The sequence below is a fragment of the Lathyrus oleraceus genome, chromosome 2 (assembly GCF_024323335.1).
Source record: "Lathyrus oleraceus cultivar Zhongwan6 chromosome 2, CAAS_Psat_ZW6_1.0, whole genome shotgun sequence".
NCBI classification, from domain to species: Eukaryota; Viridiplantae; Streptophyta; class Magnoliopsida; order Fabales; family Fabaceae; genus Lathyrus; species Lathyrus oleraceus.
The window spans coordinates 110842197-110914285 of record NC_066580.1 but is presented as its reverse complement, the minus strand read 5'-3'; the positions used below and the strand labels follow the sequence as shown (position 1 = coordinate 110914285).

The following is a 72089-nucleotide window of genomic DNA, read 5'->3' as shown; positions in this document are numbered from 1 at the left end:
ATGACCAAACACATCAAAATAACTCACAATGCCCATATTTTCAACGTGTCTCTTGAAAAAAATGGGCTTAATTCCCTTGATTAAGGGATTAGCCAACATAGAATTTGTAAAAAATGTGTCCATCCACTACATTTCAATCTTTAACAAGATCTATAACGGTTGGGTACTTTGGTTCCAAGTGATTCGATCCACTAGATTTTTTGTTATTCTTTGCGTGAAAACTACCATGCTATTGTCACATAAGATACTCATCGACCTGCAAATAGAGTCAACGACACGAAGTTATGTCACCAGATTCCTAAAGCAAAACAAGTAATGAACTATGTCTGCATGATAAAAGATGCAAAAAGAAGTTCATTTCTTACTCTTCTAGGATATTGCACCTCTGACCAATGTAAAGATGTATCAAGAAGTTGACTTCTTATGATCAGGGCAACTGCCAAGATATGAATATGTGTACCCTTTTAGTTTCTAAGTTGTCTACTCTTTTATATGTAATCATGTTTTATTTGGTCCCTTATAAGTACCTAATCACCTTCTAGGAAGTCATCTAGTGATCTTAAGATTTTAATGGTATCTACCTATCACGCTAACCACGAAGGAGGTGTCTGGTCTAATACAAACTTGAGCATACATGACACTTTCTAAGGAACTCGCAAAAGGTCTATTATTCAGTTATGCTTGTTCTACCTCATTCTTTAGACATTGGTCATTACTGAATTTTTTCACCTTTAACAACAAAAAATACACATGATTTACAATTTTTCATATTAATCCTCTCTAAGACTCAATTAATGTACGCCTTTTGAGATAACCCTTATGGTGTGGCGAGATCTATTTTTATGAATCTCAATTACTATCACAAATGAAACCTCACTAATATCCTTTGTGTCAAAAAATCTTATTAATATTTTTTTTATCTCACACAATATATCAAGGTCATTAGAAGCGAACAATATGTCATCGACATATGATAAAAATAAGACTTACTTGCTCCCACTGACCTTGAGGTATATACACTTATTAAATTTATTCTCTTAGAATCCTACAGATGTGACTTATTCGGAAAATTTTAGATATCATTGTCTAGAGGTTTGTTTCATGCCATAAATTTATCTCTTAACCTTACAAACCAAATTCTCATGGTTACCAATGTGAAAATCTTCATGTAGTTGCATATATACTTCCTCATTCAAATCACCATTTAGAAATGCTATCTTCACATCCATTTGATGTAATTCAAAATCATAGTAAGCTACAAGCTCCATAATGGTCCTAAAATAATACTTTGTAGATACTGGTGAAAAAGATTTGTTGAAGCTAATACCTTTTTGCATGTTAAACTTCTCTAAGTGTATTCGTTTTGAGATAACCCTATTGGTGTGGCGAGATCTATTTATGTGAATCTCGATTACCAAGACAAATAAAGACTCACCAAGATCGTTTGTGTAAAAAATCTTGTTAATATATGTTTTGTCTCACACAACATATCAAGGTCATTAGAAGCCAACAATATGTCATCTACATATAACATAAAGAAGATATAATTGCTCCACTAACCTTGAGGTATACACTGATCAACTTTATTCTCTTAGAATCCTAAAGATGTAACCTCTTCGTCAAATTTCATATTACATTGTCTAGAGGCTTATTTCAGGCCATAAATTGATCTCTTCATATTACAAACCAAATTATCATCATTACTAATGTGAAATCCTTCAAGTAGTTGTATATACACTTCCTAGTTCAAATCACCACTTAGAAACGCTATATTCACATTCATTTGATGTAATTCAAAATCATAATGCTACAAACGTCATAATAATCCTAAAATATTCCTTTGATATATTGGTAAAAAAAAATCATTGAACTCAATACCTTATTTCTGTGTGAAACCTTTTTCCACTAGTCTAGCCTTAAACCTTTCCGACTAATTTGTTTGCCTTGATAACCCTCTTACAACTAATTTCCCTACAATTGCTAGGTAACTCAACAAGCTCTCAAACATCGTTTACTGACATAGAATTCATTTCTTCATTTATTGCATGCCTCCACTTCTTAGATTGAACGCAAGTCACTACTTCCCGATATTCATTTAGATCATAAATGTCTCCTATATATAATGCATCCTCGTTTATATAAACCACAAATTCATTTCCGATAATTGAGTTCTTATGTCTAATAGGTCTTTTCAAAGGTACAACTTTAGTTGGCCCAATAGACTATGATACTTCATTTATAACAGAAGCATTAATCTCAATATTATTATAAGGAGTATCTACATTCTCAACCAAGATATTTGTTTCCGTTAATACAACTGGTAGAGGTAAAATAACAATGATTGGTGATGATATGTTAGTTTCATTTAATGGAACAATGAGATCGACCATATCAAACTCCAAACTTTTTACCTTTATAAACTCCACAACTCTTGCACCTCCTTCAGAACAGAAAAATCAACACCCTTTAGCATAATCTGGATATCCAATGATAAACCATGACTTGTCTTGGGGCCAACTTATTTTACAAGGGATAATAAATCTTAATTTTTTGGGCAACCCCACATTAGAAGACAGTTAATGTTGGTTATTTATCTTTCTAGAGTTCAAAAGGAGTTTATGGAACAAGCTTATTAGGGATTATATTTAGAATGTAAATGATTGGTTTAAAGGCTTCACTCAAAAATATTGTGGCAAGTTACACTCACTTATCATGCTTCTCACCATATTTTTAAGTGTTCTATTATGCTTTTCGACTACATCATTTTATCTAGGAGTTCCGGACATGGTGTATTGTAGAACAATTTCAAAATCTTGCAAGTATAGAGCGAATTGTCCCATATGTTGTCCCACAACACCATATTTACCATATTAATCTCCACTACGGTCATAACTTACAATCTTGATCACTTTTCTCAATTGTTTCTCGATTTTAGTTTTAAAATTTTTAATTTATCAAGCGCTTCGTCTTTCTCTTTAACCCAATAAAGATAACCATATCCAAAAAAGTCATCAATAAATATATAAAGTATTTATCACCAAAAAATTTAGGAGTCAGTGGTCCATTAATATCACTATGGACAATTTCTAAGAGCTCGTAACTTCCAGTTGCACATTTTCTACTGATTTTAATAAATTTGACTTTGATGCAATCCACACAAGTACATAGTTCATCAAAATTTAATGAAGGTAGAATATTTGATTTGGTTAATCTCTCAATCCTCTCCTTAGAAATATGACCCAAGCATTTATTCCATAAAGTAAATGATTTTTCCTCAACCTTTGACCTTTTAGCAACAAAATTTTCAACAACAAAAAATGAAGCAAGGTTATTAGAAGTCAAAGAAAATTCATATAAACGATCAAATAAAATTTTATAACCAACTACTTGGGAGTTTAATGGCATACTTATTTTTCTACTACCAAAAGAAAAACTACAATCAAGTTCATCCAACAAAGGAATAGAAATAATATTTCTCCTAAAGGAGTGTACATAAAAGTTATTTTTTAAAACAAGTTCAAAACTAGAATCTCAAACTATGTTAACATCTCCCAATGACTCCACAACTACTTCTAGATCATTTCCTACCCTCAAATTGTTTTCTCTTGGACTCGGATCCCTGTGATTTCTAAAACTCTCGTTACTTTTTTTTGTTCTCTATCCAAATTTTGAAATTCGAACAATCAGGTTTCTTGTGCCCCTTACACAAAAAAAAAAATCAACTCTCTTAAAAGAACATAAGATTAGACCATCTAAAAAATAGTGATTACCTATGTCTAGTTTCTTAAAATCCTAATATTTGTAAGAAGTATTCAATGAGTTCTTTTTTAATTGTTTTTCCTAAATGAGGTTTTCTATGGACAAATAGTAAGACTATTGCACTCTTTTCATTCTTAAGTTTCTCTTCCTTAACAAAAATCTTAGTAATAAGGTCATTCACACTTCAATATACCCCAGTGGTGTTATAAGGAGTCTTGATTTGAGTGAAATCAACGGGAAATCAATTCAGGGCATGTCTTACTATGAATTTATAGTTAAGGTCAACCTTATGGAGTTTCAACTTGATTTGGTAGTGAATACTTTTCAAGATGAAATCTTTCACACCCTTAACACATGAAATTCTCTTATATAGGAATCATTATCTCTTGTCAAATACAACACAGTAAAATATATGCATTATTTAAATGCATCTAATCTGGTCAAGTATCGTTCCAATTCAAATTCATGATACATTTTGTTTCATATAGTGTTGTTAAATAATGTAAAAAAAAAGCACATAGACAATTAAAAATTAATGAATGATCATGCATTGTTAATTGGAGATACTGAATGTCATTCAAAAAGACAAAATATTATATTTCATTTTCCAACATACTTTTCAACATTATGAATATCATATAAATGATCGAATAATCATATTAACATGAAATAATACATACAAGTTATTCACCTAACATATTTTTTTCGAAGATATTAAAAAATAAAAAAAATTATTGTGAGAACAAAAAAAATAAATTGAATTGCAATCAAATCATATATGCGCTCTAACTTTCTCCAACTTGAGAGTGTGCTTTATGAATGACTACACTACCATCTTCAACCTCTGGCGGGTTGACCTGTGGTATGAACGTAGGTAAGAGTTTTGACAACAATTCTTCCTTGTTTAGGCAACCATTCTTATTTGTTTTGGCACGGTTTCTCTTGATTTTTTATGGGTTTTGATTCAAAATTGATTTCTAATAGATCTCACATATTAATAATGAATCAAATCAATATAATATGAGTAACTTAATAATTAGATTTAAATTTTTTCTACGAAATAATTTTCAGTAGATGAGGTTCTTACCTCAACATGTTAAACTAGAACAAACTAATGAACTAGGAAATTCTAACAATAATATCGCTATTCTATATTTTTGTTAATTCCTTCACTTTAAATATATGGATTAGTGAAGTGAGTAAAAAATGTTAGGGGAGTTTTTCACTAGGGAACATTGAACATTGTGGGACTTCTTATTTTAGAGTAATACCTTTGTGAGAGATACACTACATATTATTATTCACCTAAAATCTTAAGGTGATAGGTGTGTGGGTTCTCTCACTTATAAATGCTCAAGTCTCAACATCTTCAACCAATGTGAAACTATTACTCATACTACTCACATTTACTACATTCTCAACACTCCCCTTCAAGTGTGAGTCCATAATGTTCTCCCTCAAGTGGAAGCTTTTCTTACTTCCACAAACTCTTGTACCGCATGAAACGTTTCTTACTCACCATCCTTGTGGCGCCGCTGACACTCTTCAACAAAACATTTTTTACTCACCACTCTCGTGGCGTCATTGACTTTCGATACAAGTAAGTCAGTCTCTTTCTCGAATCAAAAGCTCATGATTCACCACATATTCTCCCAAAATCTTTAAGGTGATAGGTGAGTGGATTCTCTCACTTATAAATGCTTAAGTCTCCATATTTTCAACCAATGTGGGACTATTATCCACACTACTCACATTTGCTACATTCTCAACAAAAAATACACATTTCATAAAAAAAATACAAATGGTTATAAATCATATAATATATGCTTTGATACCACATGCAAAAAAATAGAATTGATATTACATGATATTATAATACACTTACATGTTGAAGGCAAAATTATCAATTCTTCAAAACGATCGAAGTATTAGACCAGGTCTTCCATTGTATGATCACATGCTTCAATATTTGAGGGTTTTAATGGAGCAAATCTCAAACAAACGTATTTTAGTGTGACGACATAGGGAACCTAATCTATCTATTTATAAGATAAAAACTCTAGTACCATATCATAGACCATAGAGGTTGGACATACATTTTGTTTCCACAAATAAGAATTAGTGTTCAAAGCCCATTATTACTGTCAGGCTTAAGCATATTCAGATGGACCATATTTACAATATCAATCCGTTATGTTAAATCAAAACTTACAATTGATTGTAATAATCCATAAAATATTTCTAAAAGATAATATATATTTTATACTCCAATAGAAAACGAAGGGATTAGTAGTTACATATCAATATATTAGGAGTAGAAGAAATGTTTTATATTTATATGCATGTCTTCTTTAAAAATATGATCATCTCATAATTTTCCATTATTTTTTAAATGTGTCATTTGTCAACTTTCAACCATGCAAAGTCAAGTTAGATAGATAAAGGTGTATTTTGAACTCACTCGACCACTTTTTCGCGGTAAATTTATCCACGATAAAATAGATTTGTCATTTAGTTAGTTTAAAGGAGAAGTTTTTGGAAACCACGTCTTTATTATAAGGGCCATAGTTATGTTATATTTCGTGGGAAATAAGGGCCATAGTTATGTTATATTTCGTGGGAAATAAAGGTTTCTAGTGTTGAAAGGGATATGAGTCATTTCATAACCTATAAATCAGTATTATAAGTCATCTCATCAACATTTAAAGTCATGTTTGATGATTTTTTTTGAGATTCTATGAGTGAACATCAATGGAGTATTGTAAAGAAGATTTCAGAAATTCATAAAAGAATGTGAAGATTTTAAGTAAAATTTCAGAGATAGAAAATGTAAAAATATTTATGATTTTGAGAATCGATCTATTATATAGAGTACTTGAAAAAATATAATGATGAAGTGGTTAGACATGAAATTTCCAAAAATTGCAGATCCTTATCGGCCTGCTTCGACGCGAGATTCAAAATTTAACAATCTCGATTGACTAATAATGTAAGAGAGGCGCATGAAAGAACACATTAGTTTGTTTAATACATATAACTTATGGACTTGTCATTTTCCAAACAACTAAAACTATATGGATTTTCTACTAGCTAAATTCCAATTTGTTGAAGGACCCTGCTTCAACTTAAACTCAAAATCCTCAAAAAAAAATTAAGGGATTTGACAACAATTGTCAAGTCAACAAAGAAGATAACTTGAAAAAAAAAAAAATATATATATATATATATATATATATATATATATATATATATATATATATATATATATATATATATATATATATATATATATATATATATATATATATATATATATATATATATATATATATATATATATATATATATATATATATATATATATATATATATATATATATATATATAACACAACGAATCTTGACACATTTCTATTTTATACTAGTAGTGGAGATAATAGATCTTTCTAATATGTGTTATATAATGACTTAAATTTAACAAAATATGTGTTGAGGAAGAACAATTTTTGAATATGTGTCATTCTCTTATTCAAAATTTTCAATCCACTTTTCTTAATTTTATTTCTTTGTCAGTTTCACACTTATTCTCTATTGATATCATTGTTTATTCGTAATTTGTAATATGTCGCCCACAGTCAAATTTTATATGTATACATTGAATATATTTTGGTTTTATGTTTAATTTTATATTTCAATTTTTTTAGCTTAAAGTAGTTTTAATTTCATATTTTTTTAATTTAACCTTCATTTTATTTCAAAATTTTCATTTATGACCTTAAAATATCTTTTAATCAATTTCAACCATAAAATACATATTTAATTAAAATATTTTTTAAAATCAACCATCGATCTCACGAGTTTCTATCTATTTAGATGTTAAGAGAGTATTGACTAATGGTTTATTTATGTGTCTACCTACATGTTGAATGTTTGCAAATAGATTCCACCATCAAGTATTGTTATTTTATTCATTGTCTCACTCTCTCTCAATCTGAAAAATTCGTGTGACCTAAGAGAAGTTACAACCTTTGTGTAAAGGTAAACATAGGGCTTTAAGATGAAGTAACCACATTGTCAAAAAGGAACATAGTTTGAGTACAAGTTTGGTAAAGTTAGAGGACGAAAGTTGGCTCCATTTACTTCCCTTTATGAGTTGTTGTTGTGGAGATATATCATAAAACAATGATATCAAACATTGAAAAGTATCCTCTAGACACTAATCTAATGCCACATTATTTATCATAACGGTTCTTTTGTCTCTTGTTATTATGAAATTGTTGAAACAAAACATTGCGTGCACACCAATTCTTAATGAACTATAGTATTTATCTATGTTTTCATTTGTCCACTTTAAACTAACGTTTCTTGAGCAACATTTTTTGGTTGGTTGTTTTAATATAACTTGTTTCTCTTGTCAATGTTTTTGGTGTTAATGTTACTTTTTTAAAAGCTTTCATTAACTTTTTGATAGTGTAAAATAACATATAAAATCAAACTTAATATTAAAACATTGTCTCCAACGAAAAGGAATAACTAAAGGATGAAAAAGTAACACAAAATTAACAAAAAAAGGTAAATTCGTTTCCAATGAACCTTGTAAATTTAAAAGTAAGAAAAATAAAGTATATTTTTCTGCCTTTATTCTTTTCTATTCATGTGGTATTGATAACGAGAATCTGGACAATATTCAAACCGCAAGCTATACTAAAGTAGCATTTAAATATGAGTGTCTCAGCATGTGAGTTAATTCGACTTTAGCAATTTTAGAAATTTAAATATATTTTTTGGCAGTATATATTTAGTATTTTTTGTTTTCACGAATACCGTTATTAGGTGTAGTAGCACGTGAAAATGAGGAAGCAGAGTAGGGAATCAAAATTTTGGAGAGAAAGAGCTTTTTGACTTGAGACAATAATTTGCCTTGAACGTATTCATAAGTAAAGCCATACTTGACTTTCTTAGCTTTACCATGAAAAAATATTCATTTGTTTTTTCTTAATTAAATATTCATTTGTTTCAACTTAACAAAAAAAAGTAAATTTTGTTTTTTTAATTTTAATTTTTTTTTATAATTGACCGGCAATTTTCCTTTTTAAATGAGAGTTAGGGTCAACTCAATCAGTCAAGAGATCGTGCTCTAATTTATAAAATAAAGTTAAATTAAAAAATATATGATTTTAAAAATTATAATTTTATACAATTTTTTTTTAAAATTATATAAGATAATAAATATTTGAAAATAAATTATGATTTTATATTTGTTTTTTTAAAAAATAGATGTAAAATCGATTACTTTGTAATTTAAAAAAATAATCGCGCTTCTAGAATTTCGGCTTCAATATTGCATCACATGTTGCATCTAAGGATGACCGGTCTGGATGAGAGTGTGGATTCAAATCCCATCAAAATACAAAAGGCACAAGGTTGATTGAGAGGATTACTTCAATAGCCAAGTTGTCTACGAAATTGTCAATGTTTGGGGAAAATATAATTTCATAGATCAAGATGGATAGAACGACATTGAACACCTTCTAATTTTCAACTTTCTCTAATTTTATGGGTTGACCTTCTAAGAACTTCCTTGAAAAACCCTTAAAAACCCTTTTGTGTCCAAGTTAACTATTACATCTTTGATATCAATACCCAAAGACAAAGTTATCTTATATAGAGTAACATCCTCTCCTAGCTTAGTAAACGGATCGTGTTCCTTCAACGTTCGGCCCAAGATTCTCTCATATTCTTCCAAGGTGGGAGCCAATTGAAAATCTGAGAATGTAAAGTAGCGTAGAGGTGGGTCATAGAATTTGGCTAAAGTAACAATAGCCAATGAGTCCACCTTTTCAGTCAAGAGGTCTAGAATCTTCCTGTGGTCACCTCTGAAGTCAATGCGCTTGATATGAGTCATTTTGGAGCTCAACATCTTCAAGCTTTTTGTCTTTGGCTCTTTGAACTTGAAGGGCAAAATGTTTCTTCTTTCTGAAGTCATTTTTAGAGGCTTGCAGATATCTCAAATTCCTTAAATAAATGTCAGATACTAAGAGCTTTGTCGTTTATTATGCAGATACAATGGTATGTGAATGGATGCAATGAGATACCATGCATTTTTTTGTTTTTAGGTACATGGTTTCATAGGTCCAAGGTACGGATGACAGGAAAATCTTATTGCTCTTCACATAGGGTTCTCATAAGGTATTATCTAGGGTTTATAAAGGTTCCTAGAGTCATGGATCCAACATGAATATATTTCTGCTTACGGCAAATACTTGTTGGGCATCAATTCCTTTAAGGGATCTCTTCTAGGTGAGGTTTTCATGCCGACCCCACGAGATATACACCTCACAGACCCGCACTACGCAACCATCGACTTCAAGGTTCTAGACATGGTTCCCATTGTCATGGATTTGCCAAGAATAGATTTCCGCTTACGACAAATACTTGTTGGACGTCAATTCCTTCAATGGAATCTGTTCTCGTATTGACCACACGGGATATACACCTCGTAGATCCATACAACGCAACCAGCATTCCTAGTAGGCCAATGGATTTAAGGTTCTTAGAGTCACAGACCCTCATGAATAGATTGTTGCTTATGGCAAATACTTGTCGGACGACAATTCCTTCAAGATGATATTCTCTAAGTGAGGTTTTCATGTTGACCCCACGAGATATATGTTGGTGTAAGCCCTAGAGGCCAATATTTTTGGTACTTGTATTGAATTATTTATTAATAATAAAAGGCTTTTTCTTTATTATGTTTGTCTAATAAAGTCCCTAGAATAGCTTGTCCTTTTAATGTATCAAGTGTGACTTAATCATGAGATCACATTAAACATAAGGACACTATTCTTAAAGTATCTGTAGTCGAGCTTTATTGTGAAGTGGGATAACATTAAAGCATTAAGACTATTATGTATATAGACTGGTGATCACATCTCATGAATCATGGATAAGGAGTTATCAAGTCTTAAACATAAGTATGAATATTAAGAGTAATATTTATACTGGATTGACCCGTTATGAGAATACTATATAGAATGTTATGCAAAGTGTCATAAGTTATTCTCATGGTAATAATGGTGTATACCACCATTCGACTTGAAACCACTATGGACCCTAGATGTGGAGTCGAATGCCTTATTGCTGATCAAACATTGTCCGTAACTGGATGACCATAAAGACAGTTGATGGGTACTCCACGAAGCATGCTAAGGGACATGAGTGACCTAGATGGAATTTGCCCATCCTGTGTAACAGGATAAATGTCTATGGGCCCAATATTGAACTGGACAAGGATGACACGGTCTATGCCTTGTGTTCAATATAGACATAAGGGCAAAAGGGTAATTGTACACATAAGTATTATCACAAAAGGATTTGTCAGATCACATGACATTTTCGTGTCTTGGGTAGCAGTGATGTGTTGCTAGATACCGCTCACTGTTTATTATGTTAAATATGTGATTTAATATAATTGTCAATGCCGTGAAAACCTACAGGGTCACACACAAAAGGACGGATTGATGAGAGATAGAGTAACTAAGGAATATCGTAATGTACGGTGTACTTAAGTGGGAGACGAAATATGGTAAGGTACCAAATACTTAAGTGATTTTGGGCATATTATAAGATATGGGCCAAAATACACTTAAGTGGGCTTTTTAGCTTGAAGCCCACACAAGTGGTTCTATAAATAGAACCCCTTGGGTAGAAGCGTTGTCACTCCAATCCACTCAGACAGAAATTCAAGTAGAGACTTGGAATTTTGTTTCCCTCTTTCTCTCACTCAAAGCCTTCATTCATAACAGCTAGCACTGCGATTGAAGGAATCCGTTCGTGTGGACTGAGTAGAGACGTTGTCATCGTTCAACGTTCGTGATCGCCCCGTGGATCTGTATCAAAGGTTTTGATCATTATCAGAGATTGGCACCAAAGGTTTGAATCGCCACAAGAGGTAACGATTCTATCACTGATCATGCCCATTCGTAAGGATCACTAAATGGAGAAATTTTTAAATTCCGCTGCGCCTTGGATGGCAATTCTCCAACAGGGACAAATTCCAAGGCGATTGAAGTCAACCACCTCATAGAGGATGCTTTATCTCCCTATAACGCTATCCTTGGCATACCAACCATCACATTGTTAGGGGCGTTTGTATCCATCCAATACCTATTTCTAAAATACCCGCTAGCCAACGAGCGAGTTGGGATGGTTCGAGGAGACTAGGAAAGCACCCAAAAATGTTACCATAGTAGCTTAGGGATGGGAATAAAGGATCTTGCCCACGAGGTTTCCCCATTTCCTGAAGCATAAGACACATGCACTACGAGTTAGGACCCTAGACTAGTCGTGGAAAATAAGAGGGTCACACCCACAGAGGATCTGAATGATGATCATATAGGTTCTTTGGCTCACCAAGCAACAAAGATAGGCGTCTCACTTTCCAAACAAGAAGAATGCGAACTAGTATACCAACTAATTAGAAAGCATCAAACGAGTGACACATGTGTGTGGATTTCATTGACCTTAATACGGCATATCCCAAGGATCTTTATCCCCTATCACATATTGACCTTTTGATTGATGGGTCATAAAGCTACCATACATTACGCTTTATAAATGCATATTTGTAGTACAACCAGATTAAGGTAGATCCCATTGACGTGCCCAAAATAGAATTCATGTCAAACCATGGAAACTACTATTATAATATCATGCCTTTAAGACTAAAAAATGTAGGTGCCACCTACTAGCGACTCATGGACACCATATTCACCCACCATATATGAAGGAACTTTGAAGTCTACATTGACGAAATTATAGTGGAAACCATAGAAGGGCATAGTCATGCAGTAAAATTCAAAGACAACATGCAATCATTCAGGAAGTACGACATGCGCCTGAATCCCTCCAAGTTCTCCTTCAGGGTGCTGGCATGAAAGTTCCTTGGATTCATGTTAAAGAAGAAGGGCATTGAAGTAACCCCATATAAGTAGCAGGATGTCATTGAAATATAAAGCCTCTCCAACATCAGAGAGGTGCAATAACTAACGGGTTACCTTGCAGGTTTATCTTGATTCTTATCATGTGCGAGGGACAAAACTTTTTTATTCTTCCCCTCCCTTAAAAAGAAGGACAAGTTCGAGTGGACATGGGTATGCGAGGATTTATTCTCAAGTATAAAAACCTTCGTCACATCTCTGCCTATCCTCACTCGTCCAAAATAGGGGTCTCATTTTCTCCTATAACGGTCCTTAACAAACCAAGAGATGAGCCTTATACTTGTCCATGAGACAAACAAGATATAATGCATATGTATTTCGTAAGCAGTATTGAAAGGCACTGCAACATGTTATCAGAAGATTGATAAGATATCTATGATCGTCTCATCACAATGATGAAGCTCTGACCCTACTTTCAAGGTCATAAAGTGCTTGTATAAACCAACTACCTCATCTAATAGGTCCTCAAGAAGCCCGACCTGGTAGGAAGGATGGTATCATGGGCGGTAGAACTTTCAGAGTATGACATCCAATATGTCCCAAGAGGAAACATCAAATCCCATGTTTTGGAAGATTTGTTTGCAGAATTTAGTTCACTAGTAAACGAAGAGGCGCCCTCAAAATGTACACTCTCAATTGATTGAGCTTATAACGTTAAATGCATAGGCAAGGGGATAATGTTAGAAGGCTTATGCAACATACTAATTGAACAATAATTGAAATTCAAATTCAGAGCTAGAAGCAACCAAACTGAGTACGAAGCTTTCATCGCCGACATGATCCTCGCCTTGGAAATGGGTGCCTTCAAGTTAAAGGAAAAAAGTGATTCCCAGATGGTTGCCAATCAAGTCACCGGGGAGAACCAGAAAAAATAACCACAACAAACAAAATATCTCCACAAGGTAAAAATTTATCAACATGCTTTAGAATAAAACATCATAGCAGACCTTCTGTCTAAAATCTCCAGAACGAAGGCGATGGGGTGCAATTGGACACTAATACAAGAGAACCTCGCCACCCCTAGTATTGAGGTAGACGTGAGCTATACCCTGTAATATTTCCCTGAATCGAGTTGGATGTTGCCTATACTACGCTATCTGCTAGAGGACAAACACCCTAAATATGAAGGGGAGGCATAAAAGTTCCTAAAGAATGTCGATGGGTGTACTCTTATGGTGGGGAAAACTCTATAAGATAGGAAGAGCTTCGCAAATTCTATAGTGTCTATGGTAACATGAAACCTCCTTAGTCCTTGCTGAAATTCATCAAGGAGCATACGGTAGCCATATTGACAGTAGGGCTATCTCCCATAACTACTTAGAGTAGGCTACTATTGGCTCACCTTATTAAAAGAGAGTGTGGCTTTCATCAAAAAATATGACATATGTTAGAGACATGCCGACTTACATCATGCTCCAGCTGAGCTTCTTCAATCCATGACATTGCCTGAGGCTTTTTATGAATATGGAGTGGACATCATAAGCTCATTCCCTCTAGCACCTGGGAAACTAAAATTCTTAATTTCGGGGGTCAACTACTTCCCGAAGTGGATTGAGGGGGATGATGTTTCTAAATTTACAACAAAAAGAGTTTGTGGTTTCTATTGAAGGAATGTTCCTTAACAAAGAGGGCCAATATGTTTGACTTTGAAGACTCTCTCACCCCCTTTTTCTACTTTTACCTCCCCATTGTTTCTAAAATTATGGTTCTCTTCTCCTTCTCCTTCTTCGAGGATGAGGTTTTAAAGGTGCTCAATGTTTCCCCTCTCAAGTCATGTCTAATGGTTGGAGCCTAATTAGGGAATTTGGGACCATATGTCGATGGCTGGGGATTCACTCAAACATATGATTTTCCTTGTCTTTCCATGACACAAAAAGGCCATCCACAGGGGCTAGGTTACCCTAGGTGCCTTTCTTGGGATACATTTGTTTTAACCCTTCTAAATAACCACAAGGGTTGGAAATACAAGTTTGTGAGAGTCAGGGGCGAGATGGCTCCTCAACAGTTAGTATTGGGGTGGATGCCCCCCTTCGATTCTCATTAGCTTGGATGTCCAATCCTGTGGTGATCATAAGATACAACTTTGACCAGCTCACTGCTGAAGAGGTGGATGTGGTCCAACATTTGGACGTATTCGAAGTCATGAATTTTCATACCATTATCACATTGGATTAGGGGGACGATAAGTCCATGGATAAATACCTAAGTAAGCTTTGATGATAATGGACCTTATTTGATATTTTTTATGTTTATATAACTTATATAAGTCATTCTTTTCATTGCATAAAAGAGGTCCAAAATCACCATGGATGAGACGAAAGAGCGTCTGGCCAAGAGGAAAGTTGGGCGCTCATGGATAGATAACCCCCGTAGTTGCTTGGACAGATTTCAAAACAGGAATGTCAAGGGAAAAATCAAGGGTGATACACCTCATGAATCTCAAACACGGAAAACCCAAAGATATAAAATCGACTATTTCCCTAGCCACAAGGGCAAGGCGATTCAAGTCAAGGCTGTAGCGGGGGATGACGCCCATACTTCGTCTATGATAAGGGACGCTCCAACTCAATCCTCTATATGGAAATATATTGACTTCGATGTATACTATAAACCCTCCCTCAAGTTGTTTAACCTTAATAAGAACCACCTGTTGAAGGTTCTTTTGATGGAGCACGCTGATAGAGAAAAGCATGCATGGACTAAGAGCGAGCTAAGGTCGAAGCTCACCAACTATCTAGGTGACCTGATCAAATGGCAGACGATAATAGAGGCTTTGTTGATGGATAAGGAAGCCTTGATGGGAAAGCTCTAAGAGGCGGAGTCCAATCCCATGGAATTTGTCTCCACGAAGAAGATACTACAAAAGTCCTTGGATCAAGCCCCCCTCTCTTATTGGAATTTGGAGTAGAAGATGTCGATACTCAAAGAATATATCATAGAGACCTCTGACGTCTATTTTGAGCGGGCGAAGAAGCAGATGGTCTTCTTTTATCTTGGGATGAGTCTGAGCCTCCCAGACATATTAAAAGTTGTTACTGGAGGCCAGCTGGTGGACAATACCAATGATCTTTCACTATTTGAGCCATTCTCCCCTCATATTAAAGACACCCAAGTTGAGCCTAAGAGTGGCAATATGATGATGGACCTTAATACAGAAGTGACTCTCCAAGGAGACACCCCAAGGGAAAAACAGGGTTTCAAGATGGGTCAATGAGCCAGAGGCTCCTTCTTGATTATTTTTGGTTTTGTAATCAGACCCCTGGAGGTTTTCTTTAATTAGCCTCTAAGGGTTCTTTGTGTAATATTGATTACTTCCTTTAAGTACTTCCTTTTATATTTGGCTCGCATCTTTAATATTGCATCTCTATATGAACTGTCAGAGGATATCCATCAACCAAGCTTTAGCCTTAGTGCTCTTATGAACAATGATCCTTTCCTATAGACGTTAACATTTCCCTGCATACGATAAATATTCCTTTACAAGGATCCCACATGTTTGATAGCCTTGGAGGATGGCAAGGATTCTTGTATAAGGATCTAACATGTTTAATAGCCATATAGGGCTACAAGGATTCTTATATAGGATCTAACATGTATGGTAGCCTTAAGGGAGACAAGGATATCTATATAAGGATCTAACATGTTTGATAACCTCAAAGGACATCAAGGATTCCTATATAAAGATCCAGTATATATGGTCGTCATGTCGGGTGATTTTGATAAATCCTTCTCACTTCTTAGTTCCCTACAAATAAATCAACAATAATCCAACTTCATAAAATAAAGTGAGGGCCTCATTGAAAACCCTTGTGCCGATTTTACAACATAGGAAAAAGAGTGTTCCCCATAAACAAAAGAATGTCACCAAATTATCCTTACAAATGACAGAGAATGTAACTCGCCCGAATAAGATAAAATAGTAAATGAAACTACTCTAAACTAAATGAAACGAGGCTTAACACCCTAACAACCATTACTTGACCTGCCATCCTTTGATTTGTCCTTCGTGTCTACTTAGTAAGGAGTGGCCATGCCCTTATCCATGAGAGCTTCGTTTAATGGCTTTTCCACCACCTTAATGTCAACTATGTTTACACCCTCACTCTTATGACTTTCTTCAGCTCCAGGCTCTCTCTATATAGCATTTCCTAGCGATCTCCTAGTCTCCTTGGAAAACCTCAAACCTCCCAACTTGGATATGGTACTTCATACACAGATACAAGGTAGATATGGTGGTTCTCAGATGGTTAAAGGTGACCCGCCCTGTAATCATGTTATACAAAGAAGGCACATCAATAACTAGATATCTTACCTTAATCTACCATGAGTTTTCCTCTGTTCCAGAGGTAGTATTCAATGTTATATATCCCTTCACCTGAACTTGTTCGACTGAAAATTCCACCAACAATCCTTAGAAGGGCTTGATATCATCTAAGTCCAGTAGAAACATCTCAAATGCATCCCTATGTAGGATGTATGCAAGATTATTTGATTAACTAAGACCCTCTTTATCTCTCAATCATCAAAGCTTTTAGTGATGATCATGTGATCATCTTTATATGGGTGAATGCTTGTAACATCTTTCTCCAAAAAATGTGATCTCAGCTTTTGGGGCTTCTAGTGTGCTTATATTAAAGTTAGCGGACGTATCTTCAATGGAAAGGATTTGGAGAGCATACTTTTTAGAGGCGGAATTAGCCTCTTTACCATCGAAGAATCCTCTTGTAAGGGTATCAAGAGTATGAACAACAAATATGTCATTGCCTCCCTTGCTTCGTTCCTTTCTATTAATGGATCCAGGAATCTTGAAGGCACCCCGCCCTCAGAATTGATCTGCATGGACCTCGAGCAAAACCGCCCTTGAAATACTTTATAAGTTCCCCTCTTGGATCATGTGCTATATCTTCTTCTTGAGCTGATAGCAGTCCTAAGTATGGTTTCCATTGACTTTGTGGAACTTGCATCATCTATTAGGCTCAAACCCCATGACACACGCCTTAAGAGTTACCGGTTGAGGGATGTTATGAATGTAGAGGAATTCTCTTCATATCTACTCATGGTGAGTGTCCTGATGAGTAAAGCTCTCAATGGGTTTTTGGTAAGTGTCAAAATTACGTAAAATACATAGGCACTTATTGTCTTATTTTACGAGAAATCAATACAAAAACCATTGATTTATCAATGAAAAGTGATAAAACACTTGTTGGACTTTCTACTTATATATTCATCAAAAACATGTAAAAAAGATCGAAAAACCACCAAGCACACACAAAGGCCTTGCCAAGACCAACTATCTACAAGTAAGGTTTGTTAGGCCATGTACATGGGCACGCTAGGCGAGCACATGCGGGAAAATACTCCTTGGCTAAGTAACTTCATTATGAAGGAAAGGTCTGTGTGTTAAGCAAAGATGGGCAGTCCGCCTAATGAGATAGGGTAGCTAGGGATAGTTACAGGGTGAGTTGACATTTCTTAACCTAGAAGAAAGTAGGTGTGTTATGTAAGGATGGGCGGTGCGCCTAGTGAGCCTATCTTTCTATATTCTATAATTAGCATGTTCATCTTCAGTTCTTAGGGAGTTTAAGTGGATTCAAGGGAGTAGGTTTACCTTGGTCTCAAGAGGAAAATAGAAGATGGGGAATAAAGGCGAAATCATGGTTCACAGTGACACTTACAGATGGATCTCCGAATTCATCTTCTTGATATTACCTGTATAACTATGATGAGTAAGCATGGATAGAAATATATTTGTTAGGGGTAGATGTAGTCATATTATATTCATGTTTCATTCGGTCATGGCGTTTAATGTAATTCTACTTATGCTTTAATATTGATGGTTCTTCATCTATTGGATGCTAATGCCTAACATACGTATGGCTTTAGTATTTTGGATTCTATATCTAAAATTTGTTTTTATGGTATGGGTTGACATATGAAAAGTGTCGGATGTTACTAGATCCAAGTCTCCATCTATTGAATTCTAATGCATAAACATAAGTTTAGTTTTAATATCGGTAAAATATTGATAATTGGTAATCCATGTTCGTATAGTACTATTGGAACTTAATGTTGTTGTATTTAATAGTGTGGGACATCAATTGTTTGACAATACAACTGATCTCACATTGTTGAGTCATAAATGAGATACAATTAGAGCAATAAATGGTAATATTAATAGGTAAGTAGAGGAGCATATTACTGACCAATGATTATACATGAAAATAATGATGACGAAATCTACCCCTAGCAAGTTTTCTCAATGTTAACACCGAAATTTCCATTTATTTTTAGTAACTTTCTTTTCTGCAACATAATAACTTTATACTCTTACTAAGAATCATAAAAATTGTCGAATATGTCTTCAAGCACAACCTCTCCATGTGGAAACAATAATATTGCACTCGTTTGCCACAAAACTACGCAACAATTTTCCACTTTGCTTGAACGTTGTCTTGTCTCTAACCGGCGTGTGTACTTATTCTTCTATGATTGTAGTGAGATGTCAGCATTAGAGGTGTGTTCTTTCGTATATCTGGCCTTCTTTTCAGCATTGAATTTTTTGCCATTGATGTAACATTCTTCCCTTGTCACTACTTCAGTCAGAGACACCACTAGCCTTGGGGCGAGGGATTCATTGAAGTGTCATTCCCTAAGCCCATTTGGAAATGTGCATACAAACATTTACTAATTTGGGTGTGTCACATATCGAAAAATACGATTTCTCGCGATGGTCGTGGAAAAATGTTTCGAACAGAGTCGCCACCAAATTTTACTTATTCCAATGAGGGAATACGAAAAATATTGATAAAATATTGAAAAATAGAATAATGTCCATCGCATCCATATTCGGGTTCGGGAGTCGATTACGTAAGAGGGAGGTATTAGCACCCCTCACGTCCGTTGTACTCAACGGGAACCTTTCAGTCTAATTTGCGATTTGAATGTTAGGTTATGTTAATTGTTTTCTTCAAAGGATAAAAAATCTAAAAGAGAAATAAAAAGAAGCCTCAGAAGGGGAAAATATAGGTTTTTTATTAGTTTGTTTGGCAAGATCTCGCAATCTCGTGCCTACATATCCTTATGGTGCAATAAGAAAATCAGAGAATTCATAGTTCGGGGAACTATGGTTTATTGGTGTCTTTTAATGAAAACTATTTAGATCGCGTTTTAAGGGCTAAACATTGGCTTATCCACTCTCAGCGGAGGCTTAAGCACTAGTTTGTTATGTGCGTTAGAAAGGATTTAGTCGTGTTCTTTTAAGAATTTTTTTTGATCACACGGGGGTGACAAGTTGGATTAATATGTTGAAAGTTTTATTTGAATGATGGTTACTAGGATAATCGAGTAAGGCAACTCGTATCCAAATAATCAAGGAGAGGAATCGAAGGCTCTAGACCATCTCCTTTTTCATCCTTAATTGCAAAAGTATTTGATAATATCAAGGTAGTTTAAATGGATGACGGATACTCAAATGATCGAGTAAGACAACTCGCATCCAAGTATTCAGGAAAGGGAATAAAAGGCTCTAGATCGCTTTCTTTTTCATCTAAATTATTATGAAAATAGGTTCGTGTATGGTTGATATTTTTTAGATAAACGATGAATACTCGAATGACTGAGTAAAGCAACTAATATCCAAGTATTAGAGGAGAGGAATCTAAGGCTCTAGACTATCTCCCTTTTCGTTTAGTTTAATATAAAAATTAATTGATTTAATCGGTTTAGGAGTTTTTTTAAGAAATATGACAATTGTTTGACTAATCGAGTAAGGGAACTTGTACTCAAACAATCGAGGAGAAAAGTCGAAGGCTCGAAACCATCCCCTTTTTAATTTCTAAATTATGTTCAGGTATAATTAGAATGCATTAGTTTTGATTTAATAAAATACTCAACGTTGAATCGAGGTTTTGAATTTGCGTTTACAGATGAATTAAAGGTAGATTGGGTGAATTAACCGTCTAATTAGTTAATTGAAAATGAATAGGCTCCATTTTAAGAAAGCTCAAGAGTAAGCTAAGTGAGGTTGATGGCGATGCTAAAAGCAATCGACTTACAACGGTATTAAAAATTGACTTGACATTGAATCGAGAAATATTTGACTTTAAAATGGCTTAATGTGATTATAATGCTTGGAGTAATTAACAATTGAATATCATCATAAAAAAACTCAATAAATGATTTGAATGACGCAAAAATTTGTATAAATAAATCAATCAAGCCAATGTAAGATGACAATCTAAACAAATCCTATGGAATTAATTGAACAATTTAACAACATAATGATAATAAAAAAATGAACATATTATGAAAATAAGACATTAATTAATTAAACAAAATATTAATTGGTTAAATAATCTATAATTTTCTAATTAACTTAAATAAAAAAAAATTATAAATATAAAAAAAAACAAAGGAAAACAAATAGTAAAAAAACAATGGGCCTCCTAGTCCAAAAATGGCCCAAAAGGCGCTCTTGGGCAGCAAAAGAGGGGTGCAAAGAGTTAAAATGAACTCCTGGCCCAACCAGAGGCCCACACCCGAAAGAGAGTCCAATGCTCTCTCAGTCAACGTCATTGACTCAAACAAAACAAAATCTTAACCGTCAAATCTATGGATCTGACCTGGTCAAACGATCTGAAGGGGGAAAACAAAAGGATGCACCGTCATATAGTGGGGGATCCACATAGGATCCCCTAGTTGACTCCATAGTCAACCATGCGTGGCCAGGTCAGGGAAGGCCACTTTTCCTGCATGCATGGAGAGAGACCAAGGTATTTAAACTTGGCTCAAGGAGAATAAGTTCATTTGCTGAACTTGTTTCTCTCTCTTCATTTCAGAGCATCATATGCTCTTCAAGTCTCCTCATCCTCTTTTATCAAACCTCACTAGAGAATACAATGGTTGTCGGCCACAAGCGGCGATGCCACCTTCTTCTCCGGCAGACCACCACCTCAAAACCCAAAACTCCAAACACTAACCCCTTATCTTTTTTCACGACGAGTTCGAATATGAACTCAAACCAACCAAAAACTCTTCAAATGACCGGATCGACTCTTAACAGAGTTCAACACAAGAAAACACGAAAAACCCCACCCTCACAGCAAAACCTAACCTCGAATTCTCTCATAAACACCAACTGGAATCAGATTCACAAATAAAGATCAACACATAAGAAACCCTAATTTTCAAATTAGGGTCCAATCAAAACGGATTTAAGGAATTCACATGGGGATTTCAATCAAAGCATCATGGCAAAGAAAATGATGACAAGAAGATGAGGAAAGAGACCAACTTAAAAAATTGGAGCTAGTCCGATGAATTTTTCGGTGACAGACAGATAAGTTCTCCTCTACCTCTGTTATGCTTTTTTTTAGTGTCCTCTTCTTCTTCTTCTCTTATCTGCGTGTGAAGTTTTGCTTAATTATTTCAGACTTTTAATGAGAAACTCTGAATAATTTTAGGATATTCAAGCTCTGAGTGAGGTTTTGGAATTGAATTTGACAGCGTTCAGTAGGGCATTCCCCCTTTTTTGTATGAATGGAATAGTCGTTATTTATAGGAGAATGGATTAGGGATTAGGAAACAAAGTACATGTGAGATTTTTGTTTGTATTTACTTGCTCGTGTGGGAATTTTGGGAAATGATGAGCTGGAACTTTTTTGAATCAAACTGTTAGAGAGGTTTTACGTGAATCCCTGATTTCATGTGATTGCTCTATGGATGGAAAAATCGTGACGAGTTTGTTGCTTCAAAAATGCTTTCTCTGTGTGTTTCTACTGACTTTTTGTGTGATCCCTCTTAAATATTTTCATGTGGTGTGTAATACATGATGGTATTTTTCTACTACTAATTTTTACTGAATTATACCATGTACGTACACATGATATATTGCAGAGTCCCATTTTTGGATCATTTTGTATAATATGTGAGTGAATGGACCTATGTAAACCCAAATTTACCATTTGATTGTTTTCCGCTTTTCAACTTGTTTCAATATCTGCCATGATTCCTTATGCATTTGTGTGTCCATTGCTATAAATGAATCATCATTGATGTTGCATTGTTGATACCAATTTTGGGTGTTCTTTTTGTAGGCAAGAATTGAAGAGCAAGGAGTTGTGCCTATTGCTTTAATGAAGGATGCAATAGCAAGATCCGATCCATGGCTACTTGAGAAACCATAGCATAGGCCTTATATTTTGCTGATTAACTTAGTTTAGGCCTTCCATTTGTAACATTTAGGATTTTTGACTTGTAAGTAACCATGTTAAGCCCTTTAACAACCTTTGTAATTTCTGTAAGATTCAACATTGATCTTATTTAACCTTGGTGCATAAAATAATGCTCTTGTATCTTTTGAAAGCAATTATAGCTTGTTTGTTTTTTCTTAATAATAACAATAAAACTCTTGTTTCACTTAGTCTTGTTTTTCCTAATCCTCCAAGCGCCTTGTAATCCAACAATGCATTTGAAAAACTTTTGCATAAGACTTTTAATAAGCTTGATTCAAAGAGTCCTCAAATCCATACCTCCCCACCTCAAGGTACATTGCCTATAAGGTTAAGAAAAATTGGAAGATCTAAACTCTCTTTCTTAAATCAAAATAAACATGGATTAACCTCATGGCTAAGAATGTAACCCCCTCTTGACTCAAATTAAAATCAACAAAAACTTGTAATCAAAGTTATTGTAGAACATGACACAACATGAGTTCAATCCTATTTCAATATAATAATGCAATAGCTCATGCTTTGGAACATGTTTTATCAATGCAATGCAAATGAGAACTTCAAATAAAATTAAGGCGCGACTGAATGCAAACAAGAATAAGGACATGTTATATACACAACTTCAAGACTCAAAGTCTAACCTTTAAATGACCATGGCCAAATGACAAAAATGGTCATCCTAGATGACTAGCTTATTATTAGAAAGGTTCAAGACCCAATAGTCATACTTAAAGTAGGTGGTATACAATGCAGTACATCATGGAAGTCTAAAAAGAAAATAAAAGGCAGGACAAAAATGGGGTATGACAGGATGGATTAACTTGATCGCCGCCTTGTTAAAGCGGGCGAGGTACCCTCTTAGAGATTCATAGAGGCTTTGATAGATATTAAAGAGACTGGTGGTTTCCATCTTTATCTATCTGTTTGCTTCAAACTGGTGAACTAATTTCTTCATTAAGTCCTAATAACTTATGAAGGAGAATCAAGGCAGGCCCATATACCACCTTAGGGTTGTGTCTCTGAAGGTGCTAGAGAGGAGCTTGCATTTCAAGAGTCAGAGGCTCCATTGATGGCCATATGCGTGTTGATGGAGGCAACATGTTCATATGGGTCGCTGCACCCATCAAACTTAGCTAATGATGTCAGTTTAAAGTTCTTCTAGACGGACGCCTCTCATATCTCTTTTGAGATATGTTAGGGATCTATTATTTCCACCTCTTTTGTAGGGTCTACCTCCTATTAGGGGTGTTGTATATGGAGGACATTATCCTTCAAACCTTGGTTTTAGCGATATATATCGTCCATAGCAACATGCATCTCTGTTATGACATTATCCTCGCCTTCAGGCTATTCATTGGCTGAAGTTGTTGTCCTTTTTCTCACCGTGATGGTTAGAGAGGTTGAACTTGAGGACATTAAAACATAGGAATGTGTTATTGTGGCCCATGTCAGTTTTACCAGATCCCACTGTGGAAGCCAATTGTACTTGCTAAAAATACAATACATGACAACCCCTAGAGATTAAGGGTTGTCAGAGGCTTTAAGGTATGTTGTGGAGTTTATAGCTTGCTCACGTAAGGGGTGAGAAGCTCTGCGTATGTAGTTTCTATGTAAATGTTAGATTTTCTTCTCAACCTCAGGGTTGAGATATTTATAGCTATGTTGGGCTTGGATCCTAGGCCCATTGAAAATAGCAACCAACATCTAAAAAGTGTGAAGTTGGATAATTACTCCTATATTATTCATGAGAGTGTGATTAACTTCCCTACAACTCTTTCCACATCATAGCGGATAATGGACACGTAATTTCCCTATATTTCCCATGTTAGGAAGGTTATTGTGAAGATAAGATACATATTTAATAAAGGGAAGACACATTCAATTAACAGACAACCAACTCGTAAATGGGTGATCATGAGGGCTTTATGGTGAGATGATGCTTCACTAGCCTCCCTCGCCGCCTCTCAAAGCTCCCTTGCAAACATACCGCTATAGGTAACTAATACACCACAACAATCAAAACAATTAGACCTCAAATTTTTTTAGCGGTCCTAATAATACATGAAACATCTAAATTGTTCTCAATAAACTTTTATTCATATAGTATAATATCACATTGGCTATCATTCGTAAGTATTATGTATGAGCTACATAAGTATATTCTTCTTATCTTTCTTGACCTGTTATCCATATATTATAACTAACCCTTTAGACATAGAAATGACTTCATTTGATTGAGATTTCAATCCACTTTCAAGCTAATGCTTAATAACTCCTTATTCTTATAAAAAAAACATCAAAGCATTAACAAATTTGTTTGAGATTTCGAAAAAAGAAAAGATAGATGTGCACATAATGACTACTTAGAGACCCCTAATTACATATTACATAAATGTAATATTTATCACACATACACACCAAATAGGATTTTTTTATAAAAATAACCCAATTTTTCAAGGAAGTTCCCAAAATACCCCTGGTTTCAAAAAAAATCCCAAACTACCCCACTTTTAGGAGGAGGCGCCAATTCAATTGGCGCCTCCGCTTAAAAATTGAATGGAGGCGCCAATTGGATTGGCTAGGGCACATGCCCTAGACAATCCAATTGGCGCCCATGTGTATTACTTGAGAGGAGGCGCCAATTGGATTGACACCTCAGTGTAAAATGCAATTTTTTTGGCTAAATGGTCTACGTCATACATAATTTTGAAATAATACCAATTGATATTAATAAAATTTTCCATTTACACAAAAAAGCCTAATGGTGATGACCGGGATCACCTAACCAACCTCCGGTCCCATATCCCCTAGCTACCCTAATCTGTGACCCTAACCCACGTTGATGATTCACTACTGGTGTTTGAGCATTTGAGGGGCCAGGAGTGTCACTACCAATTACAGAAGATGGCCTGTTGAGGTAGTCAGACAAGTCGGCATAGTCTTCAGTATGCATTGAGGGTGTACCGTCGTAGCTGAGTTTATGACCCATGCCAGAGTAGTTGGGTTGTGGTTGACTCATTGATGGGCGACCAGGACGGTTGAAGGGAGACATGAGTGTGAATAATGCATCGAGGAAAGGTTGTTGGGGTGTTGGGTATAGATAGGGTTGTTGGAGGTTTTGGTTTTGTGAGGTTTGGGCTTCTTGGCTATGGTAGGAGAAGGGGCAATTGGTGTTGAATGATCATTGGGTATTCTGGCTAAGGCGACTTTGGTAGGGTGATGTGGTGGGTGCGAAGCGATGTTAGGTCTCAAGTTGATGGTCAATTTATTGGTGGTGGTATGGGGTATGCTCTTGGTATTGGGGTTGGGTGTATGGCATGTTTATGTTTGTGTGTTGGTTGAACATAACGTTTGACGGACAGGGGGTTGTGTGTATCCGGTCTGACAATGTTGTTGAGGGTTTGATGTTGAGGTGTCAGGTGTGTAAGTTTGTTGGCGTGGGTCGTACAGGTACATATCCTCGGCGATGAACTGAAAACCAACCGATATGTACCAAGCCATATAAGTACGACTTGGTTTTTCTTCATTTGGCATGACTGCGTCAGTTAAGACATGGTCATGGCGGTGCTTCCATTTGCGACACTCCGATCTAGCGAAGCTTTGCCATGGATTGAAGTTCCATTGGTCGTTAACTTTGCGCATATGCCATTCTCCTAGGCTTGCTGGGGGATCTGGGATGTTTTGGGGCATACCGAACTGCAACTTCACACGATCACTGTTGTGCATCTCCACAGTTGTGGATCGTATTATCCGTGTGCATTCAGTCCATACGGCCGCGTCTTCAGCGTTGACCTCATGGTCATGATCCAAATTAAGGTATGGACATCAAATGAACTGAAATTTGAAAGAAAATAGGATTATAATCTAGGTAGAAGAAGTTAACAAATTATAACAAAATAATGAGGTTATTATACTTACGTCTGTCGGTCGAAGGTGATCCAACAGATTGCGATACTGAGTAATACAGTGTCTAGGACATCTGCTATAACTCATACCATGTGCAGACCATCTACACCAAAAAGGTAAAAATATTAGTTAGAGATGGTAATCTTTAAAGAAGTAAGTAAATATATAGCAATTTAAACAACTTACTTTTATGCATACGGGAAAGTGAAAGGGTTGTTGTTGACGGGTGCTAGGGACGGTAGTCTTGACCAACCCCATGCTTGGAGCAAAACAGCACATCCAGAAAATATAGATGTGTCTTTGTGTCAGTTTTTGCACAAGGAGCTATAGAGATAAGCTAGACAAGTAGATCCCCAACTGTAACTTCCTATTCTATCTACATGTCTAAGTAAAGGTAAATACATAATATGCATGCTAGAACCACTACCTTCGGGAAATAAAAAAGAACCAATTAAAAGCATAATGTAACACCTAGTTTTTATTATTCGAGCATCTTCGTTAGAATGCTCATCTAAGTACTAACATTGAACAAGATCACCGTAAACTAAGCGCTGCATTGATATGTCAAGACATTCTGCCATTGGTTAATAAAGACCCATCAGTGAAGGTGAGTATAATTATATCCCATATCAGAACAATATATAATTATACTCCATCTTACAAGAAAGCCTGGATTGCAAGGACAAAGGCTGTTGAACAGGTATTCGGCAATTGGGAGGATTCATACAAAGAATTGCCACGATTTTTATGGGCACTAAAAACATATGTCCCAGGAACTGTGGCAATTATGGAGACATTGCCAGCAATGATGCCAGACGGAACCTGTGTTACAGGTAATAGAATCTTTCACCGTCTCTTTTGGGCGTTTGACCCATGCATCAAAGGTTTCGCATTCTGCAAACCTATTATTCAAATTGATGGCACTTGGTTATACGACAAATACGATGGTACTTTGCTTATGGCGGTTGCACAAGACGGCAACAACAATGTCTTTCCCATTGCCTTTGCTCTAGTTGAAGGTGAAACGACTGGTGGATGGGGTTTGTAACACCCCTTTTTCTACCCCCAAAATACTTAACATATAGTCAGAGTAAATAAGCACGCATATAAACAAAAGGGCGTCACATCGACGTTTTCAAAAACTAAAAGCTTTCAAAACCAACATCATTCATCCTCAATATACAATACACCTGGTCATTTAAAATAACACATTCCAATTGTCATGAATATTCAAGCATATGCATTCGCAGCGGAAAATAATGAATACTCATGTATTTCATAATATGATCCATGTCCCATACCATGATCATCTCTCAATAATCACCTCAAGATAAAATAAAACAAGTAATAACATAATGCATATCCAAATAAGATATGAGTTCAATACTACTAATCTACCCAGTGTTACATGACCAGAGCATTGACTCACTACCTAGTCTCCAAACTAGAATACGGAAGCTCTCCGGCTAAATCTCGAATGAGCTACCTTCCACTTACTTCAGCGATACTACTCCTGCGTATCTGCACGATACCCATGTAAAGGTAACATTCAAACAGAAAGGGTGAGAATTCAAATCATCATGAAGAAGTATAATCAAGCACAATGATTAAATCAACAATTAAAGGAATTCATCACACTTCATATAACCATGTAAATAATATTAACCAACATTTATTTCACATGTTTCAAGCATACATACAAACTCAAGGAGTATAATACTCAAATCCAATATTATATTCCCAAAAATACACATAACTACAATTATCACATAATCACATACTTTTCCAAGTTATGTATCCAAACATCACCAAATTCAATTACCATATCTCATACACACATCACAATCACATCAAGTTATGTACTCAAACATCACCAAATTCAATTACCATGTCTCATACACACATCACAATCACAACAATGCATACACTCAATTATCACATGACTCTAATGTGACTCAATGCAAGACATGTGACTCTATGCATGCGGTACCTCAATGTGAACCCAACGTTTCACCGCTTTCCGATTCAATATCTAGAATCCAAGCCACCACGTCTATTTCCAATTAAGGATCAATGTCTGCTACGCCTATTTCCAATTAATGATCAACGTCTATATGGACCCAACGTTCCACCGCTTTCCGATTCAACATCTAGAATCCAAGCCACCACGTCTATTTCCAATTAAGGATCAATGTCTGCTACGCCTATTTCCAATTAAGGATCAACGTCTATATGGACCCAACGTTCCACCGCTTTCCGATTCAACATCTAGAATCCAAGCCACCACGTCTATTTCCAATTAAGGATCAACGTCTGCTACGCCTATTTCCAATTAAGGATCAACGTCTATATGGACCCAACGTTCCACCGCTTTCCGATTCAACATCTAGAATCCAAGCCACCACGTCTATTTCCAATTAAGGATCAACGTCTGCTACGCCTATTTCCAATTAAGGATCAACGTCTATCTACCACGCCTATTTCCAATTAAGGATCAACGTGTGCTACCATGTGAACCCACAGTTTCACCGCTTCCACTATGAAGCCGACCATGCATGCCATGAATGAATGTACAAATACCAATACATATGCAATTAAGATCATATCTACCATCTTAACATTCCACATATCGCCATAATTCAACTCTATGAATTATCTACCAATGGTACATATACACATTCATAACAATATATCATTCACAATCCACCAATGGTACATATACATATTCATAACAATATATCATTCACAATCCACCAATGGTACACAAACACATTCATAACAATATATCATTCACAATCCACCAATGGTACATATACACATTCATAACAATATATCATTCACAATCCACCAATGGTACATATACACATTCATAACAATATATCATTCACAATCCACCAATGGTACATATACACATTCATAACAATATATCATTCACAATCCACCAATGGTACATATACACATTCATAACAATATATCATTCACAAATATAGGCTAATTATCAAATATGTACACATAGATTTCATCCCAAAACGAATACAACATTTAAATCTCAATTTTCCACTTTTCAAACAGTGGTAACCGGTTAACGCTCGGTGAGTAACCGGTTACTGTAAAACAGAATTAACATATTTTTAAGCAAGTAACCGGTTAACGCTCGGTGGGTAACCCGTTACTCAGTTTAACAGAATGCAGATTTTTAAGCAAGTAACCGGTTAACGCTCGGTGGGTAACCCGTTACTCAGTTTAACAGAATGCAGATTTTTAAGCAAGTAACCGATTAACGCTCGGTGAGTAACCCGTTACTCAGTTTAACAGAACGCAGATTTTTAAGCAAGTAACCGGTTAACGCTCGGTGAGTAACCGGTTACTGTAAAACAGAATGCAAAATTTTCTGCGTTTTTCATCGTTGGAGGACTTTCGGACCTCCGATTTCGATTCCGTAAAAAGCTACACGTTCAGAAAATTATGACTCATACAATACTCTAAATATATGACATTAATTTACAGTTTTAACCCAATCAAATCACCATAAATTAAGAACACTCATAAAAACCTAACAATTCCAAAACATGCAATTTAAGGATTTCAACCTAAACATGTTCCTACCCATTGACCCGATCATACTAACCCATAATAATAAGGATTCCCCCTTACCTCTTCAATTTGATGGAAACCCTAGCTTCTCTTTTGTTCTTCCCCTCTTCTCCTTACTTTTCCTCTTCTCTTTCTCTATTTTTGTCAAATGATCAAATGAATCCTATTCTCCCTCTCCTCTTACTATTTATATTAGTATTCTATTTGGGCTTAAAGCATAATACATCTAATTTAATTAATAGGCCCAATAAGACCTAACATTTAAATGTCTCTATTTAATTCCAAATAATTAAAACACTCAATATGCATACCAAGTTAATTAATTCAATTATTTAATTATATCTCATATCAACTAAATAATTAATTAATACACCAAATCAATTAATATAATCGATTATCATACCACTTAATAACCAATTAATTAATTAACACTCCAAATAAATAAAAATAATATATAATAATAATAATATAATAATTACTAAAAATTGGGTTGTTACAGGGTTTCTTTCTTCGACATCTCAAAATGCATGTGGCTCCACAAGTCAATCTCTGTTTGATTTCTGATAGACATGCTGCCATTGAGAGTGCCTACAACAACCATGACAACAGATGGCATGATACTTCTTCTACCCATGTCTATTGCATTAGACATATTGCACAAAACTTCATGTGTGTAATAAAAGATAAGAATCTTCGCAAGAAGGTGGTGAATGTTGGGTATGTTCTAACTCAAACGTCATTTCAATATTATCGTGATGAAATTAGACTGTCTAATGAAGACGCAGGGAGATGGCTAAATAACATACCAGTAGAGCAGTGGACAAGGGCATTTGACAAAGGTTGTCGATGGGGCCACATGACAACAAACCTTGTGGAATGCATGAACAGGGTATTCAAAGGAATTAGAAATCTTCCAATAACCGCCTTGGTAAGATCGACCTATTATAGGTTGGCTTCTACGTTCGCAACCAGAGGTGAAAGATGGAGTGCGGTGTTAATGCCTGGGAAAGTATTCAGTGAGTGTTGCATGAAAGTCATGAAAGAGGAGAGCATTAAAGCTAGCACACACGCTGTAACAGTCTTTGACCGTCATAGGCAAAATTTCAGCATCTAGGAAACAATGGACCACAATGAGGGGAAACCAAATTTAGCCTATGTTGTTAGACTAAACAGAAGTTGGTGCGACTGTGGAAAATTCCAAGCCTTCCACATTCCTTGCTCCCATGTCATTGCAGCATGCGGATATACTCGTCAAGACGCTTACAACCATTTATCTGATGTGTACAAGGCCGTCACCGTCATGAACGTATATAATAAAAGCTTCTCGGTACTACCAATGGAGGAATACTGGCCTCCATATGAAGGTGATATAGTTTGGTTCAACGACGAGATGCGTAGAAAGAAAAAAGGAAGGCCAAACAGCACACGTATCAGGACAGAAATGGATTCGACATATAAAATGATAAGATTATGTAGTATCTGTCGTCAACCAGGACACAACAAGAACAACTGTCCCAATCGAGGAGCATCATCTAGGTCATAAGGTTTTTGTAACATTGTATTTCTATAACCTTCAATTATTATATATCATAAAGTTTTTGTTACAACGAGGTTCACAACAAACATCAGTACAAAATAAGCTAACTGAAAACAGAAATATTTCTAACTGATTACAACTATCAAATTGATGTCATCTCGACCGAACATCATTTCCCTAGCATCCTTATCAGTCTTCATTCGCACCCAACCAAAGATACTGTCGAGTCTCTCAACACTTCTAATTTTTTTCCCTTATGGTATTTTCTCATTTAACCAACGAATCGGCTCCCTCTTCAGTTGCTCGAACGTAGTGATGTTCCAGAAGAGCATCAGCATTTGAGGTTTGTCTCTCGCATAAATCACCTTTCCGTATCGGCGACGAACACCAAACATGATTGTCAAATGATTAAATGAGATGTGGAATAATGACTCACACAACACATCTATTTATAACAAAAAAAAATACATTTTACAATGAGGCGCCAATCCAATTTGCGCCTCCTCTCAAGTAATACATAGGGGCGCCAATTAGATTGGCTAGGGCATAGGGCACATGCCCTAGCCAATCCAATTGGCGCCTCCATTCAATTTTTAAGAGGAGTCGTCAATTGAATTGACGCCTCCTCCTAAAAGTGGGGTAGTTTGAGAATTTTTTTTGAAACCAGAGATATTTTGGGAATTTTCTTTAAAAATTGGGTTATTTTTGTAAAAAATTCACCAAATAAAATGATGAGCTTATACTAAGAAAATCAAAGATATAATCAAATGAAATGACGATCTTATACTTAAAAAAAAATTTGTTATATTTTTTTAGCACAAAACATTATTAAGTATAATATTTTTAATTTTAGAAAAAATTTCCTTATAAATATTTTTATTAATATAATAATCAATTAAATTAATACAAATCATTATTTCATTTAGCAGAAATATTTATTAAAATATTTTTAATTTAACAAAATTTATCTTTTTAATTTATTAATTTATTAAATTGACACAAATTGTTATTTTTAATTTATATTTTATTTATTTAAAATAATGAATTTAATAGTTTTAATAATTAATTAATTCTTATTATACTAATTTAATAAATATACTAATTTAATATTAGCTGCCTTGTATAATAAATAAAAGTCAGAATGTAGAATATTTTGGTATATATGGAGAAAAGTTAAGTACTTTGATTTTTAAGAGTGAAAATGGATTATTATTTATTAAAAAATCTAATTTCATAATATTAAAGAATTTTTTTTATGGTAATTCTCCTACCTTATACATTGTCCTAAAGTGTATATACGAAAGTTAATTAATTAAAGTATATTCAAAACAAAACCATATTCTTATCTTAAGTCAATAGTACATTTATGACAAAAGAAAAAAAACAAAAAAAAGAGAGAGAAAAATAACCGTTAAGAGAAAGAGAAACATGTGTGATAAACATCATCCACCTGTCATGCTCAGTTTCCCATGGGATTCTCTCTTTCTCTCTCCTCTTCTTCCTTTTCTCCATTTTCACTCCTCTCTCTCTCTTGAAACTTTCACACCTTCGTTTTCAGTTCCTATTCTCACAACAAAACAAAAACATAAACATAGTATTCACCAATCAACAACAACATTAACAACACTCTCTTCAGTTTTCACTACTACTACTACTACTTCACTTCATTCTTCAATGTCTCTTCTTTCTTTCTTCTTTCTACCTTTAACATTCTTCTTCTTATTGGGTCTTTCGTTTTTCAATGTTTTCATAACCGCTTCCACTGAATTTGACTTTGGAACGTTAACTCTCACAAGCCTTAAGCTTCTCGGTGATGCTCATTTAAACAACGCCACCGTTACTCTCACACGTGACCTCACCGTTCCTTTCTCCGGCGCCGGTCAAGCTCTTTATTCCCGTCCTGTCAGATTCCGGCAACCGGGTATCAATTTTCCGGCGAGTTTTACCACTTTTTTCTCTTTCTCGGTTACCAATTTGAACCCTTCTTCCATTGGTGGTGGTCTTGCGTTTGTAATTACCCCTGATGATGATTCCCTCGGAGACGCCGGGGGTTATCTTGGTCTTGCTGCTGATGGGTTTGTAGCGGTTGAATTTGATACCCTAATGGACGTTGAATTTAAGGATATTAATGGGAACCATGTTGGGGTTGATCTTAATAGTGTTGTTTCGAATAAAGTTGGTGACTTGGATTCAATTGGGATCGATCTTAAGAGTGGTGACACGGTGAATGCGTGGATTGATTATGATGGATCCACTAATGAGTTTAATGTTTGGGTTTCTTATTCTAATCTTAAACCGAAAGATCCAATTTTGTCTATGAATCTTGATATGGGTCAGTACTTGAGTGATTTTATGTATGTTGGGTTTTCTGGTTCAACTCAAGGTAGTACAGAGATTCATAGGGTTGAATGGTGGAGTTTTAGCTCGTCTTTTGTTTCCTCGGGTGATCCTTCCAGTTTGCCGCCTCCTCCGGCTGTTAGTTTGATGAATACCACGGCGAGTTCAGCGAGGTCGCCGCCTCCTTCTATGGCTCCTTCGATGAATCATTCAAATGAAGAAAGAAAGGAGAGTAAGAAGAATTGTCACAATGGGTTGTGTAAGCAGGGTTTGGGAGCTGTTGCTGGTGTTGTTACTGCTGGGGCTTTTGTTTTAGCACTTTTTGCTGGCTCTATGATTTGGTTTTATTCTAAGAAAGTGAAGCGCGTGAGTAGATTTGATTCTCTTGGATCAGAGATAATCAAGATGCCTAAGCAGTTTAGCTACAAGGAGCTTAAAACTGCGACAAAGTGTTTCAATGCTAATAGGATTATTGGTCATGGTGCATTTGGGACTGTTTATAAGGGAATTTTGACTGAGAATGGTGACATTATTGCTGTGAAGAGGTGTAGTCATAGTAGTCAAGGTAAGAATGAGTTTTTATCTGAGTTGTCTATAATTGGTAGTCTTAGACATCGGAATCTTGTTAGACTTCAAGGATGGTGTCATGAGAAAGGTGAGATTTTGTTGGTGTATGATTTGATGCCTAATGGTAGTTTGGACAAGGCTTTGTTTGAAGCTAGAACGCCTCTTCCGTGGCCTCACCGCCGGAAGATTTTGTTGGGTGTGGCGTCTGCCTTGGCTTACTTGCATCAAGAGTGTGAAAATCAGGTGATTCATAGAGACATTAAGACTAGTAACATAATGTTAGATGAAGGTTTTAACGCGCGTTTGGGAGATTTCGGATTAGCTAGACAAACTGAGCATGACAAGTCTCCGGATGCCACGGTGGCTGCTGGAACAATGGGGTATCTAGCACCCGAGTATCTCCTTACAGGTAAAGCCACTGAGAAAACCGACGTGTTTAGTTATGGTGCTGTGGTTCTTGAGGTTGCAAGTGGGAGGAGACCCATAGAGAAAGATGCTGCAGGTGTTGGAAAAGTTGGAGTGAGTAGCAATTTGGTGGAATGGGTTTGGAGTTTACACAGGGAAGGAAGGCTGCTGATGGCGGCTGATCCGAGGCTCGAGGGAAGGTTTGATGAAGGGGAGATGAGAAGGGTACTCTTGGTTGGGCTCGCTTGCTCACACCCTGATTCTTTATCTAGACCAACAATGAGAGGTGTGGTTCAGATGCTAGGGGGTGAAACTGAAGTGCCAATTGTCCCGAGAACAAAGCCTTCTACAGGTCTCAATATTTCGCACTCTCGCCTCTTAATAAGCTTGCAAGATAGTGTATCTGACTGTGATGGTATAATCTCCATTTCTACTTCCACATCCGAGAACAGCTTCAATGGTGGAGATATAGTTTAATGGAAATCTTTCGGTTGGACAAGGCCATTTTTAATTATTGACTCATAGTGTAAATAGAGATAGAGATATATATGTATTCATTTGTTCATGTATGTAAAGTAAATGTCAATAACATGCAATTAAGGACGTCGGGGAAGAAATTTTGGAGTTTATGCAATTCTGCGTCTGATTTACACATTTTGGCACAAATTTATTCAAGTAGTCCGTTCATCCGATGCTGCTGAGCAATGTAAGGTGTTGGTGCAGAACATTACTAGCACAATCCAGAGAGGGTTATGGAACCTTTGCTTAGATCGTTGTTCTAGTTCTAAGGGATGATCACTTGTATAAGGCAAGTTTGAATTAAGCAATTGATGTTAACCAAGCTTTCTGTTGATAACTTTAATCATGTTACCATGGTATAATAAAGATGAAATTTTTCCTAAGCCTTCTCATTTTCCGTTTCCATGGCTTTCCGAGTTTATGTATATTCCACTTATAAAAAGATCAATAATGTGTCTTGTGCACGCACGTGTGTTCTTTTTTCTGTTCTAATATAATATATATGAATCCTATTAGTGAATAGATGACTTTTGGTCAATTCACTTCTTTTTAATTCAATTATGTTAAGGAGATTATGAGCTGTTTCTGTATATTCAATTATGCTAAATGCGTCATTTTAGTTTAAATATTTTATGCTCATTTCCTTGGCAAACTTGTGCTATTACAAACATCTTGTTCGATATCTACTGTTTAGATGTCAACCTTCTGCTATGCAGTAATAGCTATTCTTCCAAGTCATACAAATACAAGTGAGAAGCCATTCTGCCGTTGAATACTGTATATCGCAGTGATTAACTGATTATCCTGCAATCATTTGTACAGCTCCTACTCTTCCAGCCCTCGGTGGATTTCTTGGTTCAGAGTCGCTAAAGTTCTGATGAGGAATTGGAGTTAAATGACAATATTGATACGTAAAGGCATTATCTCAGGTTCGTTAATACATATACATGTGTTAAACTATTACTACTATTTTGCATTTAACAGTATATTAAAACTAAACTTTTAAGTACATTAGAATATGTGCCCATATTATTTTAGTTAAAATTGGATATCTTCAAATGTTGCATTGTTCCCAAATGCAAATAAGAATCAGTAAAAATAAGAGACATCAAATTATATATCGGAAAGCTATCACAAGAATAGCTTAAACAGAAGTTTAAGAATAATAAATAATGAGCAAATGTATACATTTAATAACGGAGTCGAGAACATACATATGTAGTAGGTTTTCACACCAGTCAAAATTTGAATTAGAAAAATGGCTTGAGTTACTCAAATATACTGTCTAATTTATATGTAAGACAATACATGAGTTCACCCTTATATAGCTTAAAAATCATCTAAAACAAGGTTCTAACAAACACCATTTGTTTTCTTCTTGTCCATCACAAATTTCTTCCAAGCCGTACTGACTTCCCTTTGAGTCTCCAGAACACTCTTCTTAGCAATCGTTACTTGTTCAGCATCATTTGCATCTTCTTCTTCGGTAACTGTTATGGTGCTGGTACTGACTACCTTTGCAGGAACCAAATCCAGCTCGTGGATAACTTTGGTGATATCAATGACAAGGCGCTCTGCAAAGGTACGCGAAAAGTCCTCCCTGATTACAACACGGAGCACTGTCACGTGTTCTGCATCTGGTGGCATGGTGTATGCTGGCACTATCCAACCAAAGCGCCTCAGCATATCAGAAATTTGGAATTCGTTAAACTGGCTGTGGTCCTTCAAAGTGAAGGCCACTAATGGTACGCCTTCGTCTTTAGATACAATGTCAAACCGACCCGTTTTCTCCAGTCCATCCTTAAGTACCATCATGTTGTCTTTACAATTTTCCATCACATTTCTATATCCCTACAAACCCAATTTAACACAGAATTCATCAGTTATATACAACATTATGTAATTATAAAAGGATGACCTGGTGCTGTAAAGTTCTGACTTATATCATTTATAGCCTCTGCGATCTCTTCAGTCGCATCACGGTCATTGGATTAATCTAACGGAGAGATATAATACTCTCAGCCGTTAAACTTATCCAATGATTGAAGTGTGTCTGAACTGGAAAAAAAGGCTTATGCGATAAGCGCTTAATTAGGATGTTTGATAAGTACTTGTGAGTTTACAAATAACTCACATGTAGATTATAGCAACAAATTGATTATAAATTGGTTGCTAGAGTTTGTCACTTTCATTGTGTTTTATTTACCTCATGACCCAGACGAATCAGTTGGTAGTACTGAGCAATAACTTGGCTAGAACCTGCATTGGTTAGTTTATGAAAGAAATCAGTATGATGAAGTAAAAGCTAATAAATAGTAGTAGAAAACAGTAAAACTGTCATTTGTGTTTTTACCTTTGGAGAAATTGAGAGTGAAGGTGGGTTGGTCAGCTCCAAGGTAGTTAATATGAAAGATGAGTTCATCAGGAAGGTCTTCTTTGCTTCTCCAGATAACCCAACCAATACCAGCATAGACTAGACCATATTTGTGTCCACTAACATTAATACTTTTCACTAGTGGTAAACGAAAGTCCCACTCAAGTTCTGGGTAGAGAAATGGTGCAATGAATCCACCACTGGCGGCATCCACATGGATTGGAGTGTCCCAACTACCACAGAATTTCACATGTTAATTCAAGTTTAAGTTTTAAATTTGGTATGCAAAATATGAAGCGTTTATGCCTCAATTATTCTGTCCAACAGATTCCATGCAGTAATTGCGTCACACTTTTATGGACCTCAACTGTCTGATAAAAATTAATGGTCGAGATCGTCGAGTCTTAAATTAATGGATGACATTGATTACTGCATGGAATCTATAACACACTTAGAGTGAGAGAGGTACCCGGTTTCGTTGTTTTTTTCTAATAGGAGATCGTTTAAGCGTTTGACATCTTCAAACTCTCCGTTTAGTGTGGAACCAAGAATAGCAGCGACGCAAATGGTGTTCTCGTCCACCATTTCGACAGCTTTTTCAGGATCCATTATATAGTATCCTTCACTCAGCTTCACTTCTTTCAGTTCCACCTCAAAGTACCTCGCGAATTTCTCCCAGCAAACCTTCATAGCGACACGATTAAATTCGACTAACGGCTCATTTATAAAAAATTTAAATTAGTGGTCAAATTTTCAGAAACACTAATGATGCTGCTCTTGTACAACAATTGGCAGAAGAAAACATGTGGTAGAGACCTGAACATTGGCACCAGTGACAATGTTGGGATTGTCACAAGACTTCCCTTCAGCTTTCCTTCTGTTTTGCCACTTCCTCTTGAATGCCAAACCTGCTAACATTATTGCCTCTGATGAACCAACAGTACCAACGCCAACTGCAGGTTCTGACTCTTCAAGTGGTGCATTGAAAAGATGAGCTATCATGTTAACACAACGGTTCTGCATGGTAATGTGTCATTTGAAATTCAAAATAGTAACACTCAATATTTTGAAAATTCCAATAATTTCAAAAGCGCAGACACCAGACATGACACTGAGACCTCGACAAGAGTTTATTAGAATAGTATCAAATTTTGGATATACTAGCTAGTACAATGTTAGTAATAATTTATTTACTAGTCAAGACCCACATGCATGACAACTTGGTGTTTCTTCTTTTATCAGCACATGGATTCATATTGACCTTATTTGTTTTTATTGATAGAGAAGAGTGTGATGTTGTTAACTTTTGTATTCCTCTCATTTGGTTAACAAGATTAATTATTTTATATTTGTATAGAGGAAGATATTTTCCTTCACTTATTTGATAGCATAATAATATTATTATTTTTAGAGAGTTATCATGCATGTGAGACTCAGATGAATTTGGAAATGAGGTGGATAGGGTTGGATTTTTTCCAAATTCTGTTGTAATATATTACAGTGCCTTTTGAAAAAGACTAATTAGATCTGTTTTTACATTTTCAACTTTCAAAGATGAAAAATAAAATTTACACTAGAAAAAATGTTGAAGGTTGTAGCTAGGGGAAAATATATTCAAAAAACTACACCATAATTTTTTTTTTTTAAAATCAGCAACAATGAAACATTAAATAAATACTAATACATTAAAGATCTACAACAATAACCTTTGTTACAATAACTTTAACGAAGGAGGCTGAGTTTAATGTTGTGGATTTTAATGAAATTATTAAATGTTGAAGTTTTGACTGAAGTTATTGTTGTGAATGTTGGAGTAACTGGTATATTTGTCGTTGAATGTTTACATTAAATGCAAGAGAAAAAAAAACTAATAGATAATGGATTAAAGAAAAAAAACACCACATAAGTATATTACTACTACTTTTATACTATGCAATTAGTACTACTTTTATAATTTTTTATTTTTTTTAGAATGAAAATTTCAAATCTAATACATCAAAATTTTGTCTTTTATATTGAGTAATCCAATAAATGTAAATGAATGACCTGCAGTTCAGTGGTGACAGGGTACTCATCCATGTCGACGTAGTTTTTGTTAATTGAAGCCATAATGAGTTTATCGCATTCAGGCTCCATCCACGTAGTCACAAACGATGCAAGATTCAACCTAGGGTTACCATCCAGCATCAGCTCATCGTTAATAATCTGGTACGCAGCCTCCTTCGGAATCGAATGATCCCCCATCTTGAACCTACAATGCACGCATCCATCAACAAACCGTCGATCACGAACAATAAAACAAGATCCTGACATGTCGACACTGATGATAAATTTAAAAACTAAATAAATTAAATGTGATTACAATTGTCGGTGTCAGTTTCGATCACCGACATTGATACCTGGGGAGAGATGTGCGGACATAGCGAGATGCAAATGTTGAATGGACGGAAGCGTCCATGTGGGTTGCTGTTTCTGATAAAACCATCACGTCGGTAACTAGCTGCTTGTACAACGAGATCAGATCAGATGTGAATGTTGCTGTGATCAAAGATGTGTGTAGGAAACTAGGAATATAAGTTTGTTATTTCTCAAAATAATTCCTAATCATTCATGTTTTCATTCATTTACCGGATGATATGGAAATTGTTTCCATTTTTAGTTATGCATTATTATCATTTTCTTCATTTGCTTTTTTTATCTTCTTAAATTAAAATACAATAATAAATACTTTATATTAATTGATATTAATTTAATTTTAATAAAAGCTGCATATTGTTATACTCAAAATTTAAAATTTTGTGAATCATTGTATGCTAGAGGATTTAAGAGAAACATTCATGGGAGTTCTTTTTACTCTTATGTGTGCTTCTCTCTACCTCCATCGTAGAACGTCACACTTACTCCTAACGTTTGGAGATGTATTTGCGAACATATGTTTTTTAAATCATTTTTATGATCAAATTGAAGAGACATTTTATTATGCCAAAATTTAATTCGGAGATGCATCTCTGTATACGTAAAAGGTACATTCGAAAATGCATATCTGTAAACAACATTTATTCAAAAATTAGTGGTGGTCCGAGATGCATCTTCAGACACTTTTGTTTCGTATCTAACACGAGACCCTTCTCTATTCCCCCTTCTTCGTTTTTTAAAAAGTTCTTAAAACAAATCATGTGAGCTTTAGAACATTCAATCTTCTCATCCATTCATTCAAGCTTTTATCATTGTAGCTCTTTGAGCTCTTTCTCCTCCTTTTCAACTTCCCGAACATTCAATCTTCTACTTCTGAACAATTTGATTTGGTAAGTTTAAAAAAATTCTATTTATTTTATATTTTGGTTTGTAGTTAGTTGTTTATAGTACATTAGTTGTTTTAGGTACATTATATAGTAGTGTAAACGAATTTGGTAGGTTAGAAGAACATGCTATGAGATATTTTTGGAGGGTTAGAGCAGAAATGACATATCTGCCACGACTGAGAATCACTGGTTTTTCTAGAGATGCATCTTTAGATTTTCTCTGAACTGTTTTTGCAAATGCATCTCTGAATTTGACAATCTGAAATTTGGTTAATTTTGTGGAATTTATGTATTTGTCCTGACATTATGTTTTTCTCAGTGTCTGTTTGTAACACAGGTGCATTGGCTGAAAACAACCGTGAAGCCAACCATGGCAGAGTTAGGCTCGGGCGTGTGTTCAAACGGCTTCGGTATGACATGCGAGGGCCGCATCCAGGAATGAGAGGCCACAAGTTGATGATAACTCGTTTGATGGTTCACAACCATTTGGTTCGCAGTACCGAGGTTATGTTTCTCGTAACCGCCTCTCTCAGGCATCCACTTCACGGTGCCATGAGTATGTCGATGATGCAGTCGACCCTAAAGCCCCTGAAGCCCAAGAGGAAGTTGTTGTCGACGCCCCGTTAGATATTTATCCATGAGGCGTATTTTGAAACTTCCTTACTTAATCTCTATGCAGACCATGCTACTAGGCATATATGGGAATGAGAGGTATATTTTTTTTAGTAATATATATATATATATATATATATATATATATATATATATATATTCTACTAGTTAAATCGATATTGATGGTGATATTTTCTTTTTATAGGAGCGTACATGTTTGAAATCGGTAAACCGCTGGCGCAATATATTGGAGTTGGGGTAGTCCACTGATAATTGGTTTCAGGATATTCTCCGACATTTCGGTCTTGTCGGTTTATATTCTTCTGCTTACATGACCATCTCCCATGGCATGTAGACAAACTTTGTAGAGAGGTGGAATTCAAATACTTCGTCTTTCCATCTTCCTATAGGTGAGATGACCATCACCTTGGATGACGTCTCACGCCTCCTGCATCTTTCCATCAGGGGAAAATTATTGGGTTATATAAGGATCGTTCGAGAGGAAGGTGTCGAGATGATGGTCACCCATTTGGGGGCTGACCCAACTGAGACCTCAGAAGAGGCGGTTGCCACAAGAGGTGCTCATGCAAGATTTAGCTTTTATTTGGAAAAGCTTTATAAAGACCACCTGCAGTGGGTTATGGATGTCGAAGGTGATGATATGCAAGTTAAGGACCATCAGACTTGTGCATTGAAGTGTTACCTCTTGTTCTTGGTTGACACGACCATGTTTATGGATAAAAGTGCAACCTATGTCGATGTGGTCTAGCTTCAGTATTACATCGACTTGACTGTGATTCACGAGTACAACCGGGGGCTGTCTGTTTGATACTCAAAGTTGGGTGAGTGTTGTCTTTGGAAGACAAAGCAGGTGATAGGGAGTTGCACGTTGCTTACGGTAATTTAATGTTACTAATATTTTCATAATTCATTTTTTACACTTGTTATTAATATTGTATTTGAACCATTTTCAGGGATGGATCATCTCCCACTTCCCTCGCATCATCGGGTTTGAAGTTGCACCTGCCTACATAGAGGATTGGCATGCGTGCTGTCGTATTTATTTCGTACATGGAGAATAATGTGATTGAGCCATTCAAAGTGCATCTTGATTGTCTTGTAACAAATGATATTTTCTTTTGGGGGGTCACCGCGAGACGTGTCCATTTAACGTCATATTTGTATACTTCGTATGGCTAGCATCTGGGTCATCTCATATGTATACTTATCTGCTCGAGCGAGTGATGCGGAAGTTTGACTATATGCATATTATTTTGAGATCCCCTATGAGTCCACTCCTCCCACCGTCTTCCACAAAGATCTCGATGAGATACTCGACGATTTCGAAAGTCACATTGTACTAGAGGAGTATTGTAGGGTACTGTCATATCCCAATTTTTTCCCATTCTTTTCTCCATTTTTTCTGTCTCATGCTTAAATCATCTGCATGCGTGGTTATCAGATTATCTAATTAGGTCATTCATTTAACGTTTCATTCATCGCATTTCGCATAATTCGTCATTAGGCCAAAGGTTCACTAATAATGGATTTAATCAATTTAAGTGGGTTCGAATATTATTTGGTGATTATTCGGGTTTATTTTCCATATTACTTGTGGTGCGGATCATCTCTTTATTTAAGATTCATGGTTATAAGGAGAATTGGAATGATTGTGATTTAATTTGAAAGATTCTTGAATTCAAAGAAAGGTGCAAAGTTGGAATAAAAGAAGATTCGTTCATTTATTGGAAACTCATGGTACAATGCATATTTCTTGAGATACAAATCAAAAGAATGGATTACAAGGAAAAAGGGTAAAAAATTACACCCTCTGGTTACTATTATAAGCAACAAAAAGCTTTTAAGATTCATTGAATAAATGATGTATATGGTCATTAGATACACCAATTATTCAATGAACCTAAAAAAGTTTTTATTGCTTATAATTGTGACTAGAGGGTGTACATCTTTTGGGTACAATTGACTTTTTTGGTCAAACAAATGACTTTATGTTCAACTGTTGACTTTTGGTCAACTGTTGACCATTGACTTGATTTTTACTCCTTAATTTTTCTAGACCTATTCTACAAACATTCGATCAAAGGATTCATCATTATTCATCAAAAATGACTCATGTCATGATTATGATATAAATTCTAATTTCCAACAAATTATATCTTCCATCAAGCTTCACTTCCATGGTTTGTTCTTTACTTTCCAATGTTGCTTCAAGTTCATTTTTCCACTACAATGCTCACTTTGCTACAAATAAAATTGATATCAAGTTAGTCTCCATGAATCATAAGCATAAGTCATCAAAAAGCAATCAAAAAGTTATGAAAAACTCAAGAAAACTTAGAAATTTTTTGCACTACGTAGTGATTTCTATACTTGTTTTTTCAACAATTTCCAATCTTGATTCATGTCAAAAAAAACAGAATTGGATCCCTAAGTTTACACAATTCAAAAGTTCTTATTTTAAACACAAAATCACTTCTTAAAACTACTTAAAGTCATGGGATAATTCACCAAAAATTCAAGGCAAAAGTGGTCAAAAAAATCAAAGGCAAAAACATTCAAAAATTCCAAGTTTCATGCACAATCAGTAATGATTTTTTGTCTTACATTTCAACTCGGCACTTTTACAAAACTCAAGCATCATTTGTCTCTAACTATGTATCCACAACCATTCAATTACATAATTAACCCTTAACCACCATAACTACCAAACTAACACAAATTCCAACTTCTATTTTCAATTAAATTTTCATTCAATCCTAACCAGTCATAACAATCAATCCAAGGATTGAAACTAGTGATCTGTAACTAAGACTTATATTAATTTCCAACCATTGATAAACCCCTTACTTGGATCGAAATCCAAGGATGCTCATTCATTTACAAAACCTATATAAACATGTCATTTTCACAATTTTGGTCCTAACTCATATTAACTCAACTTAACTCATTAACTTATATTAACTCCTTTAATCATATTCCCACCATTTTTTTTCTCAATTTCTCTGATAATTCTCTCTTTTCTTCACTCTCTCACCATCACCAAATTTCATATTCATAACCATCTAAAACTTCACATTGAAGTTCTAAATTTGGTGGAAGTTAGTCACAATCCAATTTCAACAAATCATCAACCAAGTTTCGACAATTCAAACATTATCATCAATAATCATCATCCAAAGTTCATTAAGATTCAAGCATATTCATTAATATTTTACATTCAAGATTCATCTTTTATACTCATTCATCATCAAAAATAATCACCAAGCTTGGAAATAATTGGAAGCATAGCGAAAAAGACTTACCTTTGAAGTTTTTCGGGTTTCTCTTCGGTACTCCATTAGCAACATTAATCGGGCAAACCTCTGCTCCGTCGGTAATCCTTCATCTCTTTTCTCCTATATCATTGCCATGAATTTTTGAATGCTTCTTGTTGATTAATTTAAGCTACTGTCATGAAATAGATTATTTAATAAGCACTTTTTTCCTTAAAACAAAAAACCAAATTCAAGTAACATAAAAATCAACATAGCATAATTTCTAACATAACTTAGCATAACATTGAATTAGGCATTGTATTAGTGTAGAGTTTAGACACAGAACATGAATAACTTATTAGAATAATCACTTATTTGCGTCAAAAATCCAACTCTGACATAGAACGCAAAAAACTCTCTTCTTTAATTTTCAAAACCCAAATTAAAACCCCATGCATGAATTAGTATATAATTAGATTTAGAATCATAGAGCCTCCCAGATCCACATACTCCATCACACAACCTTCATCAATAATTCAACCATAATCCAATTCAATCAACAACATTCAACTTCCAACAACCATAATTCAACCTTGATCAACAATAATAATTTCAGAATATCAAGCACCAAGAAATTAAAGCAAGAAACTACCTTGGACGTTTCACCAAATACTTGGTATGCGAGTTACGGAATGTCAAATACGGTAACCAATTCACAAGACAAAGCTCAGCTTCAATAAACAAAAACAACAAATAATAACAACACCACATCACGGTGGGGAAGGAGAAGAATCTGAAACGTAATCCAAACCGCAAACTGAACCGAAACTATAAACTTCTAACCAAATCAAATTTCTGAACCTCACTAAGATGCTAAACCAGAACTAAAACTCAATCAAACTGAGACGGAACTCCCAAGATTGATATCACAACCTGAACCGTTCAACACTGATTTATAGTTCTATCCTTGTAACTTCAACGAGGTTTTGCTACTTTCTGGTGATATTGTATATCTAAATATCGGAGATCAAGTCCCTACTAATGGGCTTTTTGTGTCTGGTTTCTCAGTGTTGACAAATGAATCAAGTTTGACAGAAGAAAGTGAACCAGTGAATGTTATCGACCTTAATCCTTTTCGTCTATTTGGAATTAAAGTCCAGGATGGATCATGTAAGATGCTTATGACTACCGTTGGAATGAAAACTCGGTAGGGTAAACTAATGGCTACTCTAAGTAAAGGGGGAGACGATGAAACTCCCTTGTAGTGACCTTCTCTATATTGGTCCAAAGGATATTTAGACACAAGCTGCAAGAAGGTTCCCGATGGACATGGTCTGGTGACGATGCTATGTGTAGCGGGAAATTCATGATCATCAAGCTATTGACAAGCTAGAGATCAATTAACAAGAGTCGCCACCGCGCTTTTATTGTTTCCAAGGGAAACGGGAAAAAGTACGAACAAAACCCAAATAGTAAGAAGTTTTCAAATAAAAACTAATAAAAGTCAGAGATCACAAGTAAGGGGGTTGGTTACACAAAGGGAAGATGTTAGCACCCAAAGTGTCCTAGGTACTCCTAGGGAGCCCTTTTTGTGTGCATATGTATTTTGTATAAAGTGATGTTTACAAACAAATAGAGTGGGGTATGAGAAAATAATTCATTAATTATATTTTTGTGTTTGACAAGACCTTCGGTCTTGTGCCTATGTACCAACATATAAATGACGGATCAAAACCTCGTAGTTCGTGCTATAAATTTCAAAATGAGTGTGTTGTTTTTTAACAAAATTTGAGTTTGAAAGGCACAAAGGCCTAAAATAATTTGAATGGGTTAGTTCTTTTTTGGATATTTGAAAGTTTAAGTCAAGTATGATTAATTTTATTTACAAGTTTGATTTAAGAAAATGAGTTTGAAAATGTAATGGCATAAGGCCAAAGTTTCTATCTTTTTGTAAAAGTGGTCTAAGTTTAGAACAAAAGTAGTTCACACAAAGAAAGTTTTGAAAATGGAGGGAGGGATTTTTAAATTAAAGAAATGGGGAGAAGATGAAGAGACTACCTTATGCACAAAAATTTAAAAGTTTAAAGTTGAAAAGATCTGACCAAATGGGAGCAATCCAAAAGATAAGTATGTCAATAGAAACCCATAATTCCCTTGGACTTTTTGAATTAAGCAACACACAAATGCATAATTATATCAGTCTTGAAGAGCAAAGACATCAAATAAAGATGGCCTCATCCACTTCAATGATCTTCTTCAAAATAGCCTATGTAGCACATGAATCTTGAGAGATCTTGAATGATGTATCAGATGAATTCAAACTGTAAGTTCCTGGTTCTTCAACTAATTGGCATTGGCCAAGTCCATTAGCAAAGGAATGTTGCCTAAGTTCTAAGTCCAATTGGGCAAGATCAAACCAACAGTCCACTCAAAAGTCTTTTAAGGTTTTTGTTATTATTATGTGTATTCATGGTCAAAGACCAAACAAGCAAACAAAATATACACAAAGCAAAATAATATCACACAGTATGGTCCAAGTGGACAAAGGAAAAATTACACTAACATAAACAATTAGAATGATATGCATAGTGGCAAATGGTAATAGAATACTAAAAGTAAATTGCATTAAAAGTAAAAGCTTGAAAGTAAAAGTTAATGGTTAGTAAGTTAGTAGTTAGTTTTATTTTGCTTTTTGATTTCAAGACATTCTTTGGAGAACACTCAACCCACTTGCCACAAGCATAAATCCTTGAACCAAAACATCTTCCAAAGGAAGAAAAGAAGGCCAACTTTCTACACAATACCATGGAAGATGGGAAACTTACAATCTCACTAACAAGAATGCTTATGCCTTTTATGTCACAAATTTAGCGCTATGTTAAGCAATCGTAATTGGACTTATATAGAAGTCACAACTATCTGAGGTCGGACAATAAACTTTTGGTGTTAATGCATGTTGGTGACATAATATTATGAATTATGCTCATTAAACATACCACACACAAAAATATGCAAAGGTGTGGCCTAATCTCATCCATACTCATGTTAATCTTTCAATCAACTAGCATTAGGATTTTGAGATGTCATTGACCAATTGAAAATGAATGGATGAAGAAGGGGAATTAGATGAAGATGGAAAGGGATGAATGATATCACAAGTTGGTCAAAGGAGGACTCTTACCAAATTAATATTATTCATTCATTTTGGAAGATGGAATGTACATTCCAACAATCCCCTAGATCCAATAATATTAACTTGACAAAGTCAAATCAACCTTGACCAAGGCCCAACAACAAATGAGAAACTCAAATAAATCAATCCAAATGGTCAACACAATTAAAATGACATTTATTCAATTAAAAATAATAAAATAATGCATTAAATTCAAATATGTTTTGTCCAAATCCTAAAATTTCATCAAAACACCAAATAAATGGCCATGAGATTTATCATAGGTCAAACAAGGTCAAAGGACCTTGGAGAAAAAATTTCATAATTTTTGGACACTTAAAAACATTTTAAAACAATTAAAAACAAATGAAAAATCAATTAATTCATGAAAAATATTAATAATGATCCAAAAAATAAATTTAATTCAGAATATGAAAGAGAAAAATATTTGAGTTTTTTTTGGTGAAAGTCCCATATTTTTTGGATCAATATTAAATTTATTATGAATTATTGAAGAAAATGGAATTAAATGGAAATTCAGAAAATGCTAAAATACGTGGACCATCAGATCTCCCTCATTAATTGAGGTGGCAGATCTGATGATCCACAACGTGCATTCCACCAATGTCTTAGTCAACAACGTTGTAACATGAGTAATCACAATGCACAGCTAAGATTAAAACATGGAAGTTGGATCACACGGTTTAGACCAAAGACACCTCATCACCGGAGCCAGATCTCCAGTTGTCTTCTCCGGTGAGCTTCACCAGACTGGTCAACATGAACCATCACCAAAATTCCAAACAGGGACATGATTTTAAAGAGAAAACATCACTGAGCACGAATATCACCTCCAATTCTTCCAATTCCAACTATATTGAGAGATATGTGGAATTGGAAAATGAGGTTCATGATCTGAGTTGCTTCGATTTGACCTCAAAGCAACTCAAACTTCTTGCCTACATTGGTAGGACTTCAACCAACACAAGAATCAATGGAATTGAGCAAGAATCAAGGAGAATCGAATAGTTTAAATTTTATGCAAATTACCTTCAATGGAGGTCTGAGCTTGCTAGATCTTGATTTGAATCGTGCTTGGCTTCACTTCAATTACTTGCAGTAGAGGAATGGAAAGGCTTAGAAGCAATGGATTCCTTGAGAATTGAATTCTAAAATAATGGAGATTCAAGCTCAAATTCAAATGAATTTATCAGGATTATCCTCTTAATGTGAAGGGTTTTCTATGGGGATTCAAAGCTGGCGCAAGGTGTGTGTCAATTCTGAGCAAATCCAGTTCAATTTATAGAGGAATCCATGTGATATTTGCACACTCTTTTCACTTTCCAATTTTGGCAAAATGATGAAAGCATGGTGCATGGGAGCGTATAGGCCCATGAAATGATAACTTGAAAGTCCAAATGAATGATCAGATGCCTTGGAGATGGATTGGATTGCAAGGTACATGTGCATTGTCCCTTGAAGATTGATCCATGCCAAATGATATCAGCTTGTTTAAGCCATACGCAACCTATGCATTTCTCATCCAAAATGCATGAATTTGAGCTCTTTGGAAAGGTGAGATCAAGAGGAACAAGTTTGATGTTGAACACTTTTTCGTATGGATCTTGGAACTTGGATATATTTTAGGTGGAAGTTTGGAAAAATTTGACATATCAAAATTTTTTTAAGTGTCAAGCCATATGTCTCAATATTCCACCTTGCTTAACTTTTTATAGGAGCTCCAAATGAGAAAAGTGTCTTCATAAAAGCTGTAGCTATCTCAAATAATTCAAAATGGTCACAAATTGCATGTCATTTGGATTTTAAATGATAGAGTTTTGCATTTTTGAAGTTTGGAAAAATCATTTGATCAATGGTATAGGTCAAAAGTGACCTATAATGTAACCTCATATCACATGTTCAAAGAAGTTGAATTAGCTCCCACTCCAAACATAAAAGTTGAAGTAGATACATTGAATTTGATTGTACAACTTGGAAATATTTCATATCATAAAAATTGAGCAAGTTATGGCCTTGGGAAGTTTACTTTCAAATTAGGGTTTAAACAAAATGACCTATAATGTTTCAACATAGAAAATGTTTTTCCATGCAAAAATAGCTATAGGTATCAACATGAAAGTTGTTTATAATGTCATTTAGAGTAAGGTTTCTCTTGAAATAATTTTCATATGGTTAAAATTGTAGGAGATAGGGTCTAGGGAGACCCAGTTTTGATCAGATGAATTCATCTGGCCAACCACCATCAACCAACTTACTAACTTCCAATTCTCTTGACTTTCTTGGCTCATGGTATATCATATATGCATAAGATAATTAATTTTGAAATGTCCCCTTGAGAAATTTGATCAATTGGTGAGATAGCTTGTTGGAGAAGTTACTCAAGATACCTAGTCAAACTAGGGTTTCCAAGGCAAATCACCCTCAAACTCTTGAAGAAAACATGATCAATATAACATGTAGAAGAAATTGGGACTCATATATGATGTTTATAATCATTCTTGAATTAATTCTTGGTTGTGCTTTTTGTTCATGAGGGTCTCAAACCCTAGATGTGATCAATGAACCAATGAGATCATGCCCCTACCTACAAAAGAGTTAGATAGATACAAAGACACATTTTTGGTATTTTAGTTAGTAAAATAATAATATACAAGTATGATATAATCACAAAGTGCTTGGTGATCTCTCCCAAAACAAACCCAATGAAAGAGGGGTAAGGAGGATGCCAAGGTATGATCCCAATGCTAATGCTTATGATAGAACGCATGAGGGATCTTAGGGTTAAAATTAGGGTCTTACAGTTGCCCCTATTTAAGGACATTCTAACTGAGGAAATGAAGGTTAATATCTTCGGCTCGACTCAGTAGAATGGACTTAAATAACAACATAGAGAAACAAATTTTGGTCCCTAAGATACCTCATGATGCATATGATATGAATGCAAAAGTTAATGCTCTGTGGGGAGATATTGCCACAAAGGAAAAGAAATCAGAGAGACCGAAAGTCCGCAGGAGTATAATGCATTCCATAAGGAAAACTCTCTAGGGAAATAGAGACTCTGGGGGGAATAAAAAGGAATTATGCATAGGCCAGGCTACGACTTAAAACTATTGGGGGACTATAGGAAATCCATACAAAATGGAAAGACTCAGTCGGGGAAACAAACAACATTTGCAGGGGATACGAATAAGTCTGGATAAAACTGAAATATTCGACTCATGCATGGGAGAAACACGATCTCACTAAGGAAAACGCACTTAACTCAACTGGGGAGAAAATAAAATTTCAAAACAGGAGGAGCAAAAATCTATTCTCTACTACTTGTTACTGGGTAAGGAGATAATAAAGATCTGACAGGGAGAACATCCATCATCGGTTTAGATGAACATATCAAGGATGACTCGCTGAGGAAAAGCCAGGAGGAATATTCATTACCGGTTACTGGGTAAGAATAGCCTTGCTGGGGAAAACTGCAGGAAATAGGATTTACAACTACCAGTTACTGAGTAGAAGACCAAGGGTGAGAGTATCCGTCATCGGTTAGGACGAACATATCATGGATAAACTCGACAGGGAAGAAAATCCGTCATCGATTAAGATGAACATATCAAGGATAGACTTGCCTGGGAATGTTAAGAAGGATACCTGTCATCTGTTAAGATGAACATATCAAGGATATACCAACTGAACAACAAAAAAGGGGGAATTACATCTATCGAAAACTAGATAGAAAACCGTCGGAGAGAAGAATACGTCACCGGTTAGGATGAACATATCAAGGATTCACTATGCGATGGTACAAAAATAGGATTTACAACTACCGATTACTGGGTAGAAGACCACTCAAAGAGAAAATTCATCACCGGTTAAAGTGAACATATCAAGGATAGACTCTGAAAAGGGGAATAAAAGTAGGGATTACATCTATCAGTTACTAGATAGAATACCAAAGAAGAGAAAATATGTCACTGGTTAAAGTGAACATATCAAGGATTGACTTCGCTAAAGGGGAACAATAGGATTTATAACTATCGGTTACTGGGTAGAAGACCACAAGGAGAAGAAAACCTGTCACTGGTTAAAGTGAACATATCAAGGATTTACTCTCTGAGGAACTAGAATGGGAATTACAACTACCTTTTTACTGGGTAGAATACCAAAGATGAGAATATCCGTCACTGGTAAAAGTGAACATATCAAGGATAGACTCACGGGGGAAAGAAAAGATACCCGTCACTGGTTAGGATGAACATATCAAGGATATACTTTTCGAGGAATAGATCCACTAGGGATATTGCTGAGGATAAAAATGGTAGTTTTGTCGGGTATTGGGCAAAAAGTAACAAACTGCAAACTAAGAAGAATATTACCAGTTACCGGGTAATATACTCTTAGGGGACCAAAATATCTATCTAGGTAAGATCTAGAAAGAAAAAGGTCAATCCAGACTCAACCCAATGAGGACATAACTCAAGGGGAGTAATTCAATCAAGAAAATTTGCTGGAGATAAAACTAAAATAACAATCATCCACGAGGAAACAAACTCAGTGGGGAAACAGAGAAAGGTTAAAGTCTTTTCTGCCTAGGGGCTGACACTCTACAATTGAAGGAGGACAGACACCGGATTTGGTATGGGGATAAAGTACCGCCATAATAGAGAATGAAAATCTCAAAAAAATTAAATATGAAGATGCAGGATATGCAAATCATGAATTTATATGAATGTATATGCGTATGTATATATGGTGATTATGCTGACAAAACGATCATGAAGGATACAGGGGTGTCACAAAGAAATTGAACCGCCGGTATAATCCTCGGTCAATCTACAAAAATTATGGAGGCAAACTGCTGGAGAACAGAGAGATCAACATCCCAAAGGCTCAAACCTGGCTGGGGAGAAGATCTGCTGAGGACAAAGCATCCAATCTGTAGGGAATTTTAGGTCAACACCATAAAAATGGGAGACAACCCTACTAGGGAACAAATCAAAAAGCTGCTCAAGAACCAGGAGGAAACTCTGACTGGGAGCAAAGATACGACGATCGGTGGGGACACCAAGGCGATCTACTGGGGAGAGATCAAACATCTTCTGATGACGATCTACCTGCTGAGGAAATACGAACTCCACTGGGAAGGCCGAAACTCTATTAGGAATGGAGAAAGAAACTCCACTGGGATGTACAAACATCTTGGCGACTTCACTGGAAAACAATAAGCCACAGAGTATATGAATCAACCAAACTCAGCTAGGGAAACAGAAAGAAACTCCATTGGGGGATCAAACACTCCACCGAGGAACCGAATCTGCTAGCTGGGGATAACAACACTTTGTTGAAGGAATGAATCAACACAAATGTCTAGAGATACCCAAAGAGTTACTTCTTGGGGAACCTCAGATGATTCGCACTTAAGAACTTGCTTTTCACTAAAATGTTGTTGATATTACTGTCACTTGTTTTGGAAAAGTTCTTGCTTTTATATATTAAAGAAAACTTGATTTTGACTTAAAAATTTAATTTCAAAATGATCATAATAAAATTTAAAACTATTGGCCGAAATAAATAAGAGTAGAAACAATTGGATAAAAGCTCAACTTTATTTATTAGGATGGTAGTCTGTAAATGACAAGACTCCATAGATTTTACAAAGTTGAAAATGGTAATTTACATGGAAAAGGGTTACATTGAATACAAATGATCCTTAATCCTTCTACCAAATCTTGATATCCATTGTGCTCTTGACCGCTGCTGGAGATGAACCAATTTCAAGCCTTATGCTCAAACAAGTCTTCAAAATCACTGAAGATCAGCAGGATGCAGTTACTTGCCGTAATCCCTAATTTTTGCATAAGTTGCCCCAAGGTGGGGTACTCAACTTATCGGGAAATCCTTTCTGTTTTTTATGTCTCTAATTTTTGCCTGGATCGCCCTTTCAAGTTTTCAATCCATCGAGACGCTCATTTTTGCTTAAGCCACCCTTTCAGGTCTTCAACTTAGCAAGCTGTTCTTTTCTTTTTAGGCGAAGTATTTCTTGACTGCATCTGTGTTCATGGGACGAGTGAACTCTTCACCATCCATTGTTGTAAGAATCAATGCACCGCCTGAAAAGGCTCTCTTAACAACATATGGGCCTTCATAATTAGGAGTCCATTTTCCTCTAGAATCAGGTTTGAACGTCAAAATCTTCTTGAGCACAAGGTCACCTTCTCTGAACACCCTAAGTTTAACATTCTTATCAAAAGCTTTCTTTATCCTTTATTAATATAACTGACCATGAGACATGGCAGTTAACATCTTCTCCTCAATTAAATTCAACTGGTCAAACCTGGTCTGACACCATTCAACTTCAGTCAACTTGGCTTCCATGAGCACACGCAACGAAGGAATATCAACCTCTACGGGGAGCACTGCATCCATACCATACACGAGAGAAAAGGGTTGCCCATGTTGAAGTGCGGACGGATGTACGACACCCTTGCAAAGCAAATGGGAGTATCTCATGCCAATCTTTATACGTGACAACCATCTTCTGAATAATCTTCTTGATGTTCTTGTTCGCATCTTCAACAGCCCCATTCATCTTAGGTCTGTAGGGAGAAAAGTTATGGTGTGCAATCTTGAAGTCTTTACAAAGAGCTTCCACCATATTGTTATTCAAGTTCGATCCATTATCAGTAATGATCTTACTTGGCACACCATAATGACATATGATCTGATTCTTGATAAACCTTACAACAACTTGCTTGGTTACATTTGCAAACGATGTCGTTTCAACCCATTTTGTGAAGTAGTCAATGGCCACTAAAATGAAACGATATCCATTCGAAACTTTGGGTTCAATCATCCCAATCATATCAATTCCCCACATGGAGAAGGGCCATGGGGAAGAGATAACATTCAAAAGTGTCGGAGGAACATGAATCTTATCAGCATAAATTTGACACTTGCGGCACTTCTTCACAAATTTGCAACAGTCAGATTCCATTGTCAGCCAATAGTAACCTGCTCGCAACATCTTCTTTGCCATTGCATGTCCATTGGAACGAGTACCAAAGGAACCTTCGTGCACTTCAGTCATCAACAAGTCTGCTTCGTGTCTATCCACGCGTTTGAGCAAAACCATGTCGAAGTTTCTCTTGTACAGTATATCACTATTCAAGTAGAAATTACCGGCTAATCTTCTCAAAGTCTTCTTATCTTTCAAAGATGCCCCGAGCGGGTAAATCTGACTTTAGAGGAAACATTTGATGTCATAATACCACGACTTCTCGTCTTTGATTTCTTCCACAACAAACACATGAGCTGGCCTATCAAGACGCATCATAGATAAATTGGGAACTTCATTCCAATACTTCAACGCAATCATTGATGCCAACGTTGCAAGAGCATCTGCCATCCGATTCCCATCTATGATGAAACTCAACCTTTGTAAAGAAAGTTGAAATCCTCCTCGCATAATCTCTACACGGTACCAAATCGGTTTGATATGTCTCCCATTCTCCTTTTATTTGATTCACAACCAAAGCCGAATCACCGAAGACATCCAAATACTTGATTATGAGATTCATGGCCTCTTCAAGCCCCATAATGCAAGTTTCATATTCTGCCATGTTGTTTGTACACTTGAAAGTCAATCTAGCTGTAAATGGTAGATGTGTGCCTTGAGGAGTAATAATCACTTCCCCAATGCCATTTCCATATTGATTAACAGCTCCATCAAATACCATGCCCCAACGGGAACCAGGTTATGACCCTTCTTCTAGCAATGGTTCATCACAATCTTTCATTTTCAAGTACAAAATCTCTTCATCAGAAAAGTCATACTGCACTGACTGATAATCTTCAATAGGTTGGTGAGCCAAATGGTCAGCCAAGATACTACCTTTGATCGCTTTTTGAGATCGGTATTCGATATCATACTCTGATAACAACATCTTCCAACGGGCAATTATCCCAGTTAAAGCAGGCTTCTCAAATATATACTTGATTGGATCCATTTTGGATATCAACCAAGTGGTATGATTCAACATATACTGATGCAGACGCTTAGCAGCCCAAGCCAATACGCAACAAGTCTTCTCAAGCATTGAATACCGAGTCTCATAGTTGGTGAACTTCTTACTGAGGTAGTAAATTGCAAATTCTTTCTTTCCAGTCTCATATTGCTAACCAAGAACACAACCAATACTATCTTCTAGCACAGTCAGATACATGATTAACGACCTTCCTTCGACAGGTGGAGACAAAATAGGATGCTCAAGAAAATATTCCTTAATACTGTCAAAAGCTTTCTGGTGGTCTTTGGTCCAATCACAAGACTAATCTTTCCGAAGAAGCTTGAATATAGGCGCACATGTGGCAGTCATGTGAGAAACGAATCTGGAAATATAATTCAAGCGGCCTAGAAAACCTCTGACTTGCTTCTCCGTTTTGGGCACATGCATTTCTTGTATTGCTTTGACCTTGGCAGGATCAACTTCAATACCCTTCTCGCTGAAAATAAAGCCCAACAACTTACCAGAACAAACACCAAAAGTACACTTATTGGGATTCAAGCGGAGTTTATACTTTCTCAAACACTGGAATAGCTTCAACAAATGCTCAACATGTTCCTCTTCATCAATTGATTTAGCAATCATGTCATCGACATAAACTTCTATCTCTTTATGCATCATATCATGAAAAAGATTAGTCATTGCTCTCTGGTAAGTCGCACCAGCATTCTTTAGACCGAAAGGCATCACTGTATAACAGAATGTTCCCCAGGGTGTAATGAATGTGGTCTTCTCCATATCCTCGGGTGCCATCTTAATTTGATTATATCCGGAAAATCCATCCATAAACGAAAAGACTTTGAATTTAGCAGTATTGTCTACCAACATATCAATGTGTGGCAGAGGGAAATCATCTTTCGGACTGGCTTTATTCAAATCTCTATAATCGACACACATGCGGATTTTTCCATCTTTCTTCGGTACAGGCACAATATTGGCCACCCATTGCGGATACTCAGCGGTCACAAGGAAACCGACATCAATCTGCTTTTGGACTTCCTCTTTGATCTTTACAACCATATCAGGATGTGTTCTTCTCAACTTCTGCTTGACTGAAGGAGAATTGCCATCCAAGGCGCAGCGGAATTTAAATTTTTCTCCATTTAGTGATCCTTACGAATGGGCATGATCAGTGATAGAATCGTTACCTCTTGTGGCGATTCAAACCTTTGGTGTAGATCTCTTGTAACGATCGAAACCTTGGATACAAATCCACGGAGCGATCACGAACGTTGAACGATGACAACGTCTCTACTTAGTCCACACGAACGGGTTCCTTCAATCTCAGTGCTAGCTGGTACGAATGAAGGTTTTGAGAGAGAGAGAGAGAGAGAGAGGGAAACGAAATTCCAAGTCTTTACTTGAGTTTCAGTCTGAGTGTAGTGACAATGCTTTTACCCAAGGGGTTCTATTTATAGAACCACTTGTGTGGGCTTCAAGCTAAAAAGCCCACTTAAGTGTATTTTGGCCCATATCTCATAATATGCCAAAATCACTTAAGTATTTGGTACCTTACCATATTTCGTATTCCACTTAAGTGCAGTGTACCTTACGTTCCTTAGTTACTCTATCTCTCATCAATTTGTCCTTTGTGTGTGACCCTGTAGGTTTTCGCGACGTTGGCAATTATATTAAATCACGCATTTAACATAATAAACAGTGAGCGGTATCTAGCAACACATCACTGCTACCCAAGACACGAAAATGTCATGTGATCTGACAAAACCTCCTGTGATAATAATTATGTGTATAATTACCCCTTTGCCCTTATGTCTATATTGAACACAAGGTATATACCGTGTCATCCTTGTCCAGTTTAATATTGGGCCCATAGACATTTATCCTGTTACGTAGGATGGGCAAATTCCATCTAGGTCACTCATGTCCCTCAGCATGCTTCGTGGAGTATCCATCAACTGTCTTTATGGTTATCCAGTTACGGACAACGTTGGATCAGCAATAAAGCACTCGACTCTACATCTAGGATCCATAGTGGTTTCAGGTCGAAGAGTGGTATACACTATTATCACCATGAGAATAACTTATGACACTTTGCATAACTTTCTATATAGTATTCTCATAGCAGGTCAATCCGGTATAAATATTACTCTTAATATTCATACCTATGTTTAAGACTTGATAACTCTTTATCCATGATCCATGAGATGTGATCATCAGTCTACAAACATAATAGTCTTAATGCTTTAATGTTATCCCAGTTCACAATAAAGCTCGACTACGGATACTTTAAGAATAATGTCCTTATGTTTAATGTGCTCTCATGATTAAGTCACACTTAATACATTAAACGGACTATCTATTCCAGGGACTTTATTAATCAACCATAATAAAGAAAAAGCCTTTTTATTAATTAATAAATAATTCGATACAAGTACCAAAAGTATTGGCCTCTAGGGCTTACACCAACAGTATTGTCTACCAACATATCAATGTGTGGCAGAGGGAAATCGTCTTTCGAACTGGCTTTATTTAAATCTCTATAATCGACACACATGCGGACTTTTCCATCTTTCTTCGGTACAGGCACAATATTGGCCACCCATTACGGATACTCAGCGGTCACAAGGAAACCGACATCAATCTGCTTTTGGACTTCCTCTTTGATCTTCACAACCATATCAGGATGTGTTCTTCTCAACTTCTGCTTGACTGGCGGGCATTCTGGCTTCAACGGCAATCTATGTTCCACAATCTCAGAATCCAACCCAGGCATGTCTTGATAGGACCAAGCAAACACATATGAATATTCTCGAAGAAGATCAATCAACCCCTTCTTAGCATCTGGACACAAACGAGACCCAATCTTGACTTCCTTCACATCATCTTTGGAACCCAAGTTGACTAGCTCAATCTGCTCTTCGAACAGCTGAATAATCTTCTCATCTTGCTCAAGAAGACGAGACAATTCCTCACTCACCTCTACATCACTTTCCTCCTCGGCCTCAAACACAGGGAATTCAAAATTCGGAGAAGGAGAAGGATCATTGTATTCAATGGGGTTAGAAACCAACCTGCATAATGATTTGATATTTTGATTTTAGAGAAGTGAATTTGTGACCAAATATTATACAGATGGACAAATATATTGTTTATTTATGTTTTTTGTGATTACCATTTTCAGAAATAAGCAAAAAGTAAAAACAAAACATCAAAGATGTGGATGAATAGAATTAATTTTATTGATGATCAATTTAAAAGGCCCAAACAATGTTCACTTCTCCCTTAGGCACATGAGAAGGATTTTTAAAATATAAAAAGCAATTACTTAGATCGATGCAAAATAACAGGAATATCAACAACAGTCCAATTGTTGCATGTATGTCCATGCGTCACAAAGTTGGTGTAGTCTTCCTCTTCATTATCCTCTAGCACAGCAGCTAAGTGTTGTTCATTGCCATGAATGAACCCTCCGCTACAGAAGCAGAGTTGCATCTCTTCAGATCTAACGGTTGACGAGCCCTTTTGGAACCCCAAACCAGTTCTTCCCTTGTTGTCGGCGATCTCTACCACGCGCCCCCACTGATCAACAGGACCTTCTCCAACAATCTTCTGTGCATCCTTTAGAGAGGACATAGGTGCCCCAACTCTCTTCTCAGCAGCAATAGATAAGACTTGGAACGGAGTTCCAACCTCATCCTTAGCTTCTACATATGAGAAATATGACAGATGGCTGACCAGCAGTGCTTTCTCACCTCCCACAATCACCAACTTGCCATTCTTGACAAATTTGAGCTTTTGGTGCAGAGTGGAAGTAACAACTCCTGCTTCATGAATCCATGGCCTTCCTAACAAACAGCTGTAGGTCGAGTGAATATCCATTACCTGGAAAGTAATCTGAAAATCACTCGGACCTATCTTGACTGGAAGGTCCACTTCACCAATGACAGTCTTGCGAGAGCCATCAAAGGCTTTGACAATTACCCCACTATACCTCATGGGAGCTCCTTGGTAAGATAACTTGACAATGTTGACTTTGGAAGCACATTGAGTGACGACCCAGTGTCAACTAGCACGTTTGACAAAGCATCTTCTTTGCAATTCATTGAAATATGCAAAGCCAGATTGTGATTCCTTCCCTTCTCAGAGAGTTCTTCATCGCAAAAGCTCAAACTATTGCATGAAGTGATGTTAGCCACTATGTGATCAAATTGAGCCACGGTAACATTTTGCTCCACGTATGCCTGTTCAAGAACTCTCTGGAGTGCTTCTCTATGCGCTTTAGAATTTAAAAGCATACACAACACAGAAATCTTTGAGGGGGTATGGAGCAACTGCTCAACCACATTAAACTCGCTCCTTTTGATCAGTCGGAGCACCTCATCATCATCACTATTGGCTTTCAAATTGCTCGATTCACCAGACTTATCTCTTGAACAACCAACAGGATCTATACTAGGCACCTCCGCCTTCTTACAAACAATCAAGTCTTGCTTATTCTCCGGGAATACCGGTCCAAAAACTCGACCACTGCGGGTCACCTTCGTCACATCTGCAATGCTCACTACTAAACTGGTCGTTGGTAATGAGACCTCTTGACCTTTCTCTATCATTGTAGCAATGTATTGATACGGTACAGCTTTATTAAATGCATACGGGACTGGGCCCGCCAACCGTATTACCAACGGCGAAACTGATCTATTGTTGACGCTCTGGCTATTGCTGCTATCATACTGAATCACCAACCGCTTTGGTTGTTTGAAAACGGGAACAATGACATTAACATCGTCATCTATATGACGAGATTGAACAATCTGGATTATGCCTTCATCCATCAGACGATGGATGTCCCTTTTCACTACAACGCACCCCTCTGGGTTCACACTACAAATATCACAACCTTCGTGATCATGTTCACAGTCACTCACCAAACAGATATCTTTATGCATTTGCACCAAAGATCTTCGGATAAACCGGACATCAAAAACCTTTAATTCACCAGGACAACCGTCCACCATATTCACTGTGGTATTCCCATAAGCGGGCAAAGGATTAGCTTTCACATTAGGCGTGCGGTCTTCAAAAGATACCATGCCACTCTTCATAAGCTTTTACACCTCGTACTTCAGCGCATAACCTTTCTCGATATTGTGCCCAGGTGCACCCTGGTGAAAAGCACAACGAAGTTCAGGTTTATACCACCATGGACGTGGTTCTGGGATTTGCGGCGGATTCCTCAGTTGAATCAAATTCTTGAGGACCAGGGATGGATACAATTCTGCGTACGACATAGGAATCGGGTCGAAAGAGACCTTCTTCCTCTCGAAATTCTGTTGCTGGTGATGATTGTTGTTGGAATTGTTGTTGTTGTAGGTGTTTGTTCTTTGTTGCGGTTGTTGTTGTTAACGTTGATTTTGATACTGATGTTGTTGTTGTATTGGTGTTGTTTGCTTATTTGAAAATATTGGAATGACAGATGATACTTGGTGATGATGATGTTGACGGGGTGGTAGATTTCTTCTGACTTGAGGCCTCCTTTGCCTTCCACTTAAAATTGCATTGGTCTCATTATCCTTCCTCTTGCTGAAATTACTCCCATACTTCTTGCTAGTTGACGCCTCCTCTTTTGACAATCGTCCTTCGCGGACCCCCTCTTCAAGTCTCATCCCCATGTTTACCATTTCGGTAAAATCACTGGGGGCACTGGAGATCATACGTTCATAGTAAAATGAACTCAGGGTTTTTAAGAAGATCTTTGTCATCTCATTCTCCTCCAAAGGAGGAGTGATCTGGGCAGCCAACTCCCTCCAATGCTGGGCATACTCCTTGAATGTCTCCTTATCTTTTTGAGACATGGACCTCAACTGGTCCCTATCTGGCGCCATATCCACGTTGTATTTGTACTGTTTCACAAAAGCCTCTCCTAGATCATTGAAAGTGTGGATGCTTGCACTATCTAGCCCCATATACCATCGGAGCGCAGCACCTGTCAGGCTATCCTGGAAATAGTGAATCAGCAGTTGATCATTATCTGTCTGGGTTGACATCTTGCGGGCATACATCACAATATGACTGAGTGGACACGAGTTCCCTTTGTACTTCTCAAAGTCAGGCACTTTGAATTTTACTGGGATTTTCACATTGGGCACTAAGCACAGTTCAGCAGCACTCTTCCCAAACAGATCTTTGCCTCTCACCGTTTTCAATTCTTTGCGCAGCTCAGGAAATTGGTCTTTCATTTCGTCCATCTTTCCATACACGTCCGGACCCTCAGATGGCTCGGAATGATAGATGGTATCTTCTACACGCGACAAAGTATGCACAACGGGAGGTGGCACAGACATGACCGGGCTAGATCCCGGCATGGAAGCATAAGTGGGAGCGAAACCCTCTAACACAAAATTAGGTGGCATTCCCCAAGGGAATCCAGCAGGCAAATTCAGAGCGAAGTGGGAGGTGGCAACATGCACAGTAGAGGTAACCACTTCAGAGATGACAGTCCTCGCGGGAGGGGTTGCAGGCGTTGGAGAAGCTTGGCTCTGGGCAGCAAGAACTGACTCCATCATGGCAGTCAACTGGGCAATCTCCTCTTTCAAATCTCGGTTCTCTTGCTCAAGGTGCTCCATAATATTTGGACGACTAGCTCTGGTGTTGTACCGGTGAGTCAGCTTGGCTAAAGCACAGAAGAACACCAATCAGACACCTGGCAAAAACCTACTGATGCAAATGATGCATGAAATGCAATGCTTGATTATTTTTATTTCCAAGGAACTTACTATATCATTTGCAAATATATAAAATTGAAATGGCAATTGCAATAATTTGATATGACCAAAAATCTCTTTTTATTTATATAAATTGGAAGGATTACACTGAGTACAATTTCAGAAACCAAAATAAAAAGTTACAAGAGAAAAGGAGACTAGTCATCCTAAGGATCCCTAACAACAATGTCAGAAGATCTGGCTGAAGGCGCGTACTTCCTTCGAATACAACGAATCTCAGTCTCAAAAGAAGCCTTCATTTGAGTCTTCTCGAGGACAAGTTGGTCAACAATCTTCTTCCAAGCAACGGAAGGTTGAGGCATGCTAGAAGATGAAACCTATGGCTCTCTCTGTTTCTTTGTTACTTGGTTTTCAAGTAGCTCAATCAATGCATCTTTGTCCTTAGACTCCAACTGCAACTCTTCACGCTTCTTGCTCAAAGCACATAAACGCTCTTCCCACACTGTAACACGGTGGGAGAACTGACTTTAGTTAAATGTTGCGGATAGCAAGAGTCGCCACCGACTTTTATTTTATCCAAAAGGAAAGGACATAAAAGAACAGGAAAGACCTTAAAAAGATTTTGAGTTCGGGGGGTAGGTTATACAAAGGGAAGGTATTATCACCCTTTATATCCATGGTTATCCATGGGCTCTTAGTTACTTAGCTCACTTTGTTTGTTTGCAAGAGTGTAGTGTGTGATTAGAAAAATTTCTTTAAGTACGTTGTAATGACCCTCGTATGGGTGTATACAAAGCCTAGTTTAGAAATTGTGAGGTGTAAAAGTAATTTCGAAAAGTGTGAGCAAGTAACTATGAGATACCTACCCTAGATTAAGTCTTTCGTGTTCTCGTATATTCTTTCAATGGTAAGACTGTCCCTATTATTAAGGAATAGGTAGTCATTACCTTGGACGTGTTTAAGGGACGGGCGTAGGGTCATCGTATGGTCAATGAAGGCAACATAAGGGGTGTCTTTAGCAACTCGTAGGGACTATCATCATATTTACCGAAGGGACAAGATCATTATATCGTAGGCAACCTCGTAGGGACTTGATCTTTTAAGTTTATAGGGACTTGATGATTTTTCTGTTTGAAGGGACTTTGCTTAAGACACCCCTATTTTCGAGGGACTTGACCATTTAAAGAAGGCAACCTAGAGGAATACCCTAGGAAGTACAGATGGCGATCAAAGATCGACCTACGTGTGTGAGTGTTATTTTTCAGATATTTGTCTTGAATTTAATTTTCTAAGTTCAATTATTTACAGTTAGTTTTGTGCACTCCCTAAATTACTAACCACGCAATAAATATTTACAAAAATAAAAGCAAGAAAAATAAATTCCTAAACTATTACATGGCTATGGGACAGATACATAATAATCAGGCGAGAAAGAATAAATTTACAACATATACATTTGTTCCTAATATTATAAATAAAACAAAATTAAAATAAGGAAAATAATGAAGCAAAAATAGAATAGATAAAAGCAAATAATAATAAAATAATAAATAAACAATGGTAATAAAACAATAATAAAATAACAATAATAATAAAGTGATAATAAAAAGGTTAGAATTTTAAAAGAAATTATTTTAGGTTAAACAAGTTAGATTTTTTTAGAAGTTATTAGAAAAATATGAGTTTAAAATAAATTAGTAATAATAAAAGAATTTAAAATACATTAATGTACAAATTATAAAATAAAAGAGTTATATGAAAAATATTAAGTTAGTTATTTACAAAATAAATAAAGATTATAGAAAATATCAAATTATTAGATTAATAGGTTTATTATTATTATTCAATTAGAAAAATGGTCAATTAGATTTTATTTACAAAATATATAAGGATTTATTATTATAAGTAAGTAATAAAAAAAAGTTATTAAAATAGTTAGTATTTATTATTTATTTACAAAAAATATAAAGGTTATAGAAAAATATTAAATAATTAATTTAGTAGATTTTCACGCCCTACATTACTAAACCACGCAGTTAATATAGGATCAATGGCAGGAATTTAAATGGCAGAAAAATAAATGGCAGAAAAATAAAATGACAGAAAATAAATGGCAGAAAATAAAATCCTAATTATTACAACGCTTTGGTGCAGTTACATAATAAAGATGGCGAAAAGTAAAACTGAAAATATTACAAGTTAAAACTTAAAATATTACAAGGGCGAAGCAGTTACAGTGTATGAATAACATAAATATGAGTGAAAATAGGAAATAATAATAAGGTTTGTTAAGGTTTAAGAAAAGGTTTATGGTTTAGAGGAAACAACACGGTTAAAGTTTTAGGTTTGAAATTTAGAGTTTGTGGCGAAATTGTCAGGGTTTAGGAAAAATCAGGGTAGTTAGTTATGAAAAAAATGTGCAGATCTAAATATATGTATATATAAAAAAAATATGAATTAAAAAAAAACGGCGTTGCTAGCGCAAAATTGCGATCATCGCAACTGGATCGGATAACACAAATGTCACGCCTCATACACGTATATGTGAAAACGGCGTATTGACACGATCCGATCTGAAAACATAATCAAATTATAACATAAAATAGAAATATATATATATTTAACCAAACCGCATGTATCTGGAATACATAACACAGTCACACATATGAACATGTATTTGAAACACAGTAACAAATATATCAACAAAATAGATAAAGTATATATCATATATAAACTATTACCAAACTGTGTGTACGATAGTATAGATCAGTCACTCTCAGTTTCTCTTTTTTGTTTTGTCTTTCGGCCTCTCTCTATCAGTCATGCTAGTAAATATATATAGGAACAAATTAGGTTAAGGATAATGGGCCTAAGTTTATTTTGAAACCCAATATTAAATTAAAAACTGAATAAAGTTAAATAATTAAAATAGTTAAAATTAAAATAAAAACTAATTAACCTATTTATTTATTCTAGACCCAATATAAAAATAAATAGACTCAAAAAAATAAAAGTCGGGCACCAAAATGCTCGAAAAAATAAAATGAACACGTCAAAATAATCAGCGCGAAATAAATGACTCGGAAAAATACAGCGTTTGGTCGGATTTTGAAATAAAAATTATGACCGTTTAAACTGCTCAGACTGATCAACATATGACCAAAAATAGTCGTAAAAATATGTTTAGCATGTCAAATTAAACCACGTGAACCGCAGATTAATGTTACCGACATTTGCAAACTTAAACTTGACATTTTTTCGTTGACTAATTTTTAGGCACAGTTAAAAAGTTAATTTGACCAGTCTGTTTGTAAATTCCGAGAAATTATTCCGGCTAATATTAAGACAGAAAAAAATGTTATGCTATGAAGATGATGCAAATGAATGTGAAACAAAAAATTGGTTAGAGTTAAAAATAGAGGGCAAATTTTAGGGTGCAACACACACATCCTTCTCTTACTTCATCTTGATAAGCGCGTCTTTCAACTCCTCTACATTCTGGTTAGGGAGAGTTAATGGCTCAACCACAACCATAGACATAGGTCTTTCACAAGGATAAGGAATCTTCAACTCTATAGCTCTCTTCTTCACCCAAAGAGTGTAGGCTTTCAAAGCTACACAATTGCACAGACCAAGCTCGGATCTTCCTTTCCTATGCACATTATGCCAAGCATGCACAATCTTCCGCTTCAAATGTTAGGGATCTTTACCCTCTTGATAGAAAAGACCTTCTAACAACATGTTATTAGGTTTGTCTCTTAAGGGGAACCCAAGTTAACGACGAGCCAAAGCAGGGTTTGTAGCTAATTCCTCCTTGTGTACCAATGAGAGGCACATTAGAGAATTCACCACGACTATCAATAATCTCCAAAATGCTTATAGATGGGTCATACCAAACTATATCATCATTAGTGAGAGACATAAGTCTCTGAGACCACCTTAGACATTGTTTGTTCTCCACAAAAGCAGATGTATGAAGCAAGTGTGAAATAAACCACTTGTACATAAGAGAAATACAACAAATAATCGTTCCACCACCCTTAGAATTCCTTAGATGTAAAGAGAAATACATATCACCCAACAAAGTAGGCACAAGATTCCCAATCAAGAAAAGTCTAATGGCGTTAACATCAACAAAACTGTCAATGTTAGGGAACAAAGCCAATCCATAGATGAGCAAAACAAAGATAGCTTCAAAGGCATCCACACTACCAGCTTGAGCAAAAGTGGTAGCTTCCTTGATAAGGAAAACAAATGGCAACCCAAATAATCCTCCTTTCTTCACCCAATGAGACTCTATCTCAGACTTCTTCAAGTGAAGAGCTTCAGCAATAATACCAGATCGGGGAATCTCCTCCAATCCACTAAAAGGCACTCTAATAGAAATAGGTATCCCCAAAAGATGAGAATACTCCTCCAAGGTAGGCACAAGCTGAAAATCTGGGAAAGTGAAACAATGGTAGAGAGGATCATAGAAATGCACAAATACACTCAAGAGTCCTTCAACCACATCAGCAGTCAAGATGGACAGAAGCTTCCCATGACGTTGTTTGAAGTCAAAGGGATCTAATACAAAAGATGCTATCTTCCTTAACTCTTTCAAGTCGGGACATCTAAAATTGTACTTCTTAGTGTTCCTTCGTCACAATCCATGGTCTGAAAATATTTGCAAATGATACCTTAGTTCCTTGAAATTTTCGTGTGATGAATGTTATGATGCGCATGAATGCATGAATGCAATCACAAGTAAGGGATCACACACAAGGCAAACAAAGGTCAAGGGATAAATCAAGTCATTGTCAAGATCAATCATCCATTTTGGTGGATTATGGTTTTCACCTTATCAACATCTAAGTTCCATTGATATTAACAAGAGTTGATTGGATCAACCAAGAATTAAGGGTTTGTTGTGAGTCACGAGCATGGAGTCTGGGTAAGAACCATCCCAAAGGAGTGAACTAAGGATAAAAACCTGTAGATCATGTTCTAAAAAGTTCCCAGAGTCTTAATTCCATCTATCGAGTATTATAGGTTAAGATGACTGACTCATCGACCCATAATATTCTCAAGAGAAACTCGTCTAAGTGTAGTATCGCGTAACAACTGTTATCAAGTCTACACCTGAACAGTTTCCGCACTACGTCCTAAATAGGCCAAGATGGATTAGGTGTTCTAAGGTCCTCAGCTTCTCAGACTCAATTAGAAATAACAATGCCTAACCATAAATACTTGTGTGACATTTCCAAATCCAAAGGAGTCTCCACTGAGCAGATGGATCTCAAGCCAACTTGTTAAGGACTACTCCACACAAGTCGAACATGACTATACTATCCTCCTATCTTAATTTCACTCAAGTTTGGGTTAGAACTTATCTCACCACTCAGAGATCACCAAGCACAACAAGCAGATTATATCACACATACATATATACAAACATCACATATATACAAATATATTCACACAAAAAGTAGGATAAACCCACTGGAGACTACTCCCCAGCAGATTCGCCACTTAATTTCTGTAGCGGGAAATTCATGATCATCAAGCTATTGACAAGCTAGAGATCAATTAACAAGAGTCGTCACCGCGCTTTTATTGTTTTTAAGGGAAAAGGGAAAAAGTACGAACAAAACATACTTACTAAGAAGTTTTGAAATAAAAACTAATAAAAGTCAGAGATAACAGATAAGGGGGTTGGTTACACAAAGGGAAAGTGTTAGCACCCAAAGTGTCCTAGGGAGTCCTTTTTGTGTGCATATGTATTTTGTACAAAGTGACGTTTACAAACAAATAGAGTGGGGGGATGAGAAAAGAATTCATTAATTATATTTTTGTGTTTAACAAGACCTTCGGTCTTGTGCCTACGTACCAACATATCGATGAGGGATCAAAACCTCGTAGTTTGTGCTATAAATTTCAAAATGAGTGTGTTGTTTTTTAACAAAATTTAAGTTTGAAAGGCACAAAGGCCTAAAATAATTTGAATGGGTTAGTTCTTTTTGGCTTTTTGAAAGTTAAAGTCAAGTATGATTAAGTTTATTTACAAGTTTGATTTAAGAAAATGAGTTTGAAAATGCAATGGCATAAGGTCAAAGTTTCTATCTTTTTGTAAAAGTGGTCTAAGTTTAGAACAAAAGTAGTTCACACAAAGAAAGTTTTGAAAATGGAGGGAGGGATTTTGAAATTAAAGAAATGGGGAGAAGATGAAGAGACTACCATATGCACAAAAATTTAAAAGTTTAAAGTTGAAAAGATCTGACCAAATGGGAGCAATCCAAAAGACAAGTATGTCAATAGAAACCCAGAATTCCCTTGGACTTTTTGAATTAAGCAACATACAAATGCACAATTATATCCGTCTTGAAGAGCAAAGGCATCAAATAAAGATGGCCTCATCCAAGCTTATCCACTTCAATGATCTTCTTCAAAATAGCCTGTGTAGCAGATGAATCTTGAGAGATCTTGAATGATGTATCAGATGAATTCAAATTGTAAGTTCCTGGTTCTTCAACTAATTGGCATTGGCCAAGTCCATTAACAAAGGAATATTGCCTAAGTTCTAAGTCCAATTGAGCAAGATCAAACCAACAGTCCACTCAAAAGTCTTTTAGGGTTTTTGTTATTATTATGTGTATTCATGGTCAAAGACCAAACAAGCAAACAAAATATACACAAAGCAAAATAATATCACACAGTATGGTCCAAGTGGACAAAGGAAAAATTACACTAACATAAACAATTAGAATGATATGCATAATGGCAAATGGTAATAGAATACTAAAAGTAAATTTCATTAAAAGTAAAAGCTTGAAAGTAAAGGTTAATGGTTAGTAAGTTAGTAGTTAGTTATGTTTTGCTTTTTGATTTCAAGACATTCTTTGGAGAACACTCAACCCACTTGCCACAAGCATAGATCCTTGAACCAAAACATCTTCCAAAGGAAGGAAAGAAGGTCAAGTTTCTACACAATACCATGGAAGAGGGGAGACTTACAATCTCACTAACAAGAATGCTTATGCATTTTATGTCACAAATTTAGTGCTATGTTAAGCAATCGTAATTGGACTTATATAAAAGTCACAACTATCTGAGGTCGGGCAATAGACTTTTGGTGTTAATGCATGTTGGAGACATAGTATTATGAACTATGCTCATTAAACATACCACACACGAAAATATGCAAAGGTGCGGCCTAATCTCATACATACTCATGTTAATCTTTCAATCAACTAGCATTAGGATTTTGAGATGTCATTGACCAATTGAAAATGAATGGATGAAGAAGGGGAATTAGATGAAGAGGGAAATGGATGAATGAGATCACAAATTGGTCAAAGGAGGACTCTTACCAAATTAATATTACTCATTCATTTTGGGAGATGGAGTGTACATTCCATCAATTCCCTAAATCCAATAATATTAACTTGACAAAGTCAAATCAACCTTGACCAAGGCCCAACAACAAATGAGAAACTCAAATAAATCAATCCAAATGATCAACACAATTAAAATGGCATTTATTCAATTAAAAATACTAAAATAATGCATTAAATTCAAATATGTTTTGTACAAATCCTAAAATCTCATCAAAACACCAAATAAATGGCCATGAGATTTATCATAGGTCAAACAAGGTCAAAGGACCTTGGAGAAAAAATTTCATAATTTTTGGACACTTAAAAACATTTTTAAACAATTAAAAACAAATGAAAAATCAATTAATTCATGAAAAATATTAATAATGATCCAAAAAATAAATTTAATTCAGAATATGAAAGAGAAAAATATTTGAATTTTTTGTGTGAAAGTCCCATATTTTTTGGATCAATATTAAATTTAATATGAATTATTGAAGAAAATGAAATTAAATGGAAATTCAGAAAATGCTAAAATACGTGGACCATCAGATCTCCCTCATTAATTGCGGTGGCAGATCTGATTATCCACACTGCGCGTTCCACCAATGTCCTAGTCAACAGCGTTGTAACCTGAGTAATCACAATGCACGACTAAGATTAAAACGTGGAAGTTGGATCACACGGTTTAGACCAAAGACACCTCATCACCGGAGTCAGAGCTCCGGTTGTCTTCTCCGGTGAGCTTCACCGGACTGGTCAACATCAACCATCACCAAAATTCCAAACAGGGACATGATTTTAAAGAGAAAACATCACTGGGCACGAATATCACCTCCAATTCTTCCAATTCCAACTATATTGAGAGATATGTGGAATTGAAAAATGAGGTTCATGACCTGAGTTGCTTCGATTTGATCTCAAAGCAACTCAAACTTCTTGCCTACATTGGTAAGACTTCAGCCAACACAAGAATCAATGGAATTGAGCAAGAATCAAGGAGAATCGAAGAGTTTAAATTTTTCTGCAAATTACCTTTAATAGAGGTCTGAGCGTGCTAGATCTTGATCTGAATCGTGCTTGGCTTCACTTCAATTACTTGCATAAGAGGAATGGAAATGCTTAGAAGCAATGGATTCTTGGAGAATTGAATTCTAAAACAGTGGAGATTCAAGCTCAAATTCAAGTGAATTTATCAGGGTTATCCTCTTAATGTGAAGGGTTTTCAATGGGGATTCAAAGCTGGCGCAAGGCGTGTGTCAATTCTGAGCAAATGTTGTTCAATTTATAGAGGAATCCATGTGATATTTGAACACTCTTTTCACTTTCCAATTTTGGCAAAATGATGAAAGCATGGTGCATGGACGCGCATAGGCCCATGAGATGA

General features: G+C 36.0%; 2 protein-coding genes and 2 long non-coding RNA genes across 4 annotated transcripts; 3 read left to right on the top strand and 1 right to left on the bottom strand.

Annotated features, from left to right (window-relative positions):
- Positions 1-33464: 33464 nt before the first annotated feature.
- On the top strand, positions 33465-36315 carry LOC127118347 (L-type lectin-domain containing receptor kinase VIII.1). Its single transcript, XM_051048527.1, has one exon. The coding sequence runs from the start codon at positions 33479-33481 to the stop codon at positions 35807-35809; it is 2331 nt and encodes a 776-aa protein (XP_050904484.1). The 5' UTR covers positions 33465-33478; the 3' UTR covers positions 35810-36315.
- A 356-nt stretch (positions 36316-36671) lies between these two features.
- On the top strand, positions 36672-38036 carry LOC127118349 (uncharacterized). The gene is made up of 2 exons (XR_007802184.1): positions 36672-36780; positions 37375-38036. It is a non-coding gene; the product is annotated as an uncharacterized LOC127118349 (long non-coding RNA).
- LOC127118348 (glutamate decarboxylase 1) lies at positions 36978-40862 on the bottom strand. The gene is made up of 7 exons (XM_051048528.1): positions 40625-40862; positions 40272-40476; positions 39042-39242; positions 38695-38909; positions 38205-38458; positions 38058-38110; positions 36978-37702 (listed from the first exon to the last, which is right to left on the bottom strand). The coding sequence occupies exons 1-7, from the start codon at positions 40708-40710 to the stop codon at positions 37205-37207; spliced, it is 1512 nt and encodes a 503-aa protein (XP_050904485.1). The 5' UTR covers positions 40711-40862; the 3' UTR covers positions 36978-37204.
- A 1539-nt stretch (positions 40863-42401) lies between these two features.
- On the top strand, positions 42402-43715 carry LOC127121197 (uncharacterized). The gene is made up of 2 exons (XR_007803344.1): positions 42402-43037; positions 43114-43715. It is a non-coding gene; the product is annotated as an uncharacterized LOC127121197 (long non-coding RNA).
- Positions 43716-72089: the final 28374 nt, after the last annotated feature.

Coding starts and splice junctions, on each gene's coding strand:
- LOC127118348 (XM_051048528.1), bottom strand. CDS start 40,710: ATGGTTTTATCAGAAACAGCAACCCACATGGACGCTTCCGTCCATTCA. Junction 38,111..38,204: donor CACTCTCAATTTCTCCAAAG/GTAAAAACACAA, acceptor TAACCAATGCAG/GTTCTAGCCAAGTTATTGCT. Junction 37,703..38,057: donor TGATTCGTCTGGGTCATGAG/GTAAATAAAACA, acceptor TTGGGTTTGTAG/GGATATAGAAATGTGATGGA.
- LOC127118347 (XM_051048527.1), top strand. CDS start 33,479: ATGCTCAGTTTCCCATGGGATTCTCTCTTTCTCTCTCCTCTTCTTCCT.